Genomic DNA, 72089 nt, shown 5'->3' with positions numbered 1-72089 from the left:
TCTTGATTGCTTAGCACCCTTAATTTGCTCTTAAGATTAGTATCAATGTCAGTTGTACTACCATCATGTATTAAACAAGTATCAGACATTTTCTGAGCTGTAATCCAGATCTTACCTGAGATAAACAGGTATATCTCTGGAACTTCCACCTCTAACTTTCGTTCCCATATTTTCAAGAACCCAGAATTCTTATGTTACCCTAGAATCTTCGACCAATCAGTAAAATGATTCAATAGACTAACTTTTAGAAAGGTGTTAGTGTTATCCCTAGGGTATACCATTCCTATTTCAAAATTATTATCTTATAATTAAAGTGTGGCCCTGGCTGGTTGGCTCAGTGGTAGAGCGTCGGCCTGGTGTGCGGGAGTCCCGGGTTTGATTCCCGGCCAGGGCACACAGGAGAAGCGCCCATCTGCTTCTCCACCCCTCCTCCTCTCCTTCCTCTCTGTCTCTCTCTTCCCCTCCCGCAGCCAAGGTTCCATTGGAGCAAAGTTTGCCCGGGTGCTAGGGATGGCTCTGTGGCCTCTGCCTCAGGCGCTAGAATGGCTCTGATTGTGGTAGAGCAACGCCCCAGATGGGCAGAGCATCGCCCCCTGGTGGGCATGCCGGTTGGATCCCGGTCGGGCGCATGCGGAAGTCTGTCTGACTGCCTCCCGTTTCCAACTTCGGAAAAATTAAATAAATAAATAAATAAAAATTAAGTGCGTAGTATTTTCTCCATCTGTAAAACAAAACATCTTTCTTTTTGTGTTTACTTGGCAAAATTCTATTCCTCATTCAAATTCCAGTTATCCTGCAATCTTCCCAGTAAAGCCCTTCTAGATTTTTCTGAAAGAGTTGCCATTCTCCCTTGTGAATCCCATCACCCTTTGAACATACATCTGTTATACTTGTCACTTTAAGGATTAATATATATGTCGTGATGGAAAAATTTTATATATAAAACAGTTTCACCAGTATCTCTATAGATGAAGAGAGAAGGGAGGTAAGGAGGTAAGACTTTGAGGGACCTGGGTACAGTATATCATAGGAGATCCAGACCCAGTAAAATGATCTGGTGTTGTTGCAAGATCCCACAGAAATCACAAGATGGACCAGAGGAAGTGGACATAGTCTTTTTACTTACATACAAGGGAAGCACTGATTGATAGTGGTAGGTTGGTGTTTATTCTGCATGGTTTTTATTTTTTTAAGGATTTTATTTTATTTTTCTCATTTTAGAAAGGAGACAGAGAGAGAAGCGGGGAGAAGCAGGAAGCATCAACTCTCATATGTGCCTTGACCAGGGAAGCCAGGGTTTCGAACCAGCGACCTCAGCATTCCAGGCTGACTGACGCTTTATCCACTGTGCCACCACAGGTCAGGCTGTTCTGCATAGTTTTTATAGCTAAGCCTTGGGCAATTGCTCAGGTGAAACTGTTTGTCTACAGGCAATCATGCAGGCTAGCAGGCTAGCAGGCTAGCAGGCAAGCAGGGGGTAAAGGAGAAGTCCATGCGCCATTCTGTGCTGTTTCTCCTTGAAAATACCTGGTGACTGAGTTCCTTATCCTTTCTTCCATAGCTCATGGCCGGGATCCATGACCTCAGTGCCATGGACTGGGGAGGGGGAAAGGCCATGTCCAGCATCGACCCTACATGCAGGCAGAACCAAAAAAGGAAAGGGGTTTGTAGTAAAGTTTATTCCAAAGAAGTGAGGCAGGTAAAAGACATACTTTTAGATAAGAAAGCATATCAGGTGGGGTTTTTTGTGATAGAGACAGAGAGAGGGACAAATAGGGACAGACAGACTGTAAGGGAGAGAGATGAGAAGTATCAATTCTTCGTTGCTGCACCTTAGTTGTTAATTGATTGATTTCTCATATGTGCCTTGATGGGGGAGCTACAGCAGACCAAGTGACCCCTTGCTCAAGCCAGCGACCTTGGGCTCAAGCAGATGAGCCTTGCTCAAGCCAGATGAGCCCGCACTCAAACTGGCAACCTTGGGGTTTCAAACCTGGATCCTCCGCGTTCCAGTCCGAGGCTCTATCCACTGCGCCACCTCCTGGTCAGCCAGGTATTCTTCAAATCACATTTCTGAGGATTATACCTATATAATGCCACCCCTGCCTGGGATCTTATGGGGAAAAATTAGAACATTCAGGACCAAAAACTTTAGATAAATATCTAAACATTTCTCTCTTTTACCTGTTTGCTTCACATAGTTAACATGGGAATCACATGAAATAGAATAAAAAATATTAGAGCCATTAGTATCTGAAACACCAGCTAGTCCAACCTTATATTTTACAGATAATAAAACTGAGACCCACAGAGCTTAGGATATGTCAAAGGCATGGAAGTGGCTAAGGAGGTCTAGAACACAGTCTGGCAGTTTGGCACTTTTCCTCTATAGACTTCATTACCTCATATTTATAAGCCAAGTACTTCAAAACTATATAGCATCTTAACCAAAGTTCCTTTTATTGAAAACAGGAGAAGTCTTGCCTGGCCTGTGGTGACGCAGTGGAGAAAGCCTCGACCTGGAATACTGAGGTCGTTGGTTCAAATCCCTGGGCTTGCCCGGCTAAGGCACATATAAGAAGTAGCTACTATAAGCTAATGTTTCCCCCTTTTCTCTCTCGCTCTCTTTTTTCTAAAATCAATAAATAAAATCTTAAAAAAAAAAAAAGCCTGACCTGTGGTGGCGCAGTGGATAAAGCATCGACTTGGAAATGCTGAGGTCGCCGGTTCAAAACCCTGGGCTTGCCTGGTCAAGGCACATATGGGAGTTGATGCTTCCAGCTCCTTCCCCCTTCTCTCACTCTGTCTCTCTCTCCTCTCCTCTCTAAAATGAATAAATTAAAAAAAAAAAAAAGAAAACAGGAGAAGTCTTTTCAGAGGGTAGTTTATTATAAAGATATAAGGACAAGATGTAGTCAGGCTTCAGGAAGAACTGGAACTAAGAACTGGAAAGGTATAGCCTGACCAGGCGGTGGCGCAGTGGATAGAGCGTCGGACTGGGATGCAGAGGACCCAGGTTCGAGACCCTGAGCTTGCCAGCTTGAGCGCGGGCTCATCTGGTTTGAGCAAAAAGCCCACCAGCTTGAACCCAAGGTCACTGGTTCCAGCAAGGGGTTACTCAGTCTGCTGAAGGCCCGAGGTCACGGCACATATGAGAAAGCAATCAATGAACAACTAAGGTGTTGCAACGCGCAACGAAAAACTAATGATTGATGCTTCTCATCTCTCTCTGTTCCTGTCTTTCTGTCCCTGTCTATCCCTCTCTCTGACTCACTGTCTCTGTAAAAAATAAATAAATAAATAAATAATAAAAAATTAAAAAAAAGAACTGGAAAGGTATAAAAATATAGTTACATAGTTCATCATGCTCTCTCTGCATCTCTCTGGAGCCATATGGCCTTTTGTTTGTTTGTTTGTTTAGTTTAGTTTATTTATTGATTTTTAGATAGAGGAGAGAGAGGGAGGGGGAGAGAGAGAGAGAGAGAGAGAGAGAGAGAGCGATAAAAAAGTGAGAAGTATCAACTCATAGCATTTGCTTCCCATATGTACCCTGATCTGGCAAGCCTCAGGTTTCGAACCGGTGACCTCAGCATTTCAGGTCAACACTTTATCCACTGCGCCACCACAGGTAAGGCCATATGGTCTATTATCTGTTTAATTTCCCTTTATTTCTATAGCTTTTTCTGCCTCTCTGTGCTCTTAATAAGAAAAGGTTGCTAGATACATTTTATTAATAGCTTATCTAACAATCTGGTTCAAGTACCTAGTAGAAACTAACAAGATCTTAGTCCAAATTTCTCAAAGAAAGAATATGATTGATGCATGTTGGGTCAGGTGTTCATTTACCTCTGGTCAAATTAGCCAAAGCCAAGGGAGAAAGATCACATAGTATAAATTTAATGGTAGAGCCCTGCCCAAGGTTAGCCACACTGTGAAGTTAGAGGGAATAGTCCCCATGAGACTGCCCTTGATTCTAATACCAACCACAAGATCAGAGATTTCCAAAATCACCCCAGTTATGACAATTCTCTAGAAGGACTCACAGACTATACTGAAAACTCTTATACTCACAGGTATGGTTTACAGAGAAAATATACAAATTAAAATCAGCCAAGGAAGGAGACATGCAGGGCAGAGTCTAGCAAAGGTTCAAATGCAGTGCTCTTGTCAAATGCTCCCTATGTAGTCATAGGCAGGATAATATCCTCCTACTAGATTTTTTTTTTTTTTTAATTTTCTGATGCTGGAAACGGGGAAGCAGTCAGACAGACTCCCGCATGCTCCCGACTGGGTTCCACCCGGCACGCCCACCAGGGGGGGATGCTCTGCCCATCTGGTGCATCGCTCTGTCGCGACCAGAGCCCCTCTAGCGCCTGGGGCAGAGGCCAAGGAGCCATCCCCAGCGTCCGGGCCATCTTTTTGCTCCAATGGAGCCTCAGCTGCGGGAGGGGAAAAGAGAGACAGAGAGGAAGGGGGGGGGGGTGGAGAAGCAGATGGGTGCTTCTCCTGTGTGCTCTGGCCGGGAATTGAACCCGGGACTCCTGCACGCCAGGCCAATGCTCTACCACTGAGCCAACCGGCCAGGGCCCTCCTACTAGATTTTAATGGGGCTTGATCACATACTGCCTGTGTGGCTGACCTTTAGTCCCCACTCCTCCCAGAGGGCAAGCTAATACTTTTAGTCTCCAGTCCTTCCAGAAGTTAGAACTGATGCAGTGTGGCCCACAGACCTCATCATAAATCACATTGACAGATTGTTCAGTGGCTAAACCCCACTGGCACAGAAAACGTATCAGGCAAGATACCTGTGCCCTGACCTGGCCAGCCCCAGGTTTCGAACCTAGAGATCAGTTTTGCTGAGGGAAAAGACCACACTTCTGTTTAGGTCAAGTTAATTCTTCACTGTACAAGCTCACTCCCATTTGTGCAACAGGGGAAATGTTTTCAAAGGAGTAGGATGTCTCAGAGAAATCCCCCTAAAGGCATATTCTGATGTGTATTAAATAGGTAAATAACTCTAGCTGTTGTAATAAGTAAACACTGAAAGTCCAGTAGTTTAATATTATGAGTTTATTTCTCTTGTTTACAGTTCAATGTGATTTGGTGGAGGGACCTGGGAGAGGAATAAAAAAAGAAAGGAAGAAGGTGAGAAAGGAAGTATGGAATTAGGTGCAGGAGAAGGAGGTAGGACAGGGAGGAGAAAGGGCTCTGCTCCATATATTATCCGAAGACTCATCTTGGGGCTCTACTCTCTCTTTTTTTTTTTTTTTTGTCTTAAAAGTTCTCTCCATTTAGCAGGAGAATGGATAGAAAAAGAGTGAGAATTGTAGTTGGGAGGTTTTTATAGACCTATAAGTGACACCCTTCTACTCGTGCTCGTATTCCATTGGCCAGAACACAGTCACACAGTGACTTAAATGTACTGGAGGCTATTGTTCTTTCCCCTGCTGAAAGCAATTGTCTCCTACAATCTCTGTCTGGCTCATTTCTGTAGTAAGACAGGGACGCTTGGTCTCAAACTTTATTTAAAAAAAAAAGTGCCTGACCAGGCGGTGGCGCAGTGGATAGAGCATCCGACTGGGATGCAGAGGACCCAGGTTCGAGACCCCGAGGTCGCCAGCTTGAGTGCCGGCTCATCTGGTTTGAGCAAAAATTCCACCAGCTTGAACCCAAGGTCGCTGGCTCCAGCAAAGGGTTACTCGGTCTGCTGAAGGCCCGCGGTCAAGGCACATATGAGAAAGCCATCAATGAACAACTAAGTTGTCGCAAAGTTCAATGAAAAACTAATGATTGATGCTTCTCAACTCTCCGTTCCTGTCTGTCTGTCCCTGTCTATCCCTCTTTCTGACTCTCTCTCTCTGTCTCTGTAAAAAAAATAAAAATAAAAATAAATGTACTAGAGGCTAGAAAATGGATTCTGATTTTGGGCCAGGAAGAAGAGAACACAATTATTGGTGAACACTACCAGTCTCTGCCACATGTAAGCAATCATGTGGCACCAGCATTATCTAAGTCCGATATTTTTCTTTCTTTGGAATTCCTTCAACATTTACATACCCCCTATATCATAGTTTGTCATCATATATATTTCATTACAGACTGCCTTTGTTTTATGTCTCCTGGCTCCATTTATTGTTTGTTTGTTTGTTTGTTTTGAGAGAGAGAGAGAGAGAGAGAGAGAGGAGAAGAGGGAAGGATCCACTCGTAGCAGTTGCTTCCCATATGTTAAGGTGACCAATCGTCCTCCTTTAGGGAGGACAGTCCTTCTTTTGTAAGTTCCGTCCTCCCTCGAAAAGTGTCCTCATACATGTCCTCTTTTTTGATACTGGAAGACTGATCTATAAATGTTCGTGTTTGATCGATGCAGAGAGATGATCTATTGCGTGTGATGTGATGTATTTGTATCTAAATGAGTATGTTTTTCTTACAATTATTATTATTAAAAATTAATAGGCATGTAAGCATAATTATAATATAAAATATAAATGTTTTTATTATGCATTTATCATATTATAGTGTATTATTGTTGCAATGAATAAAATGGCTGTTTTATTTATGATATTGTTTTCTTCTATTTATTTTTGTCCTCCTTTTCATTGTAAAAAAGTTGGTCACCTTACATATGTGCCTTGGTTTCGAACCGGCAACCTCAGTGTTCTAGGTCAACACTTTATCCACTGTGCCACCACAGGTCAGGCTCCTGGCTCCATTTTAACAAAATAAGCAGGGGTCATTCATTAACTGCTTTAATATTTATCATAGTGCAGTTTATATGGGACACTATAAATACTAAATTTAAGAATCCCCATGATGAATTGTCCTGGCTAGATAGCTCCGTTGGTTATAGCATTATCCTGAAGTACAGAGGTTGCTAGTTTGATCCTCGGTGAGGGTACATACAGGAACAGATTAATGTTCCTATCCCCTCCCTTTCCAATCTCACTAAAAATCAATAAGTAAAAAAAAAATTTTTTAAGTTAGAGGTGGGAAGATAGAGAGACAAATTCCCACATGTGCTCTGAGTGGAATCCATCGGTCAACCACTATCTTGGCCAATGCTCAAATCAACCGAGCTATCCTTAGCGCCAGGGGCCAATGTTCGAACCAATTGAGCCACTGACTGCAAGAGGCAAAGAGAAAGAGAAGGGGAAGGAGGAGGGGAAGAGAAGCAGATGGGCACTTCTCATGTGTGCCCTGGCCAGGGGCTGAACCCAGAACATTGGCAAGGCAGGACAATACTCTATCTACTGAGCAAACCGGCCTGGGCCCTATAAGTAAAATTTAAAAAAAAATCATGTTGGCCTGACCAGGCGGTGGCGCAGTGGATAGAGCATCGGACTGGGATGCGGAGGACCGAGTTTGAGACCCCAAGGTTGCCAGCTTAAGTGCAGGCTCATTGGGTTTGAGCAGGGCTCACCAGCTTGGACCCAAGGTCGCTGGCTTGAGCAGGGGGTTGCTCCGTCTGCTGAAGGCCCCCCAGTCAGGGCACATTTGAGAAAGCAATCTATGAACAACTAAGGAACCGCAACGAAGAATTGATGTTTCTCATCTCTCTCCCTTCCTGTCTGTCTGTCCCTCTCTCTGATTCTCTCTGTCTCTGCCACAAAAAAAAAAAAAAAAAAAAATCTCATGCTGAATTATTTTATTAAAAAAGAGAGGAAGCTGAAATTTGCAAATTCTTCAAGTCTAGTAATAAGTATTATTTAGTTGCTATAGTACAAGTTAATGATTAAAATATGTATAATAATACATTTTCAAAGTAGAATTTTTAGAGTTTTATTTTAGCGAGCAAACGAGAGAGAGAGAGAGAGAGAGAGAGAGAGGGATATGGAGGAACAGAAAGGGACAGACAGAAAGGGAGAGAGATGAGAAGCAACAACTCGTAGTTGTGGCACCTTAGTTGTTCATTGATTGCTTTCTCATATGTGCCTTGAGGTGGGGGGTGGGGTGGGGGCTCCAGCAGAGTGAGTGACCTTGGGCTTCAAGCCAGCTACCTTTGGACTCAAGTCAGCAACCAGTGAGGTCATGTATATGATCCTGAGCTCAAGCCGGAGAACCCCTGCTCAAGCTGGTGAGCCCATACTCAAGCTGGAGACCTTGGAGTTTCAAACCTGGGTCCTCAGCATCCCAGGTTGATGCTCTATCCACTGTTTCACCATCTGGTCAGGCTCAAATTAAAATTTTAAATAATTTTTTTCTTTCCATTTCAAATAAATTTTCATGTTCATTCAAATAGAATCTTATCTCAAAATTTAGCTTGGATTCTGGAAAACTGGCCTGGTGAATAATCTGAAAAATATTTCTGTCTGAACAGTGAATAAACAAACAAATTCTAGGGTAACATTACTACAGCCTCTTTGGTAAACTCCGTAACCATTAATCAAATTTCAGTGTATCATCTATGTTAGAAAACACCATTAGAAAAAGGCTAGTTTTGGCCCTGGCCGGTTGGCTCAGCGGTAGAGCGTCGGCCTAGCGTGCGGAGGACCCGGGTTCGATTCCCGGCCAGGGCACATAGGAGAAGCGTCCATTTGCTTCTCCACCCCTCCGCCGCGCTTTCCTCTCTGTGTCTCTCTTCCCCTCCCGCAGCCAAGGCTCCATTGGAGCAAAGATGGCCCAGGCGCTGGGCATGGCTCTGTGGCCTCTGCCTCAGGCGCTAGAGTGGCTCTGGTCGCAATATGGCGACGCCCAGGATGGGCAGAGCATCGCCCCCTGGGGGGCAGAGCACCGCCCCTGGTGGGCGTGCCGGGTGGATCCCGGTCGGTCGCATGCGGGAGTCTGTCTGACTGTCTCTCCCTGTTTCCAGCTTCAGAAAAATGAAAAAAAAAAAAAAAAAAAAAAAAAAAAAAAAAAAAAAAAAAAAGGCTAGTTTTATATAAATAGTTCTGGGAGGACAAATTTAGTGCTGAGGAAAAAAGTATGAACACTGTTAAAAAATTCAAGTGGTGATTTTTCCCTTGCTACCTTAGCAAAGACAGAAATGAAAACAGAAATGATTTTTTCTTACATTCCAATTAAAAATTAACGTTTTTTTATCTTGAACAAAAATTTTAAAATACATAAAAATTATACAAGGATATTTATAATAGCAAAAAAATAGAAAGCAAATTAAGTATATTATTGACATGGGAAAGATGCTAACAATATACTGGTAAGTGATATGCACACACATACCCATATTGGGAAGGAGAAAGAGCCTGACCTGTGGTGGTGCAGTGGATAAAGCGTTGACCTGGACTGCTGAGGTTGCCAGTTTGAAACCCTGGGTTTGCCTGGTCAAGGCACATATGGGAGTTGATGCTTCCTGCTCCTCCCCCTCTTCTCTCTCCCACTCTTCTCTCTATAAAAATGAATAAATAAAATATAAAAAAAAGAAAGAAAAGTAAAACGTAAAACAAGGTATTAATGGTAATTGTCAGTAATGTGATAATGGGTAATTTCTTCTGTTTCTTATCTGAATTTTCTAATTTTTCCACAATGAACTCAGCTTACCAGTGTAAATTTTTCAACTAGTGAAAAAAAATAAAAGTAGTTAAAGATAACCATGATTCAGGCCCTGGCCGATTGGCTCAGTAGTAGAGCGTCGGCCCAGGGTGTGGAAGTCCTGGGTTCGATTCTTGGCCAGGGCACACAGAAGAAGCATCTGTCTTCTTCTCCACCCTTCCCTTTCTCCTTCCTCTCTGGCTCTCTCTTCCCTTCCTGCAGCCAAGGCTCCACTGGAGCAAAGTTGGCCCGGGCACTGAAGATGGCTGCATGGCTGCCTCAGGAGCTAGAATGGCTCTGGTTGCAATAGAGCAATGCCTCAGATGGGCAGAGAATCGGCCCCTGGTGGGCTTTCCGGGTAGATCCCAATCAAACGCATGTGGGAGTCTGTCTCTATGCCTTCTTGCTTCTCACTTCAGAAAAAAAAAAGAAAGATAACCATGATTCATTATAATAGCAGCACAATCAGATTTCATTTCATTTAAAATGAAATCTCTTCTAAACTCACTGGAGGATGGCTGAGTCCATGCAAGTATTATTAAGAATAAAGTGCCCTTCTCATCAGCTTGAGTGTGGGGTTGCCAGCTTGAGTGTGGGATCATAGACATGACCCCATGGTTGCTAATTTGAACCCAAAGGTCGCTCAGCTGAAGCCCCCCCCCCCACTCAAGGCACATATGAGAAAGCAATCAATGAACAACCAAAATGCCAGAACTATAAGTTGATGTTTCTCATCTTTCTCCCTTCCTGTCTACCTGTCCTTCCTTGTCTGTATGTCTCTCTTTCTCTCACTTAAAGAAAATTCTTATAGAAACTGGAAGAAAAGGTAATTTTTTTTGGAGGAAGCCACATGTCATAAAATATATTTTTAAATAAATTATTTTTCCCTGAAAATGGCCCTATCAAGAGATAAAGAGAGAGTAAGGATAAGATAATCTTGAAAAGGATCCTTTAATTTCATAAATTGTGTTTTAGGGTAGAACATATTAGCATTTGGTCTAAAAACTTCAGACTAAGCATTTATGAGAAAATTATTAGAATGTTTATTTAAGCAACATAAGGGCCTGCTGGTCCTTGCCTGCAGCTTTATTCGACTGTTCCTGTTTTCTGGTAGAAGCTGCCTATTTGACATCTAAAGGAACATTTTCCCACTGATTTCTCATGCTAGCCTAGTGCCTCTGAGATCCAGCAGGGTGAGCCTTTAAGCAGAGCTCTGAGTTCAGGGAGGGCCAGCAGTAGGTAAGGGTGATTATGCGAAAAGAGCTTTCTGCATTTTCTCTTACTTCACTGGGCAGCATAAGTACAAAGTTCTGAAGATAAAAGGCTTCCATTAATACCAAACCAATGGAAGTCAAAGAGATTTCTTGAGTATGATCAGATTATAACCACAATTTCTTTTCCTTTCCTTTCCTTTCCTTTCCTTTCCTTTCCTTTCCTTTCCTTTCCTTTCCTTTCCTTTCCTTTCCTTTCCTTTCCTTTCCTTCCCTTCCCTTCCCTTTCCTTTCCCTTCCTCCTTCCTTCCTTCCTCCTTCCCTCCCTCCCTTCCTTTCCTCCCCCCCACCCTTTCTTTCCTCCTTATTCCCTTCCTCCCTCCCTTCCTTTCCTCCCCCCCACCCTTTCTTTCCTCCTTATTCCCTTCCTCCCTCCCTTCCTCTCTCCTTCCATCCCTCCTTCTCTCCTCCCTTCTCCCTCCCTTTCTTCTGAATCAAAGTCAGGATTTGGGTTCCCCTGGGCTACTTTCCAGCTTCTATACCCTAGGAGTGGGGCAAAGATTCAAATGCAGTTCTGATAGTTTCCAATAATGAGTAGAAGCAAGTGCCTTAATCCCTGGCAGTTCCTTTTCAAGGAAGGGAGGAAAATAGAGGAACAATAGAAACTGTCTTTTCCTCCTATGTCACATATTGCTGCATGCGTCATAGACATCTACTTGCTCCATTCATGGTTCAAAGAGCAGCCACTATTGCACTTCAGGGACCCCCACCCACTTTACAACAGACTTTGTCATCATCACTGCTCCACTTCCTGCAATAATGTGCTCTCTGGCCACAATCACCTTCCTCATTTGTTTATTTATTCATTCAAAAATATTTATTGAGAAGGTCCTTTTATGCTGGATGAGGTGGTGCAGGATGTAAGTTGAAGTGAAAGAAAAAATAGATCCTGCCCTGGCTGGATAGATCAGTTGGTTCAGAGCATCATCCGAATGCGCAGAGATCGTGGGTTTGCTCCCCAGTCTGGGCACATATGGGAAAAATCAATGTTTCTGTCTGTCTGTCTGTCTCTCCCCCATTCCTCTCTCTCTAAAATTAACAAATAAAAATTTTAAAAAGAGCCTGACCAGGCAGTGGCGCAGTGGATAGAGCATCGGCCTGGGACACTGAGGACCCAGGCTCAAAACCCTGAGGTTGCTGGCTTGAGCGCAGGCTCATCCAGCTTGAGCACAGGGTTGCAGGCTTGAGCGTGGGATCATAGACATGACTCCATGGTTGCTGGCTTGAGCAAAGAGTCACTGGCTCAGCTGGAGTCCCCTCCCCCCAAGTCATATATGAGAAAGCAATCAATGAACAACTAAGGTGCCACAACTGCAAGTTGATGCTTCTCATCTCTCTCCCTTCCTGTCTGTCCCTGTTTGTCCCTCTCTCTCACTTGTTCTCTCTCATTAAAATACATATATATAATAAAATAAAACAGAACCTGGAACTCCATCATATGAAACAGAAAAAAAAAGGGGAGTGGTGAGAATTGAAGCTTGAGTGGAGATTACCTAGTCTGCCCATTCCTTTCCCCCTCAAAGGACTTTCCAAAGCAGTTTGAAAACCACTGGTTTAGATCAAGAGTCAACAAACTATAGCCAGCTGTCTGTTTTTGTAATAACCATAAACCAAGAATGTTTTTCTCATTTTTAAATGACTGAGGGAAAAAGAATTATTTTATGTGACATGTGAAAATTACATGACATTTAAATTTCTGTGTCCATAAATATAGTTTAATTGGAACACAGCCATACTCATTTTGTCTATGGTTGCTTTTGCACTACAGTGGCAGAGTTAAGTAGTTGCATTAGAGATCTTATGTTCTGTAAAGTCTGAAATCTAAATATTTACTGGTCCTTTCCAGAAAAAGTCTGCCAAACTCTGCTTTAGATGGAAGGCTTTATAAGACTGTACTTTCATTTTTTTTTATTTACTTACTGATTTTTAGAGAGAGTGAGGAAGGGAGGGAGAGAAACACTGATTTGTTGTTCCATTTACTTATGCCTTCATTGGTTGATTCTTTTTTTTTTTTTTTTTTGTATTTTTCTGAAGTTGGAAACAGGGAGACAGTCAGACAGACTCCCGCATGCGCCCGACCGGAATCCACCCGGCATGCCCACCAGGGGGCGATGCTCTGCCCATCTGGGGCGTTGCTCTGCCGCAACCAGAGCCATTCTAGCGCCTGAGGCAGAGGCCATAGAGCCAACCTCAGCGCCCGGGCCAACTTTGCTCCAATAGAGCCTTGGCTGTGGGAGGGGAAGAGAGAGACAGAGAGGAAGGAGAGGGGGAGGGGTGGAGAAGCAGATGGGCACTTCCCCTGTGTGCCCTGGCCGGGAATCCAACTCAGGACTCCTGCACGCCAGGCCTATGCTCTACCACTGAGCAAACCGGCCAGGGCCTCATTGGTTGATTCTTGAACATGCCCTGAGTATGCCTGACTGGAAGCTGGAATCTTGGTGTATTGGGACAACGCTCTAACCAACAGAGCTACCGAGCTACTCAGCCAGGTTTACCGTACTGTTTTGTTTTTAATTGACTTGAGGGAGAGAGAGAGAGTGAAACGTCGATTGTTATTCTATTTATTTACACATTCATTGGTTGAATGCGTATGTGCTCTGACTGGGAATCAAACATGCAATCTTGGTGCGCTAACAAACTGAGCTACCTACCCAGGGCATTACTATACTGTTTTTAACAGTGGGATATATGATAAACCGTTTATATGTTTTCTTCTTTTGAGAGGCATTAAAGTTAGGATAGGCTGTGGTTTAAAAGAGATCCTGTCTGTATAGAGGAGAAATGACTGGTCTCAAACCTCCCAGGGTCCCTGAAAGTCTGTCCCTTCCAGCCCTGGGAGGCTGTGGTTTCACCCTTGGGCTCCAGCCAGTCGCCTGCAGATGGCTAAAGGGAAAAGAAGGCAATTACCTGGCAGCACGCCAACCCTCCCACCCATCCCTTTCCCAGTTTGGAGCCTTAAATTCCTGGCAGTTAAGAAAAGGATTTCCTTCAGAAGAATACAATTGCAGTCAAGTTCTGGCCAGCCAGTTACTAGATTTCACAGGGTGGGAAAACATCTGTGATTTGAGAAGAGGAAAGAAAACGCAATCTTAAGAGCCGATGAGAGATGGAGGAAAGCGCTAAGACTATGGATGAGAAAGAGAAAAGCTTACCTCGAACGAGTAGAGAAAGATAGCACTCTTAAGATCAATTAATGCTTTCTTTGAAATTATTACCTATCATTTAAGATCAAATCAGATCATTTGCATTAAGATTTATGAAAACTCTTTGGTCTCCAATGTAACATTTCACAAACATGATGTTTCTCTGATATTTTAAACAGGTGGGAGCTGGAGTTATATTCTGTCACCATAACTCTTCTGTGATTCTAGTTCTTCTGTTATAAAATGGGGATGAGACCTTAACCCTGTCAGGGCCAGGGAAACTTTCCCCTTACCCCTTTAATTCTTCCAGCTGGTCAGATAATTTAAATGATAGCAGACTCAAGAGAAAATCAAAATTTAATTCATGTACACGGGGAATTGAAACAAACATGAAAATCCCAGTGAGGCAAAACGAGGTATGTATATTTTATTTTGGATTAGAGAGGACAGTAGGCAATTCACAGGTAGATGAGAAAGAGCGATCATTTGGTAAACACATTCTTGCAGGCCCACCCAGAGACCATGGGACGCAAAAGGGGAATCTAGGAAACAGATTTTTGCTTGACTTTTCCCTGTCTGACACACTTTATTTATATGTGTTAAGATTAAATTGTTGAGTTTCCCTTCCTGAAGCAGTTTTTGTTTTGTTTTTTCTTTTTTTAATTTCTATTTTGAGAAAGAGAGAGAGAGACAGGAAGGGAGAGAAAGGAGGGAGAGAGATGAGAAGCATGAACTTGCAGTTGTTTCACTTAAGTTGTTCATTGATTGCTTCTCATACATGCCTTAATGGGGGTGTGGTGGGGGTGGGGTCAGCTCAAGGTGAGCCAATGACCCCTTGCTCAAGCTGGCAACCTTGGAGTTTCAAACTGGGGACCTCAGTTCCAGGTTGATGATGCTCTAACCACTGTGCCATCTCCGGTCAGGTCTGAAGCAGGTTTTCCTATTTAAAATCTCTTCAGGTAGGCAAGGGGGAGGTGACAAACTCTTTCCAAGTTTGTTGGGTTTTAATTGTTTTCAGCTCAAAATAATGTGCATGCCAGGGTGGTACTTTCTGGAGAGACTCACTCCCAACACCCACCAATACCTTCAAAACCATGGGATGATTTCTCAGCCTGAAGTGTAGTTATAGTAATTGGGAACTACGGGAGGGCATATGTGGGAAACTGATACATCTCAAATAATTTCTTTTTTTTATTATTTATTTATTCATTTTAGAGAGGAGAGAGAGAGAGAGGAGAGAGAGACGGGGGGAGGAGCTAGAAGCATCAACTCCCATATGTGCCTTGACTAGGCAAGCCCAGGGTTTCGAACCGGCAACCTCAGCATTTCCAGGTTGACGCCCCATCCACTGCGCCACCACAGGTCAGGCTCAAATAATTTCTTCATTTATACTTTACACTTCCCACTCTGTTCTTTAGTGGAAAAGGCTTGGTGATTACAGTGGTAAATCACAAAGCTATCAAAAAATATACTGGCCTGTGGTGGCGCAATGAATAGAGAGTCAACCTGGAACACTGAGGTCACTGGTTTGAAACCCCAGGGTTGCCTGGTCAAGGCACATAAGAGAAGCAACTACTACAAGCTGATGCTTCCCATTCCTCCCCCATTTTCTCTCTTTCTCTCTCCTCTCTCTAAAATCAATAAAAAACATAGAGCCCTTGCCCTGGCTGGTGGCTTGGTTGGTTGGAATGTCATCCTGATACACAAAAGTTGTGGGTTTGATCCCGTCAGGGACCCCTCATGATCTCTGCAGAGAAAAAAACAACAAATAGCTACTATCATAGTTTAAAATACAACTTATATTGTGGTCGTTTTTAACAATAGCTTCATTTATTTTATATTAAAATAAGTAAATAAAAACAAGGCACTGGCTGAGTAACTCAATTGGTTAGCACCATACACAGAGGTTGCCGGTTCAATCTCTGGTCAGAGCACATACAAGAATCAACCAATGAATGTGTGAATAAGTGAAACAACAAATTGATGTTTTTCTTCCTTCCTGTCTCTCTATGATAAATAAATATAAAAACAATATATGTGAAAAGTAACATAAGCACATGGCCTTTTAAAAATGAAACAATACAGCCTGACCAGGCGGTGGCACAGTGGATAGAGCATTGGGATGGAATGCTGAGGACCCAGGTTCAAAATCCCAAGGTCCCGGCTCGAGTGTGGGCCAATCAGCATGGGCGAGGGGTCGCCAGCTTTAGCGTGGGATCATAGACATGACCCCATGGTCGTTGGCTTGAGCCCAAAGGTTGCTGGCTTGAGAAAGGAGTCACTGAATCAGCTGGAGCCCCCCCAGTCAAAGCACATATGAGAAAGCAATCTATGAACAACTATGGTGCCACAGCTCTGAGTTGATGCTTCCCATCTCTCTCCCTTCCTGTCTGTTTCTGCATCTCTTTCTTTCTCTAAATAAATAAATACACAATACATGCCCTGCATGCCCTGGATAGCTTGGTTGGTCAGGCCAATACTCAGAGGTTGCCAGTTCTATCTTCTGTCAGGGCACATACAGAAACAGATAGATGGTTCTGTCTGTCTGTCTCTCTCCCCCTTCTTCTCTCTGAAGTTAATAAATTTAAAAAATAAAAATTAAACAATATAGATAGGAAAGAAAAGCAAGTCTTCCTTCCTATTCTCTAATCCCCAAATCTCCAATTCCTCTCTCCAAAGGTAGCAATTTGTTTTCTTGTATGTCAGTCCAGTAGGAAAAATATACATATATATCCTTTCAAAAATTTTACAGATGGTTTCACTGTTCTGCACTTGGCTTTTTCCACTAAATGGCATATCTAGGAGGCCTTTCTGAATTTTAATGACTGCAGTTTTTGAACATACGATTATTGACTAGCCCCCATTTATGGGATATTGTGTATGTTTCTGATTTTACTATTATAAACAATTCTACAATTATACTTACATCTGACTTTTGTGATTATATTTGTACATGGAACTAGCAGTATCATTGCTTGATGAGCTTTTTTACTTTTAATAGCTATTAAAAAATGCCTTCCAAAAAGCTTCTACCACTTTATACTTTCATCTATAATGCATGTCTGTTTTTTTTAATTAATTAGTTAATTAATTAATTTTTTACAGAGACAGAGAGAGGGATAGACAGGGACAGACAGGAACGGAGAGAGGTGAGAAGCATCAATCATTTGTTTTTCATTGCGCGTTGCAACACCTTAGTTGTTCATTGATTGCTTTCTCACATGTACCTTGACCGCAGGCCTTCAGCAGACCGAGTAACCCCTTACTGGACCCAGCGACCTTGGGTTCAAGCTGGTGGATTTTTGCTCAAACCAGATGAGCCCGCGCTCAAGCTGGTGACCTCGGGGTCTCGAACCTGGGTCCTCTGCATCCCAGTCCAATGCTCTATCCACTGCGCCACGCCTGGTCAGGCTGCATGTCTGTTTTCCTACACGCCAGACAACACTGAATATTACTATTATAATTTGTTGATCATGATTTATTTCTTTTTTTAATTTAATTTTATTTATTCATTTTTTTAGAGAGGAGAGAGGGAGAGAGAGAAACAGAGAGAGAAGGGGGAGGAGCAGGAAGCATCAACTCCCATATGTGCCTTGACCAGGCAAGCCTAGGGTTTCGAACTGGCGACCTCAGCATTTCCAGGTCGACTATTATAATTTAACTTTGGTAATTTGACAGGGTATCCGTTTTTTTTATGATTAATCATTTGAACACTCTGGGAATACTTGGCATTTGTATTTAATTTTTTTAAATTTTATTAATTTAACCTCTGTACATGTTAAAGAAACCATCTCCTTGCTATATTTTGACAATTTTACATTTCTTTTTGACAGAGACAAGGACAGAGGGGCCAGGCAGACAGGAAGGGAGAGATAAAAGCATTGACTCTTTGTTGCAGCACCTTAGTTGTTCAATGATTGCTTTCTCATGTGTTTTAACTGGGGGGTTGCAGCCGAGCCAGTGACCCCTTGCTCAAGCCAGTGACCTTGGGCTCAAGCCAGCGACCATAGGGTCATGTCTATGATCCCACATCTCAAATCAGCAACCCTGCGCTCAAGCTGGTGACCTCGGGGTTTTGAACCTGAGTCCTCCGCATCCCAGTCCAACGCTCTATCCACCTTGCCACTGCCTGGTCAGGCATATTATCATTTTTATAGGTATAAAATATTGACAATTTGCCCTGGCCGGTTGGCTCAGCGGTAGAGCGTCGGCCTAGCGTGCAGAAGTCCTGGGTTCGACTCCCGGCCAGGGCACACAGGAGAAGCGCCCATTTGCTTCTCCACCCCTCCACTGCGCCTTCCTCTCTGTCTCTCTTCCTCTCCTGCAGCCAAGGCTCCATTGGAGCAAAGATGGCCCGGGCGCTGGGGATGGCTCTGTGGCCTCTGCCTCAGGCGCTAGAGTGGCTCTGGTCGCAACATGGCGATGCCCAGGAAGAGCAGAGCATCGCCCCCTGGTGGGCAGAGCTTCGCCCTATGGTGGGCGTGCCGGGTGGATCCCGGTTGGGCCCATGCGGGAGTTTGACTGTCTCTCCCTGTTTCCACCTTCAGAAAAATGCAAAAAAAAAAAAAAAAAAAAAGACAATTTAATGTTTCAAGGGAAGATAAAAACTCAAATGTAGTTTCTTTCTTCCCCTATAAAGTCCAAAATGGATGTTCCTGATCAGTGGGTAGCTGTTCTTCAAGCCACTGGTATTTCAAGCCCCAGGTGTCTTAGGTTATAGCTTCTGTAATGCCAGTGGTCTAGAAGCCAAGCAGGTTTACACTGGATTCCAGCAGGTGGTAGAGGAACTGTGGAACCAGAAAGCATTGAGCCATTCCCATTTATTAGATTCACACAATAGCAGGTGAGCAAACAGGAAACCCGCCTCTCATGGTGGGAGGCAAGCGATCCACACGAAGAGAAAGTACCTGTAGACTTATATAGGCTCCTAACACACACACATGGCTCTGCCATGTGCTCCTGTACTAATCATGCAAAGTGCAAGCAAGCAAGCCTAACAGCTGTTTTCCCTACAGTTTCTGCATTTCAAGGGGGCACGGGCAGAAAAGGGCACTGGGGGGCAGGGGCAGAAAAGGGCACTGACTGCAGTGGAGTTTTATGGATCAGGCTTCCAAGTGATGTACATTACCACCACTGCCATTCCATTGGCTACAACTCAGTCACATCTAACTACAAAGGCTGAGGAACACAGCCTGTGTGCCCAAAGAGAAATGGGTTTGGTAAATGGCTGCCTGGTGGCTACCAATAGCAATTCCCCTTATCCCTCCTACTGATTTCTCCCCTGGAATATCGAACTCTTGGATCTTCCTGTTTTCAGAAGAACAGATTTTGAGTACTAATACTTTATATTTGTTCAGTTTACAAGGATTTCTTGTATAAATTATGAGTTTCAAAGAGACCTGTGAGATAATTATTCCCATTTTGCGGATGAAGAAACTAAGGCTTAGCAAGAGCAAGTGTTGACTTGTCCAAAGACATGACTATGAAACCAGCTCACAAGAGCTGCAAGGATACTAATTTATATAATGCTTTTTGGCATATGCAATCCATTCCTGTATATTATTTCCCCTGACCAGTAGTGCCAGGATCTTCCCATTCTGACAGTTTGTGGCCTCTCCACCATGCCCAGCTGGTTATTAGCATGATGCTGGCCCAGCAGATTATAGGATATAAATAGATGCGCTTGTTTATCTGACCAACTCTTTTCCTGGAGTCAGGCCTATTTACCCCTGCTAGAAACTAAGTCCTTTTCTGATTCTCGGCTCTGGTTATAAAGTCAGTTTTGAGGCCCTAAGAATTTACATGATGGCTTACCCACACTTTTATGGCACATCCTGGCTCTCCAAGTGAGCACCAAACTGCCAAAGCTCAAAGGCTGTTGAAGAGCAGTTTTAGGGTGCTGATACGGGGTACAATGGGATGCAGCTGTACTTATAACTCTATTACCTACCAAAGGGTACATCTCTGCTACTTTGTGCTGCTTTCCGCTTCTTCAGCCTGCAGTCTTCTCACTAGAGCACGAGGGATGATTTCTCTCCCATAAAATCAAAGTCCACTTCACAGCCTTTGCTTTCAAAACATATTCCTCATCCTCTACTGAGATCTCTACTGCATTCCCCTTTCTTCAAGCAAGCAGACTTGAGAGAGAAACATAACCTTCATCAGAAGGGTTTGAGGTTCACTTTGCTTATTGAGGGCAGCAGCTGCTGTCTCTTGCCTGAGTTCCCCAGGCCACCTAACAAGTACCTGGCCTCTAGTGGGTGTCTCAAATGCTTGCTGGCCAAGAATGTTGTATCAATACCTTAGAAGTTTTCAGAGATAAGAACTCAGAATCAAAACAAAATAGCACGTGATTGCTTTAAAAAATAACTTTTAATTATCACTTTCAGGCATACAGAAAATACAATGAACATCCATATACCCATCACCACATATTTCAACAAGATTCCAGTATTTAGCCTATTAAGAAAATGTTCCAAAATAGAGTAGCTTGTATTTTTCAAAATCAGAGGTACAGCTAGGGACAGGGATGAGCCAGAGTCAAGTTTTAAAAGACGACCTTAGAGCCTGACCTGTGGTGGCGCAGTGGGATAAAGCGTTGACCTGGAACACTGAGGTCGCCAGTTCAAAACCCTGGGCTTGCCAGTCAAGGCACATATGGGAGTTGATGCTTCCTGCTCCTCCCCCCTTCTCTGTCTCTGTCTCCCTCTCCCAAAATTGATTAACATCTTTAAAAAAAAAAAAAAAGACGACCTTAGAGAAGCAACAAATGGATTGCAAACTCTTCATGGACAGAGAACTGCTGAAAGTGTTCTGAGGCTGGAGCTCTGGAGAAGACGGCTCAACTCAGCCAAGGCCTTGATAAGCATACTGAGGACCCAGAAGACAGTGGAGAGATACAGAAGTTAGTTTAAACTAGAAAACATAAATTTACACTTTTGAAGAGAAGGGGTGGAGTGCAAGTAAGAATCAGTAAGATTTTCAGCAGAGATTATTTTATGTGGCTGTCACAAGAAAATTCATTTGCTAATCAAAATTAGGTATACAGAAATCACCCGAGCTTCCCATTTCAGACTAAGTTCCCAAGGCTCTTCACTAGGACAAGGGCTTTAAGTACAAAGAACCATAGCTTACCTTTCGGTTAGTGCTTTAAGCAGTTCACACTTTAGCCCTTAAGAAAGCTGACAGCTCTGTGCCTCAGTTTAGTTTCCCCAGGCCTGTAGAACACTCAGATTGACTAGTTTAGTATTCGCAAAGCCTATCTTGTTTCAGATGTAAAGCTTTGATTGTACCGCCCATGGCAGTTTATAGGCCACTTTCATCTAAAAATTGTTAAAAATAAAATTCTGTTAAAGTACCAAATCAGTAAAGCATCTGGGATACTTACTAGGTGAGGCAAAATGACGTTCTCCAAGAAAAAGAACCAGCTTTCCATTGTTGTCTACAGATGGCTACATGTACTTCATGCAGCATTTACTTCAAAGTATCTAAATTTGAAATGTATTTGCATCTCTGAAAATTTGTATCACCTTATTTTCTACAAACCAGTTATTACAGGTAAAGTTGACCATTATTTCTGATTTGCAAATAGGAAACTGAAAAGGGGCTACTCACTGGCCCAGAGTTACATTAAAAGCAGAGGTGAAACTCAGTCATAATTTTAACTACCCCAACCCCTTGAATGCTTTTACTCAATTGGGTTTTAGATGATGCCCATGGCATACAGAAAGGCAAGATGTAGTTCTGTGAGTTATGACTATCATGACTATATGGCTGTCAACCAGGTTATTGTTCACACATTATCTTTTAATTTATTTATTTATTCATTTTTTAGAGAGGAGAGAGACAGAAAGGAGAGACAGAGAGAGAAGGGGGAGGAGCTGGAAGCATCAACTCCCATATGTGCCTTGACCAGGCAAGCCCAGGGTTTCGAACTGGCGACCTCAGCATTTCCAGGTCGACGCTTTATCCACTGCGCCACCACAGGTCAGGCACACATTATCTTTCAGAAATAAAAGATTTCTTTGGCGTTATTTTTGCTCAACTTGTTTTCTCCTTTATCCCCCATTCTTTAATATGAAATGAGTTTTAATTACCCTTTTCAAAAAATGCCTTTAGATTACTTTAGACACAAATCAAAGTCTAGATTAATAGTTATTCTGTGGCACCTTTCAGAACTACAAACAAGTAAATAAAGTTAGGGACAGAACTTTTTTCCTTCTGAAGAGGTGCTCAAAATTTCTGCTCATTTAATTATAAAATTCTGAATACAAAATACAGCTTTAAATAAATAGAGGCAGAAAGATAAATGAAAAAAATATGGAAGCTCCAAAAGGCAAGGGAAACATTAAAGTGAGATTCTTAAACTGGTTCATCTATTCACTGCTTCACAAAAGGTTTGAAAGTAACGATTCACTCTCACTTTTCAAATAGGCTTATCAAAATAGTAACTATCACATGCTAAATAAAATGTAGAAAGGGCCAAAGACTCTCTACCTAAAACAGAAATCACAGAACTGCTTTAAAATACAAAGAAAATATTTTTATTTGTATAACAAAGACTAAGAAAAAATAACAATAAAGTTAACAGAGTTGATGTCAAAACACAAATAGGTTTGAAAAGCTATAATCACTTTGTTCCATTAGACCTCTGTCCATCCTCGATTATTTTAGGGAGCATCTCTGGTATATTCCAGACTGAACCTTAAGCACAATGTATCCAGGTGATTCACCATGATTTTTTCCCATTAGTCCTCATTACTTTTCTTTTTTTTCTTTTTCTTCTTTTTCTCTGGACTCTGAAAATAACCAACAAGAATGTTTTTAAAAGAGTTGTAAATATGAGCAATAACTTGTCCTCATAAAAGGCAAATTAGATCTATTTCTGCTGAAAATAAATTTAAGAAAAGAATTAGAATGTAAAAGCCATCTCCAGGAAAGCGATCTGTAATAAATCATATTCTGTTCCTTACTCAAAGCAAACCCATTCTGTATAAGACTCTTGGTTTGAGGAACAGCCTTTTATAATATACATACAAGGCCCTGGCCGGTAGGCTCAGCGGTAGAGCGTCGGCCTAGCGTGCGGAGGACCCGGGTTCGATTCCCAGCCAGGGCACACAGGAGAAGCGCCCATTTGCTTCTCCACCCCTCCGCCGCGCTTTCCTCTCTGTCTCTCTCTTCCCCTCCCGCAGCCAAGGCTCCATTGGAGCAAAGATGGCCTGGGTGCTGGGGATGGCTCTGTGGCCTCTGCCTCAGGTGCTAGAGTGGCTCTGGTCGCAACATGGCGACGCCCAGAATGGGCAGAGCATCGCCCCATGGTGGGCGTGCCGGGTGGATCCCGGTCGGGCGCATGCGGGAGTCTGTCTGACTGTCTCTCCCTGTTTCCAGCTTCAGATAAATGAAAAATAAATAAATAAATAAATAAAATAAAATAAATACAACGTTTTATTTTTACCTTCGTATGAAAAAAATCACATTCTTAAAACTGCTTGCTCATTTCTGATATATAGAGTGGAATAAAATATGGAGACCCTCTGTGTATCATGAGTACTGGTACTAATTAAAAACAAACATACAGGAATAGCTGTGCTGGTGCATGGTTCTTCCTCAGAAAGTGGTTCTTCTTCCTTAACGTGTTTCTTCTTGTCCTTCTTTTTCTTCTTCTTCACAGATGTCTCCTGTTCTTCCACCACTAGTATTCCCTCCTCTTCCTCTTCCTCTTCTTTTTCTTCTTCAACTGAATAGGGTAAGTATAAAGATACAATTAACACTGTATCAGCCCTCAGTCCCCAAAACCTTTTGAATCTTAGTTTTTTTCTGTCCATCTGATCAATCATCAAGTGTTTATTACATAGTTTATAATTAGAAAGGTCCTTTGAACACTTACTGGTACAATACCACTAACTTTACAAATGATATAAAGCTCAGGGAAGTAAATTTCTCATGATCATGTAGCTAAACATAGAAATCAGATTTAAGACATCTCACCTGTAAATCCAGTTTTTTATGGGGAGGAAAAGATAGTCAATATATATTAGAAATGAGTAAGTTTGTGTTACGCAGTTAAGATATACATTAATTCAACCTGAGCAGTGGCCCCAAATAAGTCATTTAATCTCTGTAAACTCAATTTCCTCAGTTATGAGATTTAATAATGTGCACCTCATTGGATTACTAGGATTTAATGAAGTAACACATGCAAAAAACTTAGCACAATGCTTGACACATTAGAACAAAGATCAATAGGTAGCTATCATTAGAAGTTTATTCACCAAATATGCATTTAGTATGTACTATATGCTAGGCCCTTTCCTAATTAACCAAAGATATAGCATGGCACAAAAACAGACCAAAAAGTCTGTCCTTATGAATCTTTCATTTTAGTAAAAGTGGAAAGACAAAAAGGTAAAAGACACTCACTAAACAGTCTTTTTATATAAAAGTGAGAAGGATAAAAATAAAGCAGGAAGAACACTGAGGAGGGTGGTGCACGCTAACATTTTACACAGAAGTCAGGCAAACGCCTAAGAGATAAGGGAATAAATATGCAGGTAGAATCTATGTAGAGAGAGAAATGCGAAGGTTATCTCGGAAGAAAGGGCTGGATGGCAGGTTCAATGAACAGCAAGAAGAGCCAGTATGACTGCTACGTTAGTAAGTGATGGGTATGATAGATGGTTAGATTCTGGATATATTTTCAAAGTAAAATTAAGAGGATCTGCTGCCAGAATAGATTTAGGTTATAAGAGAAGACAATTCAAGATTAAAGGCCAAAGTAACCAGAACTGCCACTTATAACATGGAGAAAATTGTGGAGCAACAGACCAGAGTGGCAAGGATTCATTACTGCTAAGTTGAAGATAGAAACCTGGAGCTTGTTTCAAATGCTACCAATGGGTTTAGAGATCTCCTTACTGTTCAATAATAGAGGCATAGGAGTTAAAGAAATGTTTTCTTCATCTAGGGTAGGAACTCACATTTGTTGATAGCACACTTTTGACCACAGAGCTATTTAGACACCAAAAATTAAATGTCACTGCTTTCCTGCCTGTCTTGTTAGACTATTTGGTAGGCACTCAGCATAGGTCTAGCTGATAAACAGGGGTACTCACCAACTTCGCAAGACAGCCTAGTTTACTGGAGAGCACCTCTGAACCCTTTGAGGAGTACGAATGTTCATGTACATCTGTGCCTCCTGACCATCCACAGTACGATCACAACAAAAATTTATTTTAAAAACGTGTAAGGCAACATTAAAAAAAGGCAAATGTATGTTCTTCTTGTTTCCATAAATTGGTTATCAAACATAATTTTAAGTTAATAAAACTGTAACTAGAATTAATTTCATTAAAAAAAAACCCTCACTCCTCAAAGGGTTAAATATCATTCCTATGATGACGGCAAGCTACCCAGTATGTTATCACTCCAGTCCATTCCATTAACAGAAACAATGAAGACCACTGCTGCATCAATTCTACAATGAACTAAATAACAAAAATATCTCAAACTCATTTAGAAATCACATAACTTTTTTTCTTCTATTTTAAGCTGACTCTCAAAATAGTTCATATGGTAGAAACCAAAGTTTTGGTATACTTAGTATAATATGCAATTCCACACAGTCATAGGAACTCTACTCGCATTTCCTCTCTGAAATCTGATCAATTTAACAATATCCTAACTATTCTCAGAGAACATGACAGATAATTAAAACACCATTAGCTTTCAATATACAGTATAGGTGATTTCACAATAAAGTTCAATGGTACATACTTTTTCAACTTATGAACTCTGTACTCAAGGAATAAGTATAAATGACATTTTAAAAATTCCGACTAGCCCTGGCCAGATAGCTCAGGTGGTCAGAGCATCATCCTGAAGCGGAAAGGTTGCCAGTTCGATCCCCAGTCAGGGCACAAACAAACAGCTCGAAGTTCCTGCCTCTCTTTCCTTTCCTCTCTTACTGAAATCAATATATAAAAATTTAAAAGAAAAAAAAAATTTTTTTTCAGACTAACCTTTAATTTTAACCTTAGCTTTTTTTGCCTTCTTTTCAATTACTTCATCCTCTTGATCTACCTGTTCTATCTTGCGTTTTTTAGAACAGGTTGGCAGTGTAGAGTCACCAGAAGGATCATAAGTCTTCACTTCACTGAAAGAACCAAAGAGTTTTAGAAAATCTCTACAAATATCTGCAACTGAAATAATTCTAGAGATTTAAAGGAAATGCCGTTAGATAATATTCACATAGGATAAAGCACTGTTTCATTTATTGGCTCTTGGGCAGCTTATGAAAATAGTTTCCAAAAGGTAAAGAGGTATTATATTTTCCAGGTAGGAAATTTATCACACTTCATGAGAAGTGGTGAGTTAAACAAATTCTGAATGAGTAACCAATGAGAGGGACTATGGCATAGAAAAATATTCAATCAACATAGGGGGAAAACAGGAGAAAATTTCTTATGCCAAATGATTATACCAGGATAGTAAAAAACGAACCAATTTGTTTTAGAATATAAAGTAATTCAATAAAACCCAAACCAAAACAAAACACCTCAGTCAGGTTTAATGCACAATGCTTCATTACAAGATTGGAAGAGGCAGAGTAAGAGAGGGATACTAATGTAGAAAGCCCTGAAACCTGATAGCTTTTGTTCTCACATAGCAGAAAGAAAAAAATTGAAGTACTGAGTGCCTAAAATGTGAAGTAAATCTCATAATTTGTGTTTTAAGTGCATGTGTTTAAAGTTATAACATGATATGGGAATATGAAAAAATTATACAAAACAAGCTAAGAAATGTTCTATTTCTTAAGCTAACCTGCGGGCTCACGACTTTAACTTTTATAGGTTAAAAACATTTGTAACTTAAAAAGATCCACATTTGTCAACTAAGGACAGCAAATAAGACCTTGAAAATTCACAAACTATAAAAGCAAACATTAATGCTGTAACTGAATACAAAAGATTTCTTTTCAGAAGAAAAAATATTTTTTCCTGAATGTGTATATTTAAATATATGTAAGTGTACAATTATAATTGAGATGTTACTGTATACTGCTCTCCCCACTATAGCATAAGATTGTATTATTAAAATTCTTAAGGAATTATAAAACTCCTAAAAGCAGAATTTATGACAATGACTAGAAACATTTTTTTTTTTTGTATTTTTCTGAAGCTGGAAACGCGGAGAGACAGTCAGACAGACTCCCGCATGCGCCCGACCGGGATCCACCTGGCACGCCCACCGGGAGCCATGCTCTGCCCACCAGGGGGCGATGCTCTGCCTCTCCGGGACATCGCTCTGTCGCGCGCGACCAGAGCCACTCCAGCGCCTGGGGCAGAGGCCAAGGAGCCATTCCCAGCACCCGGGCCATCTTTGCTCCAATGGAGCCTCAGCTGTGGGAGGGGAAGAGAGAGACAGAGAGGAAAGAGAGGGGGAGGGGTGGAGAAGCAGATGAGTGCTTCTCCTGTGTGCCCTGGCCGGGAACCGAACCCGGGACTTCAGCACGCCAGGCCGACGCTCTACCACTGAGCCAACCGGCCAGGGCCTAGAAACATTTTTTAAGGCTCCTGATGCATACTAACTGCTTCTCAGAAAAGCTGTCCTGTTTGTTCTACTTCCATCACACAACCTTATCAATATTAAGCATCACTTCAAATAATAATCGAAACACCTCTCCACACACATCCTTTTTTCATTGTTTGTTTTCAGAGAGCAAGAAGGAGGAAAAAGTAGGAGGGGGGAGGAGAGAAAAGGGAAGCGGAGAAGCATTCATTTGTTGTTCCACTTAGTTGTGCACTCATGGGTCACCTCCCATATGTGCCCTGACTGGGTATTGAACCCAAAACCTTGGTGTTTTGGGACGAGCTCTAACCAGCTAAGCTACCAGCCAGGGCCTTCCCCATACATATCTTCTGTTCACTTCATGGTGAGGTCTGAATACTTTATCATACCTCTTAGCCATTTTTAGACTTTTCTTTTGTCTCCTGTCTCTTGAAAAAAAAAAAGGTTCAACAAATGCTGAATTAATTTTCTTTTCTTTTTAATAGTATACTATTCTGGAACTACGTTCCAATTTTAGTATATGTGCTGCCAAAGCAAGCACCTATACTGGAACTACGAACGACATATTTACTGTCAATATTTGGAAATGAGGAAGGTAAATATGAAAAAAAAAAAAAAGCCAAAAATATTACTATTATGTACTCATTAAAACAATGTAAATATATGTGTATTTGATTAAAACCCAGAACCGAACATGAAAAACTAAGTGGCAAAAAAACGGGGGGAATGGGTAGGCAGGACGGGGATACTGAGGTATTTCAATTTATAAAAACTGCTGCCAACAATTAACATTTAAATAAACAGGAATCGTCTATCAGCCTCCCCAACATGTAACTTACCTTTTATGTTCATATTTTTCTGCTTTTGCTAATGCCTTTCCTGTTCCACTTATTTTTCTTATCTAAGAAAAAAAAATTATTAACTTTCTAAGGAAATCTCTTTATAGTATATACTCTACTGTATCAATTCTTGGCAAATAAGAGAAACTGTTAACAGAGGCACAAAAAGAATATAATAGAATACTAAAATATACCACAAAACAAAACTATTTAGCAAGTGAAATAAATACATAAACTATTCACAGTATATTAACTTTTAAGAGGTAACACTTCTGCAACAGACAGGGTGTGTTTCTTACCCCTCTATCTTCCAAAGTCCTCAACCTGGCCTCTAATTTGGCTCTGTTCTCAACTCCCATCGCAGAACTGGAATCTTCGCCAAAGGCATCATACCGAATAGCCAAAACAGTTTTGGCTGCCAACATTCGAGAGATCTAACAGAAAACTGGAAGTTAGAAACATTCACAGTAGGATTTTCTTTAAACTAGGAACTAAAAAGTATTATTAATTATACAACTCAAACCACCTGTCTTATATTTGAATCTGTTACAATGGCTAAATATAATCACCATTGTTTTGGTGGATGAATAGATCATCTTTTGGTAGCTCATGTCTAAAACTAGCTCAAACTATGTTTCCAATGCCCTCCTTTAATTTCTACTCAGCGACATTAGTTCTTTCTACACCATGAGGTCAACCAGAAAAAGTACAGTCCCTTTCTGAAGCTAAGTAACATTTTATTAAACCTTTATTTCTCCTATACTCTGCTCTGAATTTTAAAAAATTTAAGTTTTTTTATAATTTATAAATGTTGATGTTAACTTGGTTTACTGCCAGTAAAGAGCACTTGGTTGATGTGCCGTCCATCCACCCCTTCCTAACCGGAATTCCAGGAAAATACTAACAGTGAAAGAAAATGGCTTTAATAGGAACAACAGTACTTTCTTTAAACCCTTTTCTTTTCAGTGTACAAAGTGCTTTTTATTTAGAGAATTCAACCTTCTCTACTTAATGAGAAAATATAAAGATTTATTGCATACTAGAGTAGGAGAAAAATGGCTTGTTGGGGGGGAGGTGTACCTCAGGAAAACAGTAACTCACCTTTCCTTTGTGTTTGGGACTTGTCTGGCCTACAAGTGAAGCATGATAAATGAGACCATACTTAGGGGTATCTCGTCTGGACTTTAGAGCTCTGAAGAGTGCCTTTTCTGCTCCAAGAATCTGAACTGTAGAAGCTGCATGTTTGGCCAAATTCAACAGAGAACCTTCAAAAGAAAAGTAAAAAGAATGCACTTTTAAGAATTTCTAAATTCCATGCATCAAAGACAAGACCTACGATCTAAGTATTAGAGCCACCAGAATGAATAAAAATGTGATGTAATACATTCCCTAAAAATCTTGATGCCTCAGCATTTGTGATTTTTCCATTAGCACCATAAGCAAAGGTATGTAATGTCTGTGACAAACTAAAGATTAAGCTTATTAAATTTTACCTGAGAGATGGTTTTACATTTCACTAACATATCACAAGATACATATATGTCAATAATAAATAGATACATTTATAGATACCAATATTTTGGTCATCAAATATTTTTGCTTTAGATAGAAAAAAAAATACAAACAAATGAAAACTTATTAGGACACCTTGATAGAAGTACATGCTAAATTCCACACACTTATTTACCGCTGTTAAGATATGGTCAAGGAGTTATGCTTGTTAAGTACAGTAATTAGGTATCAAGTTTCTGCTCTGTTGGACTTTTTGCAAAGATTTTCTGTCAGAAAACACCCTCAATATTAATGCAGTTACTAATCACTAGAAACATGTTTAAATTTCAACACATTGCTCTAGCCATTTTGCTCAGTGGATAGTGTCAGCCTGCGAATAAACATCCTGGGTGAGAATACTGGTCAGGGCATGCAGGAGAAGTGACCATTTGCTTCTCTCTCCCTCCCTCTCCACCTCCTGCAGCCAGTGGCTCAAGTGGTGTTTGAGTGTCGGCCCCAGGTGCTGAGGAAGCTCGGTTGCTCCCAGTGCGTCTGTCAGCTTCAGGTGCTAAAAATAGCTCAACCGATTTCATCACCAGCCCCAGACATGGGTTGCCAGGCAGATCCCACGTGGAGAGCATGTGTAAATCTATCTATCTCCTCTTCTCTCACTTAGAAAAACAGAAAAGAAAAAAAAAACACATGCACAACACTTCTGTTAATCCCTATATTTCTTACTGGTACAAATTTAGATAAGCCTGTGAAATTGTGGATGTAGAAAACAAAACCAGCCCAAATGATTCCATCCTTGCAGCTGAGAGTATCTGAATGACATATTTGATCAATGAAGGGTCTATTATAGTTTAAACATTTTGCTGTAGGTGATGCATGAAGACCTACTGTGATAGGTCATTATAATGTCTCCAGTAATAAAATAATGAACTAATACCTCACTATATTTGCAAGTAATCAATTTTACAGTTTTTGTAGCATCCATCGTTACAATATCCCTATACACATACAGTAAGTTTTAATATAAATTTCTCATTTAAAACATTTTTGTATGTCAAATATGACTTATATAGTCACACGCCACATGACGTTTCAGTCAACAAACTGCATATGACAGCCATATGCTATATAGTCTCCTTGTGTGGCAGGCTATACCATCTAGGCTTGTGTTAAATAAATACACTCTATGATATTTGCACAATGATGAAATGGCCTAACAATGACCCATTTCTCAGAATGTATCCCTATGACATAGTAGTACATGACTGTATCATTACCTTTTGTGATTACTTAAAACTATTCAAATTTTAATATGATGAGTTTTTTCAATTAAAGTTGACCTTTAATATTATTCTGTATTAAATTCTTATTTTTATTTATTTTTTTGAGAGACAGACAGGGACAGACAGGAAGGGAGAGAAATGAGAAGCACCAATTCTTTATTACACCACTTTAGTTGTTCATTGATTGCTTTCTCATATGTGCCTTGAACAGGGACTATAGCAGAGCGAGAGACCCAGGGCTCTCAAGCCAGTGACGATGGGGTCAAGTCTATGATCCCATGCTCAAGCTGGTGACCTTGCACTCAAGCCCACAACTTCGAGGTTTTGAACCTGGGTCTTCAGAATCTCAGGCCGACGCTCAATCCACTGTGTTACTACCTGGTCAGGCAATTTTGTATTAATTTCAAGTGTACAGCATTGTGTTTGGACATAAACACTTTATAAAGTTAAAGTCTCGATTATTTCAAGTGCCCACCTGGCACCACACATAGTTATTACAATATTACTGACTATATTCTGTATGTCAGTGGTCCCCAAACTTTTTTGGGCCACGGACCGGTTTAATGTCAGAAAATATTTTCACAGACCGGCCTTTAGGGTAGGATAGATAAATGTATCACGTGACTGAGACAAGCGTCAAGAGTGAGTCTTAGATGGATATAACAGAGGAAATCTGGTCATTTAAAAAAATAAAACATCGTTCAGACTTAAATATAAATAAAACGGAAATAATGTAAGTTATTTCTTTCTCTGTGGACCGGCACCAAATGGCCCACGGACCGGTACCAGTCCGCAGCCCGAGGGCTGGGGACCACTGCTGTATGTTATACAGTACTTTTACATCCTTGTGACTATTTTTAAACTAACAATTTGTACTTCTTAATCCCTTCACCTTTATCATGCAGTTCCCCAACACCCCTGCAACCATTAGTTAATGATTTTTATTTCCATAGCAAGAGGGGGAGAAAGAGAGAGAAACAGAAAGGGAGAGAGATGAGAAGCATCAACTCATAGTTGTGGCACCTTAGTTGTTCATTGATTGCTTTCTCATATCTGCCTTGACTAGGGTGGGGATGGGGCCCTCCATCTAAGCCAGCGACCTCGGGTTTCAAACCTGGGTCCTCAGTGTCCCATGCCAACGCTCAATCTACTGCATCACTGCCTGGTGAGGCAATTGATGACTTTTTAATATTATAAAATATTAATTCATTTCATCTTCCTGCATTCATCTGATTATTCTTTTTTTTAAAAAAAGCGAGAGGAGGGGAGATAGTGAGACAGACGCCCACATGTGCCCTAGCCGGGTCCACAAGCAACCTCCATCTAGGGCCAATGCTCAAATCAACTGAGCCATTTTTAGCACCTGAGGCTGATGCAGTCAGACCAATCAAGCTATCTTCAGTGCCTAGGGCCGACCCTCCAACCAATCAAGCCTTTGGCTGCAGGAGGGGAAGACAGAGAGAAGCAGATGGTTGCTTTCTAGTGTGCCCTGACCAGGAATCAAACCCAGGATGTTAGTATGCCAGGCTGACACTCTATCCACTGAGCCAACCGGCCAGGGCCTCATCTGTTTATTCTAATCAACCACCACAAACTCCCAACAATGAGTAAGTGTCTCAGAAGAGGTAGTGACTAAAGATGCCTTCGTTATTCAAAAGAAAATCAGGAATACAAATAAAAATCATCATCAAACACTGGTCCTTAGTCCTCACGCATATACCACCTACTTCTACATATTTATTATCTAACATTTCTTTAATAACTATAGTTTAGAGATTAAAAATATCCTTGCTAGAAACCTCACCTCTAAATACCCGTGTTTATAAATTACATTAAAATCATCACCTGCATGAGCAATAAGCCGTGCTCCAACTAATTCCCCAACCATGACTGTAACATTGGGTGCAATGGCCATCATTCGATTTTGTAGGTATTCATAGAGCTGCGTTCTATATTCTGAGATTTCAATTACCTAGTATAAGTAACAAAATGAATAATTCATATATGATTAAGAGGAAAACCAGTATAAAATTCACATGTCTAAAACATCAAAGGCCTACATCTATCAGAGCAACTGCAGAACCCTGGGAAAATTAATCACACCTTACCTCAGTTTCCTATAAAAGGGCTCCTGTGAAGACTTTTATTAGATAATGTATGTAAACAACCTAATACACTGCTTATAAATGTTAGCAATATTACTGTGTTATTTTTAAAAACCTTCAAGAATTAGACATCTGTGTCACCAACCTCTCTGATTCTTGTACAGCTATCTTCAGAGGGGGAAAAAAGTATCAAAGTTAGAATTAAATAACTCAAGCATTCCTTGTCTTCTTAATGAAATTAAAATTCAATATTCTGACAATGTGACAATACAAATAAACTAGTACTCTAACTTCATTTTAGTACATATTTCCCCCTTTAAGTATATAAATCAAGATGGCATCAGATGAGGTAGTGACTGAACACCCTCATATTTACTTATCAGGTGAACAATAAGTTTAAAAATCATCATTGCCATCAGAAAATTACTGCAGTACTGGTATCACCACCACAAGCTTCTCTATGTGTACAGTGTACCTGAGTGCAGAGATGCAGAATGTTGCAAATATCTTCTTCTGAAACCTCTGTTCCCATAGATATCTCTGCTGCTGCTTTCACTTCTGCTTCAACTTCTTCTGGCAGTAATTCAGAAAGTTGGGCCGAGGCATAATTCTTCCTGTCGCCTATGGAATGTTTTCAGAATATGAGGGAGAATTACTTTTCAACAAATTATACAAAATCCACCAAACAGTCAAAAGAAAACGTAGAGACAAGCCAATGAAAAGGGTGCCTATACAAAACAAAAAGCGAACAGTGTGACCCAGTAATTTTCCCTACGTAAAGGCTTGATTTTAGAGATTAATAAAATCTCTTCCCACCACCTCTCTCAAAGAAAAAAAAAAAAAAATCCTCCAAATACCCCATTCAATAGGACAACATTGTGACAATTTGTAGTTAAGGTTATACCAAAGCAAGGGCCACAAATTCTTGTAGTGGTAAATCAGTAATATAATGAGCCAAGTACCTCATTTATTAATACTCAGTATCCCCTATAAATAATATCAATGTATTATTAGTATAGACTATAACACTAATATAAATAGCAATATTACTTTTAATATTAATTATTAGTATACTTCAGAATAGCCCCCCATTACCCCTATTAATGGCAAATTCATTATGAGACATTCACCAAAAGCCATTTTAAGAAAAACCAGCCTGGTCTGTGGTAGCACAAGGATTAAGTGTTGACCTGAAATGCTGAGGTCACCAGTTCAAAACCCTGCGCTTGCCTCATCAAGGGACATATGGCAAGCAATCAATGAATAATTTAAATGAAGCAATTATGAGTTGATACTTCTCGCTACCCCCCACCCGTAATAGCAATAAATAAAATCCAAAATAGAGATCTATGTTCTGTTGTACAGGCCATCAAATCAAAGTTAATTCCTTTTGAAATCTATCAGGTATTAATATGGCTACAGTCCTAAAATGTAAGTTATAAAACACCCTGAGAAGTTCGTTAAGAAAAAAATAATTATAACGTGTTCAGGATATAAATAAACTGTTACTTTTAATGCCTTAAAGCATAAAGTTAACTCACCAACTTTTTGCAAACACTTGCAATATGTCAAGTTATCTGAAATAATTTTTCCTAATTCAGGGAAATGCCAGCCATACCATTCTCGACACCGCATAATGTAGTTGTTCAGTTCTTTATCTAAGTCATCCAACAAGGCTGCAACAGATTAAAATGGAACAAACAAACAAAAATCAAACACCCCACAGGAATTTAAAAGGTTATTTATTTGTTTTTGAATTTTTCTGAAGCTGGGGAGAGACAGTCAGACTCCCGCATGCGCCCGACCGGGATCCACCGGGCACGCCCACCAGGGGGCGATGCTCTGCCCCTCCGGGACATCGCTCTGTTGCGACCAGAGCCACTCTAGCGCCTGGGGCAGAGGCCAAGGAGCCATCCCCAGTGCCCGGGCCATCTTTGCTCCAATGGAGCCTTGCTGCGGGAGGGGAAGAGAGAGACCGAGAGGAAGGAGAGGGGGAGGGGTGGAGAAGCAGATGGGCGCTTCTCCTGTGTGCCCTGGCCGGGAATCAAACCCGGGACTTCTGCACGCCAGGCCGACGCTCTACCACTGAGCCAACCGGCCAGGGCCTAAAAGGTTATTTTTTATTATGGTAAAATATACATAAAATCTACTACTTTAACTATTTTCAAGTGTGCATTTCAGAGGCCTCAATGCATTCACAAGTACAACCATTACCACTACCCATTTCCAGAACCCTTTCATCATCCCAAACTGAAATTCTGGATCCACTCAAGAACTCCTCATCCCCACCTTCTACTGTATCAATTTGCCTATTCTAGGCATCACACAGTGTTAGTCTTTTTGTGTGTAACTTACTTTATTTAACGTTTTCAAAATTCACCCATGTTGTATATAGTATGCATCAGAACTTCATTCTTTTTTAAGGATAAGTATTTCATTGTATATACATCTTGTTTATCCATTCATCTGTTAATGTATAATGTGGGTTATTTCTACCTTTTGGCTATTATAAATAATGCTGTTATAAACAGGGGTGTATGATTATGTTTTTGTATTTTTCTGAAGCTGGAAACGGGGAGAGACAGTCAGACAGACTCCCACATGCGCCTGACCGGGATCCACCCGGCATGCCCACCAGGGGCGAAACTCTGCCCACCAAGGGGCGATGCTCTGCCCTTCCAGGGTGTCGCTCTGCCACGACCAGAGCCACTCTAGCGCCTGGGGCAGAGGTCAAGGAGCCATCCCCAGCACCCGGGCCATCTCTGCTCCAATGGAGCCTTGGCTGCGGGAGGGGAAGAGAGAGACAGAGAGGAAGGAGGGGGGGTGGAGAAGCAAATGGGAGCTTCTCCTGTGTGCCCTGGCCGGGAATCGAACCCAGGACTCCTGCACGCCAGGCCGACGCTCTACCGCTGAGCCAACTGGCCAGGGCTGATTATGTTTGAGTTATCTGCTTTCAGGGTTTTTTTGGTATATACCCAGAAATGCAATTTCTGTTTAAAAGGGATTTTTAAAATTGAAAATTAAGACTCCATTATTTCCAAAACTCACTTAATGACATTATAAAGCCAAGTGAAAAAAGCAAAACACAACACAATACCTATCCCACTATGGTTTTAGCAGTTTTCATGAAAAAGGACAGATGAATTGGTCTACGTTAACAGTGCAATTCACATTATCTCCAACTAGTCAAATTATGGGTAGGTTTTCTTTTTCTATTGTTTTCCAATTTCTTATTAAGAGTTGTAGTTAATCTCTTTCTCAACAGAATTATAAAAATACAGTTCTAATAGTAGGAAAAAACCATGTGAGACAGAACAGACCTCACATATACTATACTCACAAATTGCCTGGACAATCATTGTGTCCACTTTATCAGCACTAAATTTCAGTCTATACCGGGACAAGCTGGGGAGGAGAAAGAAAATTACAAGTTACTATGATAGCCCTGACAAAGGCATTTAATTAACATCTTAAAAACTTTTTTTTATTTATTTTTTTTTTATTTTTATTTTTCTGAAGCTGGAAATGGGGAGAGACAGTCAGACAGACTCCCGCATGCGCCCGACCGGGTTCCACCCAGCACGCCCACCAGGGACGACGCTCTGCCCACCAGGGGGCGATGCTCTGCCCCTCCGGGGCGTCGCTCTGCCAAGACCAGAGCCACTCCAGCGCCTGGGGCAGAGGCCAAGGAGCCATCCCCAGCGCCCGGGCCATCCTTGCTCCAATGGAGCCCCGGCTGCGGGAGGGGAAGAGAGAGACAGAGAGGAAGGGGGGGGGGGTGGAGAAGCAAATGGGCGCTTCTCCTATGTGCCCTGGCCGGGAATCGAACCCGGGTCCCCCGCACGCCAGGCCGACGCTCTACCGCTGAGCCAACCGGCCAGGGCCCATCTTAAAAACTTTTTAACCAAAATCCCTCCCTAGATCTACATTATTTTTTCTCTACATGAGAAAATCAGTTGCAAGATTAAAAAAATAAAAGTTAAAAAGAAAATACAGCCTGACCAGGTCGTGGCGTACTGGATAGAGCGTCAGACTGGGACACAGAGGACCCAGGTTCGAGATCCCAAGGTTGCTGGCTTGAGTGTGGGATCATGGACATAACCCCATGGTTGCTGGCTTGAGCAAGTGCTCATTCGCTCTGCTGTAGTCCCCAGTTAAGGCACATATGAGAAAGCAGTTAATAAACAACTAAGTTGCCCCAAAAAAGCACTGATACTTCTCATCTCCTTTCCTGTCTAACCCTATCTGTCCATCTCTCTCTGTCACACACACACACACAAAGAAAATACATCTGTCCAGCTATAACCTGTATTTCTGTAAAATTAATTTATGATCAACAACCAGGGAAATGCTGTGTGGTGCAGGTGATATTGATTTATAGATAATGTTTGCAGCATACTAATGCTTTATACCAGCAGGTAAGAAAAAAATGCAAAGCTGTGACACTTGAAAACAGAAAGCCATGAAGGAATAATACTGTATAACAAAGGTTTCTTAATCCTTGCCCTGAAACCTGTATAATTTTAATAACCAACGTCACCCCAATAAATTCAATAAATAATGTATCTATATTAGAAAAAGAAGATTTTGGCACTCTTAACATCATAGGTCTTTGTTGCAGAGGGGTCAGTCTGTGCACTGTAGGGTATTGAGCAATATCCCTGGCCTTTACCCATTATTAGTATTAACAGACCCCACCTTACGTTCTAACCACCAAAAATATCTCTACATTGCCAAATGTTCTCTGAGAGATATGACTGAGAATTACTGCTATATACAATGCCAATTTTTTTTGAGACAGACGAAAAGAGAGAGAGAAGCAGCAACTCATAGTTGCAGCACTTTAGTTGTTCACTGCTTTCTCCTATGTGCCTGATGGGGAAGGGATCTCCACCTGAGCCAGTGATCGTTTGCTCAAACCAGTGACCATGGAATCATGTCAATGACCCAACTCTCAGGTTTCGAACCTGGGACTTCAGCATCCCTGGCTAACAACTCTATCCACCGCACCACCATCTGGTCAGGTACACAATGCCAATTTAAATACAAGCTTGAATCAACCCAGTTAAGCTATCTGTCCTGCCTTAAAATGCTTATTACCAAATTCTTCCTGATTTTTGTGCATTTTGCTTGTCTGTGGAAGTCAGCAGAGCTTTAACCCTCTACCGATGTATGCTTAATGTTTTTTTGTTCAAAGGTATAGATTTTTGTTTACTGTAGTATTCTTGTAGTATAAGTTTAACATGTCTTTTTTACTACGTTACTATTTTAAGGGCTACTGTTTTTGATAGTGCTCTTTTCATAAATTTACCTAAGTTTCTTCTTGCTTCTTCATAAATCCTGTTATTTTAGTGAAAGTTCATAGGCCAAGATTTTCAGGAACACATATATTACAGTATAGCAGAAATGTCTGTTCTAATGGGTCTCTGGTTAAATATGGCAGGTTAATGTGCTTTTCTTTGCCTTACTATAAAAACACAATAAAAATCAGACTGAAACAAGCAACACAGATAGGACACCTACACACAAAAAGACCACAGTAGATGAGAAAATTTTAGGAGATGGTTAAATAGATGGAGTAGCCCCCCAAAACAAAACAAAACATGCCCAAGCATTGTGCGATCCAACACTGGAGGCGTAGGGAATGCCTATGGTGAGGTTTAGAGTACAGGCAATGAAGCCAGAATGCCTGGGTTCAATCCTGGCCTCCTCATATACCAGTTGTACTGACTCTTGGGGATCCATCTCCTCATTTATAAAATGTGGGTACTCCTACTGATTGTATGCATAACATTCTTAGAACACTACCAGACAAAAGTCAACTTTATTTTCCAGTAAATCTCACCTGTGGGCCAATCCAAGACACATAGCTGCCATTTCACGTGGCTCTACCCCAGGGATTAATCCATCCATTTGGGAACGAATTCCTCTCATAAGTTCACTAACAACAGGACTATGGATGCAACTGAGATTCAGTTTTTCCTTAAAAAAAAAAAAATTAAAAAATTCATATTAAATAAATAGCCTGACCAGGTGGTGGCGCAGTGCATAGAACATCTGCCTGGAATGCTGAAAACCCATTGAAAGCCCAAGGTTGACATGGCCCCATGGTTGCTGGCTTAAGGCCAAGGTCACTGGCTTGGCTGGAGCCCCTGGATCAAGGCACATATGAGAAAGCAATCAATGAACTAAGGTGCCACAAGTATGAGTTGATGCTTCTCATCTCTCTCCCTTCCAGTCACTTAAAAACAAAACAAAACAAAAAAAAACCCCACTGTGGTTCCATCCCCCAGACACTGGGCTCAAGGCCTTCTCTGGGTACATATACAAAGCACTCAGTGGGTGCACTACAAAGTGGAACAGGTTGATGCTTCTCTCTCCTCGCAATCAACAGAAAAATAAATAAATAAAGCTGTAAAAAGATAGTTTCAACTAGTTTTGCTGTTTATGTTGGTATGAGAAATCTTTTACTACTTTACATTAATATACACATAAGATTTTATTTTAATTTTTTTAATTATTTTTTTTTCTACAGAGACAGAGAGAGAGTCAGAGAGAGGGATAAATAGGGACAGACAGGAACGGAGAGAAATGAAAGGCATCAATCACCAGTTTTTCGTTGCGACACCTTAGTTGTTCACTGATTGCTTTCTCATATGTGCCTTGACCGCGGGCCTTCAGCAGACTGAGTAACCCCTTGCGTCCAAGCTAGTGAGCTTTTGCTCAAACCAGATGAGCCCGCGCTCAAGCTGGTGACCTCGCGGTCTCGAACCTGGGTCCTTCTGCATCCCAGTCAGACGCTCTATCCACTGCACCACCACCTGGTCAGGCTACACAGAAGATTTTAATTAACGGTACTACAGAAAAGGAAATGGAATAAAAAGCAAAATGCTGAACCCTGGGCCCTTTTCTTACAGATAAATAACTGTTAGCATCCCTTAAGTACTTCCAAATACATATATATATATACATGTTAACCGACAATAGCGTTATAGGTCATTACCACCTTGAACTTGCCTGATCTCCAGATATAAAAGTGTAAATATGTATGTATACATATACATACAACTCTTTATAATAGTTTAAGTTTTTGCACACCCCCACATGAACAAAAATAAATTTTATTCTCTGTACCTTCATTTTGTCACATTTCAGTTTATATGCTAAATCCATCATATAAATATACACTCCTAGTCCATCAAATAAAATTCACAAAATTGAGCCCTGGCTGGTTGGCTCAGTGGTAGAGCGTTGGCCTAGCGTGCGGAGGACGAGGGTTCGATTCCCGGTCAGGGCACACAGGAGAAGCGCCCATTTGCTTCTCCACCCCTCCGCCGCGCTTTCCTCTCTGTCTCTCTCTTCCCCTCCCGCAGCCAAGGCTCCATTGGAGCAAAGATGGCCCGGGCGCTGGGGATGGCTCTGTGGCCTCTGCCCCAGGCGCTAGAGTGGCTCTGGTCGCAATATGGCGACGCCCAGGATGGGCAGAGCATTGCCCCTGGTGGGCGTGCCGGGGTGGATCCCGGTTGGGCGCATGCGGGAGTCTGTCTGACTGTCTCTCCCTGTTTCCAGCTTCAGAAAAATGAAAAAAAAAAAAAAATTTCACAAAATTGTATATAATGAATGTTTAAGAAAGATTTAGAATGGATAATATTCAGCATAAATATTGTGCTAAAATTTAATTGTTTTTTTTTTTTCTTTTCTTTTTTGTGACAGAGACAGGGACAGACAGACAGGAAGGGAGAAATGAGAGGCATCAATTCTTTGTTGTAGCACCTTAGCTGTTCACTGATTGCTTTCTCACATATGCCCTGATTGGGGGTGGGGGGCCTACAGCAGACCAAATTACCCTTCGCTTGAACCAGATGAGCCCACGCTCAAGCTGGCGACCTCAGGGTTTCGAACCTGGGTCCTCTGTGTTTTAGTCCGATGTTCCATCCCACTGCACCACCCTGCCTGGTCAGGCTAAAATTTAGTATTTTTAACAGAAAAAAATAAACTAAGACTTGTGAACATTTCAAAGGATGAAGATGAGAGTTTGACACCATCACAAAAATAGTTCATGACCTGACAGTACTAGAAATAATCTATTTACACAAACCTCTTAAATTCAGAATCCTGGTTTAAAAAACCCTCAACTCTCTAGTATTTTCCTACCTATAAGACCTAAAACAAACTATCGCACAACTGGTTTTCAAATTGTTCTGCTTTCCATGTTTGGGAGCATCCTTGTCCAATCTTTCCTTCCACTCTCAATGTTTAATGCAGTGGTTCTCAAAGTGTGCGCCCTAGAAGATTTCCAAGTGCGCCCTATGGTATTCCAGAGAAACATGTGCCTGTTGGGGACCAAAAAACCAACAGGGCTTTTGGAGTTTAGATTTTGGGGAGACAGAGGTGTGGGGAATTGGCTGTAAGCTGACAGTCTGCCCAACCCCCCACCTCACTTGCCTGGATTAGGCTGCAAAAGGCTGTTTAGCTGTGGTGCAGGATTGTTTACACTACCTCCATGTTCCCCGGAAAAGACTAGAGGCAAGTTTCTTCTATCAAGTTTGTTTGGTGTAAAGTTAAGATGATATGTATGGTGGGGGTTTCCTACACTCAACACAATTAAGAGTAAAAGAGAGGAATTCTTCAATGTATTGATGAGGAAATGAGAGTTTGCCTTTCAAATATATGTCCAAACATTGAAGAAATCACTAGGACACATTAGGCTCATGTTTCTCATAAACACAAGAATGAAAAACCTTAACACATTCGTGCCAGGACCTGCCAAATTTACTAAATCTTACTAAGAATGTATCTATATATATAAAAAGATAACTTTTATGCCGTTTTTTTAATTTTTAACCCCTCTTTTTTATAAATTTTAAAAAGCATTAATTCAAAAATGTAACATAAAAATGTTTTAAATGTCAGAATAAATTTAATTTTGTCATATTTATTTCACTTAATTACCATAAAAGCACGCTTGGACTTTATATTTTTTCTTTAATATCTGACTTAATTATTATAACATATTTCTCAGAAATTTGTATATAGTGTGCCTACAATTATCTGTAGGATTTTAAATGCGCCCCAACTTCAAAAAGTTTGAGAACCACTGGTTTAACGTCTAGCAACTGTACCCTTACTAAAGTTTTCTAACAAATACACACATTAAAAAAAAGAATCATCATGACTCCATTAATGTTGGGGGGGGTGACTAAACCAAAATATGGCAGAATATATACAAAGTGTTATACAAAAGCTTGGCTTTGTAGTCACTATGCTGTATGGGGAGTTCTGATTAGCAAGCATGAAAGAAAATCATAACTTTACCTTTATGACCCCTCCCAGTTTAGCATCAGCTACAGCCAGGGGTTCATGGGCTTCTTTTACTATTTTCTTCAGAACTTTCTTCAGTTGCTTGTTGATCTTACCCTCCATCAGGGCGGTGAATGCTTTTCAGAAAAAATAAAAATAAAAGAGTTAACTCTCAAATTTTTAAAAGTAAGAACAGAAGATCTTATTTAGATAAAAAAAATTAAAGCAAAATAAACACTCTTTCAAATAGGCTAAACTGAACATTACTTCTAAAATAAAACAACGAAGAAAAATGTTTTACAAGTTATATATTTCACAATCTTGTCTGCTCTTGCCACCCTCGTTTCTACTCCAGAACCAGGAGTTAAACCAGAGACAGCCTTCCTTTCCCTATATACCACATGAAGCTTCTTTTGAATTCGGAACTAGAATCATAAAACGTTAGAAACATTTTATTTTGGAACGAGAGACTGGCGCTCCAGATTGCAAAATACCCCCAAAACCTGTCAAAACTCTTGTAAAAAAGGAGTGTATTTATTTTGAAGGTTTTGCTGCTGTATGAGAATATCTGATTGGGGCCTGATCTTTGCTAATTTCCAATCCACAGGTGTCAGCAAGCCTATGCTTTAAAACCTGCAATGGTGGAGAACTTACTGCGAAGGCAGCCTGTTTGGGTCAGCTTTCATTTTGGATAAGTTCTAAATATGCTACTTTTATACTATCACACTTTCTTAGACCTATGCTTAGATGGTTTGGACCCACAATGGACTAACACTGCTTCTGCTATCTGTCTGGGTTTAGTTGAATTTATAGTACGCCTTGCAGGAAGCAAATCTGTCATAATTTCTAAGACCAAGCATTTAGTCAGCCAGATACTTGTTCTTCCCTCCTGACTACATCTCCATCCACTTGAATTACAAGTCAATTTCATCTTGTTATCTAGGGAAATGAGGAGTGAAAACAAAAAATTCTGGCTACTACACAGCTCTTACCAACGCCTCTACACTCTTAAGAAGCTAAGATGAACCTATTTTTATTGGGGTTTAACCTTTTACATTTTGTACAACATTGACTCCTTAATAATCTAATTTTTTTTTTCTTTCATTTTTTCTGAAGCTGGAAATGGGGAGAGACAGTCAGACAGACTCCCGCATGCGCCCGACCGGGATCCACCCGGCACGCCCACCAGGGGCGACGCTCTGCCCACCAGGGGGCGATAATCTGCCCATCCTGGGCGTCGCCATGTTGCGACCAGAGCCACCCTAGCGCCTGGGGCAGAGGCCACAGAGCCATCCCCAGCGCCCGGGCCATCTTTGCTCCAATGGAGCCTTGGCTGCGGGAGGGGAAGAGAGAGACAGAGAGGAAAGCGCGGCGGAGGGGTGGAGAAGCAAATGGGCGCTTCTCCTGTGTGCCCTGGCCGGGAATCGAACCCGGGTCCTCCGCACGCTAGGCCGACGCTCTACCGCTGAGCCAACCGGCCAGGGCCAATAATCTAATTTTTAATAAGAGTTGTAGTCTTTCAAGTTTTTTATCTTCTATAATTAAGAACTTTTACTCGGCCCTGGCCGGTTGGCTCAGCGGTAGAGCGTCGGCCTGGCATGCGGGGAACCCGGGTTCGATTCCCGACCAGGGCACATAGAAGCGCCCATTTGCTTCTCCACTCCCCACCCCCTCTTTCCTCTCTGTCTCTTTCTTCCCCTCCTGCAGCCAAGGCTCCATTGGAGCAAAGATGGCCCGGGCGCTGGGGATGGCTCCTTGGCCTCTGCCCCAGGCGCTGGAGTGGCTCTGGTCGAGGCAGAGCGACGCCAGGGAGGGGCAGAGCGTGGCCCCTGATGGGCGTGCCGGGTGGATCCCGGTAGGGCGCATGCGGGAGTCTGTCTGACTGTCTCTCCCCGTTTCCAGCTTCAGAAAAAAAAGAAATAAAAAAAAAACTTTTACTCAACTTCCTACTCCTAGTCCTTAATTTTCCTTAGCTGCGTTTATATTCTACAATTTCATAAAAGTAAAACTATTCTAGATCTATTTTAACATATACACTTGTCATTCCTTCATCAAAAAGGGTTACTTACTGTTCATATTATGTACTTTTTAAAAGATGATATATAGAGCCTGAAAGGCAGTGGCGCAGTGGATAGAGCGTTGGACTGGGATGCCGAGGACCCAGGTTTGAGACCCCAAGGTCACCAACTTGAGTGTAGGCTCACCTGGTTTGAGCAAAAGCTCACCAGCTTGGACCCAAGGTCTCTGGCTCGAGCAAGGGGTTACTCGTTCTGCTGTAGCCCCGCGGTCAAGGCACATATGAGAAAGCAATCAATGACAACTAAAGTATCGCAATGTACAACGAGAAACTAATGATTGATGCTTCTCATCTCTCCGTTCCTGTCTGTTCCTGTCTATCCCTCTCACTGACTGTCTCTGTAAAAAAAAAAAAAAACTTAAAAAAAAAAAAAGATGATATATAGAGATGGTGAGAGGGAAAGGGGAAGCTAGTCTTTCCTTCACTTATCTTTTCTAATGGCCACGGTTCAGCACCACCTAGTACGGTAATTTTCTCACTTCATCCAAAGGGAAGCTGGTCCAAACTTTTACTGTGACTCTCTGGAAGACTTGTAACTTGAAACTTTGACCAAGAATAAAAACAAACCTCTTTTTTGTTTGTTTTTTTGTATGAAGGTCATGCAAATGGCATATCTGAACTTCTGGGACCAATATAAACTGACATCACACCCCATCAGGTTCTTTCTTAGGCTATGGCTTTTAAATGCATACTCTGATGTCTACAAACTCTGAATTTTGCTTCTGTCATATCAAAACTACCTTGTAACAGACAGTGGGAAGTTTAATTCTCAGGATGCACTCTGTCATCTTACTATTAAGACAAGGTTCAAATTTCTGGTAAAAATAGATGGGAAAAGACATTGTAGAGGTTTCTATTACCAGATTCCTGACAGAGCTCATTATTTTCATTCATTTATCCAAAAATATTTGTCTGCTAGCCTCTATGAACAACACAGTCTCTGCCCTCATGGAACTTACATTAGGGGAGGGTCAGAGGTTCTCACCAGATATGGCATTTTCCCTATTTATCTTACATTACTTTAAAAAATACCAAAAGCTTGGCGATACCTCTCAATTCTCAGTTTTTTCATCTGTAAAATAGTAATATTATCTACCTCACAAGATTATTTTAAGATTTTGGAGCAATGAATGCAAAATCTGACAACTGCTATGTGATCAACCTATTAGCTATAGTAAAAACTTGCTTCATATTTGGGTGGAGGTTGGACTGGCCCATTTAATAGTTTAATAAGGACTGGTCAGAAATATCCTAAAAAGATTAAAGAGCTTATATACAAAAAAGGAATTCAAAAGAGGCCACCTGGGATCAGGGCTACAGCGCTTTACAACTTCAGGAACTGTATAAGTCAGTCCACGTGAATAATGCGCCACAGAGTAGGAGAACAGCTAACATAATCTTGCTTGGGAATTTTACCAAAATTCTATCCATATTTAGTTTTATTTATTCATTTAACCTACATTTAATTTTAAAGCTGTGATAAACAGATCTTTTAAAAAACTCCTCAGGAAAAATTACCAGGTTATGCTTTATGGCTCTATAAGGCTTTCATTACTAATGAAACAGCCTTTGGAACAATTTTTTAAGATTAAAATATTGGCCCCATTGTTGGGTCTCCCTTCAGCTCACACCTCTGCCAAGATTGGGATGGCCCATTAATATTCCAGCATATTTAACTGGATTCCTGATTTTCCCAAGAAAACTATACCCTTCTGTAGCTGATGAACAAAATAATCTGGGTCTTTCATATTCATTCTTATGGCTCTTCACTTTCAAATTATACCACCAAGTAGTGGCTGATTTAACATAAAATTTAAGCAACTAAATTTATGATTAGGGTTTTATATCTGGTCTTGTTTTCCCCAATATCAAAAAACAACAACAACAACCACCTTATAAAACCAATTGCCTATGGAACCCAAGCCAAGTTAAAAAACTATTACTACTGCATGTCTGTTGTTCTAGCATGAGGACTAACTAAAGGATGAGTCACCCATTCTTCTATTATATATTGTACCCTCTTTAGATAATAACTCATGTCTCTCGGTAGTTTTTGTATTAAAATACATACAAATCTACAAGTATGTTGTCCTTAAACTTTTAGTAACATTGTGCTTTATCAAACTAAAAATGAACACCTCTGGAGAGCTGTTTTATTATTTCCACTGTGAATTCTGGCTATTCTCAACTTTACCCTTGTATTAAATGATCAAAGCTGTGTGCTTGACCACATTACCTTGGTCCCTTGTAGAACAGCTTTTAGTGAACTGTGCTTTAGCATTATGCTGTTGGTTTCCACAGGGAGATCAATTTAACCACTTCTCAGCTCCCATCACATGGGGGGGTAAAACCAGCCCTATGGTAAAAAAAGCTAACTCAATGTTGTCTCAGTGGTAGTGACGAATTGTTAGATCACTTAAATTCAGTTCAAAAAGAATGCATCATTGACAACATTGAATAAGGTTAACTCAGGCAACTGAAGCGAAGAGTATTTTAGTAAGAATAACAAATTGCCAAGATTAAAAACAAAAACAAAAGCTAGTCTGTGACTTTACCTGCTAATGCTTCTGCTGTATCTTGAAATTTCTCAAAATGTTTTAGCTTAACTCTAGAATTAAGAAAGAAAAAAAATGTTATGGAACCACGATGAGTTGTACAAAAGCTACACATTTAGGAAAGGGTGTTGGATTGCTTCCAAAGCATACACTGATAAAAGAAACTTTCTTGTTATTAGTTATCATGGTGCAGAGTTAGATATTATTCATGAAATAATCAGTTTCTCTAAATCAGGGGTTGGGAACCTTTCTGGCTGAGAGCCATGAACGCCACATATTTTAAAATGTAATTCCGTGAGAGCCATACAATGACCCATGTACATTACACATTATCCAATAAAAATTTGGTGTTGTCCCGGAGGACAGCTGTGATTGGCTCCAGCCACCTGCAACCATGAACATGAGCAGTAGGAAATGAATGGATTGTAATACATGAGAATGTTTTATATTTTTAATGTTATTAATTTTAATTAAAGATTTGTCTGCGAGCCATATGCAAACATCAAAAGAGCTACATCTGGCTCGCAAGCCATAGGTTCCCGACCCCTGCTCTAAATGCTAGACCAGCAATGTTTGGATGATTAGAGAAAACTATAGGCTGTGAAGGAAACAGAACAGCAAAGAGGTCTGCTACCATATCTAAACCACAGGAAAGATGCTGAAGCTTTAACATCACAGATGCCTTTTACTAATACAGCATAAAAGAGGCCTAAGAAAAGGCATCTGAGTCTACCTTAGGTCAGGAATCTCACAACATTGATTTGTCCATCCAGTAAAAATGCCATTAAACAACAGCTTGTCAGATTTGGTTCCTGTTACCCTTATTTTACCCCCTTCTTCCCCATACACTTATGTGCAGAGTAAAATTATTTTATATGAAAACAAATATATATATTCAATTCATTATTGTCTCAGTGGTAGCAACAAATATTTGAGTGAGATCACTTCTATTCAGTCTCAACAAAAATACATCCACAACAATAAATCAAGTAAACCCAGCCAATTAAAGCATAAAGCTTTAACATGAGAAAACTAGTCTTCTATTATGCTTAAAATATTCTTTCTAAAAATTTTAGATAAGAGACTGACCAGGCAGTGGCACAGAGGATAGAGCGTCAGACTGGGATGCTGAGGACCCAGGTTCAAAACCCCGAGGTCGCGGGCTTGAGCGTGGGATCACAGACATGACCCCATGGTCGCTGGCTTGAGCCCAAGGTCACTGGCTTGAGCAAAGGGTCACTCACTCTGCTGTAACCACCCCACCCCCAGCAAGACACAAATGAGAAAGCAATGAAGAACTAAGGTGCTGCAACAAAGAATGGATGTTTCCCATCTCTTTCCCTTCCTGTCTCTCCATCCCTCTCTGTCACAAAATAAGTAAATAAATAAAATAAAATACAAAAATTATATAGAGAGGAAGGGGAAGAGGGAGAGAAGCATCAATTCACTGTCCTTCGTAGTTGTGCATCCACTGGTTGCTTCTCATGTGTGCCTTGACCAGGAATCAAGCTGGTAACCTTGGGATTGAGGTGAGGGCCCCCGGATGGAACTGGCAACCTTTGCACTCCAGGTCACTGCTTTATACATTGCACTACTGCTGATGAGGCTAAAAGCAAAGTTTTCTTACCAGGTCAGAGAACACCCTAGTGGTCCATTAAATACACATTCAACAATACAAACATTTAAGGAAAAATGTTTCTGCCTCACCCCACTCCCATTTGCATCTTTCTGAAGTGGTATTTGCTCATATCTCTCTGAATAAATGCATCTATAGATGCACAAGAACATGGCAAAAATGTGATCACATTATACAAAATCCTAAGCATGATTTTCTCAGTATATCATGGACTTCTCTCCAGATCTACAAGAGATCTATAGATATAAAATTTATTCATCCATTACACTGATGGATATTTATTTCAAATTTTGACTTTTTGCCATTACAAAAGCTGGAAATAATTTCTCTACTTAGTATGACATTTCTTTGGGTTCAATGCTCGTTAGCAAGCTTTAATAGTTTCCTTTTATTCTTGTGAGTTTTTTTTTTTTTTACAGAGGCAGAGATAGGGACAGACAGACAGGAACGGAGAGAGATGAGAAGCATCAATCATCAGTTTCTCCTTGCGCGTTGAGACTTCTTAGTTGTTCATTGATTGCTTTCTCACATGTGCCTTGACTGCGGGCCTTCAGCAGACTTATGAGTAACCCCCTGCTGGAGCCAGCGACCTTGGGTCCAGGCTGGTGAGCTCTTTGCTCAAGCCAGATGAGCCCGCGCTCAAGCTGGCGACCTCAGGGTCTCGAACCTGGGTCCTTCTGCATCCCAGTCCGATGCTCTATCCACTGCGCCACCACCTGGTCAGGCTCTTGTGAGTTTTTGATACTAAATGAAGTATGAAATGCCCCTTAGCACCCAAGGATATAACCCAAATCCACATGTACCACGAGATCAGTCAGGTCCTTCCTAGGGTCAGATTCATCAAATGGACTATTTCAAAAGGCAATTCACAGATGGTGAAATAGCTAGCCATCCTGACCACCTTAAGGAAAAGCCATTTCTCTTTCCTACTACTCATTCCTGAAGCTGGACATCAACCTTCTACTCCAGAGACCTTGGGGAACTCAGGTATACCTTTGTAGGCATTACTAGCTAGTTATTACTCCAAAGGGAGCCAGGAAATAGAAGTCATAAAGAATGACTAAACTGCAAATTAAGTTCAAAAACATCTGAATACCACTAACTTGGAGAAACTAAAAGTTAAAACAATCAGAGTCCATGCTTTTGACAAGTACTACTTTTATAAAAAATTTATACTTAATTTACAGTCAATTTGTTTTCAAATATCTTAAAAATTAGTAATTTGGCATCGCTGCCCAATCTAGTCTGCAACTAATACAAATTAATATAGGTACCCTATGCTGCAAATAAGAAAATATAATAATTAGGCTCATTCACACCAATGTTATTCCTGAAATACATTTCAAAACAAAAGTTATGAACATAATATCATATGAACCAGAGAGAAAAAATGTAAAAGGAACGCCTACATATGAACTGCTAAATTCTTAGTTCAAAGTGACTTACATTTCATTTGCTTTCTCAGGAGTTTCAAATTCTTTCCATAAACTATCAACCTCTTGAAGTTTCTTCTCATTCAAAACCTGTAATAAACATTTAAATAATTTTCTTTAAATAGCAAAGCTTAAGCAAGCATATTTAAGCTACATTCTCCAAGTACAACTGTACATGTAAAATGAGGGTGGCAGAAGCTATTTTCCCCTCTAAAATAACAAACCAGTTTTCTTACCCACCAATTGTTGGTCAAATTAACAGCTCAACTGGATACATTTAACAACTGGATGAAATTCAGATCTAGTTTGGGGCAAGGTGGGGTGGAGAGATCTTTGCTGATAACTTTCTATTTTTAACCCCTGCAAAAAGCATGTCATATTCATAGATTTTTCTGACAGAGACAGAGGGAGAGAGGAACAGATAGGGACAGACAGGAGTGGAGAGAGATGAGAAGCATCAACTCTTTGTTGTGGCACCTTAGTTGTTAATTGATTGCTTTCTCATATGTGCCTTGACTGGGGAGCTATAGCAGACTGAGTGACCCCTTGCTTGAGCCAGCGACCTTGGACTCAAGTGGACGAGCCTTGCTCAAACCAGATGAGCCCGCGCTCAAGCTGGCAACCTCGGGGTTTTGAACCCGTGTCCTCCGCATCCCAGTTCAATGCTCTATCCACTGCATCACTGCCTGGTCAGGCAATATTCATAGTTTTTCTTAGAATACTTTCTAATATGCCATTATTTCATACTGCCAATTAAACTGACCTGGCATCAACTGTAAGACATTCCAATTTCAGGTATGTTATATATGAGGATCATCAATGCACCTTAGGATTGATTCTACCTCTACCTTATCTGGTACTTAAGCAGCTGACTTACCATACAGGGTACTGGTAAGTTTGTACAGGAATAAATTACTTTTGATATAAATGAAACTAAGGCAATTTGGTGGCATCTACCAACATAAAATATGCATATCCTATATGATCAATTAAACATGTACTTTCTATAAAACAAATTTTGTTATTTACTGCTATTATCATTCAAACATGAAAGTATTATGGATTTCTCTAAAAGTAAGATACTACCAATTGTAAGACATATCCTGATGCAATTAAATTTAAAATGCAAAGGAAATATGGGGCACTTTAAATCTATGAAACAGTCATTAACCTTTAGGGATATATTCTTTTTTGCTATGTGACATTTTATTTATGCATATTCTTTGTAATCATACTATATATGTAGCAGATCATGAATGTAATTTTAGGTTTTAACAATCTAGAAATACAGTGTATGAACATATCATTATTTGCTTTTATCAATAAATATTTAATTACTTCTAAATTTTCTTGTCCTTCAAAAAAAATTTTTTATATGAATACATGTTGTTTTTCTATAGAATAAACTCCTGGCGTTAACAGATCATACAGACTATGCATATTTTATGTTGACAGATACTACTAACTTGACTTAAAGAGATTCCGTTAGTTTCACTTAAATCAAGAGTGAATAATAGTGCAATTACACATAACTCCAATGAAGAAAAAGAAGCAAAGTCAGCTTTTGGTTTTTCCTGTATGTGCCCTGACCAAGGAACGAACTCAATCTTGGTGTATTGGGATGATGCTCTAACCAACTGAACTGCTCAGCCAGCAATCTTTGGTTTTTAATTATTTCATTGGTTTTCTTAAAAATAGCAAGTAATTAACATACTAAATGCAAATAGAAGTATATTTGAAAATAAATGTCAGAAGAGAAACTTGGGAGAGTGAAAAGCTCTCCCAAATCAATACTTTGGTATGTGCCCTTTCAGACTTTCTATACCCGTATCACAAAGAGGTTTTTGATTGACAACTACAATCATACAATCATACCTTACCTAGCTGTTGGGGGGGCCTTCTATCATCACATATATGAAAACTTTGTTTTTCATCGCGATATCCCTAAAGCTCAAAGAGTGCCTGGCAGTGGACTGCACTCAATTTACCTCATTCTTCCTAACATTCCAATAGCATCCCACTACACGAATGTCCCACTGTTCAATCATTTCTGTGTTGAAGTCTTAACTTCAAACTTCCCCTATTAAAACAATCTAATAAGTTAATTATCAGCAGCCCAGATTTCTTCCTATGCTTCAAATTTGAAATGACACTTGCATTTCCCTGTGTAATAAACACTGCAAGTTTCACACAGCCAATCTGTAACTCTATAGCTCCCCCCCACCAAAAACTCAACCACCTATTTCTCTTCTCTTCCCTATCATCACGCACCAACTTCAACTCATTAACCAAGCCGGTCAGTCCTACCTTCATAATTCTGTTTACCTTCATATCAACTTTAATCAAAGAATCTTTACCTTGTTTAGATTAAAGCAGAAACATCCTTGCCGCCCACCTGTAAAAGTAGATCACTCCTCTCCTAAAACCCTTCAGTCACTCAGAACAAAACTCGAACTCCTTTACAACCTGTAAAATCCTAATACAGCTTCTGTCCTCCTCTCGAACCAGGCCAAATCCTCTCACCCAGAACCTAGCACCCCAAACGGCGGGGCCACGTGTTCGCCAAAACACGCGCCTCCCAGGCCCAAGGCCTTCCCCTTCCTTTAAGGGAGGGGGGACATAAAAGGCACCCATTCTATCCTGAGCAATGTCATCCTCTACTTAGGTCTTTCCTTCTCTTCGCCTGCCCAACACCCGTCTTCCCCCTCCAACTGCTCGATCTTCCACCTACCTTAAAGATGGCGTAGCCGACGGACGTTTCAAACAGCACCAACATGGTAAGGCCGGATCAGGGCGCTGCGCGGCCCGCCGCGAGCTCTTATAAAAATGAAAAAAGACCAGATTTGCGGCGCTGCCAAGGACCGCGAGGCCGCGGCTGGCCAAGCACAAGCGCACGCTTCCCTGCAAAGAACCAGACCACGTTGCCGAAAGGTTCCACAGTAGACTGCGTGCACAGCGCGTGAACGCGCTTCTCCTTCTCTAAGAATTCTGGGACGCGACATACTTCCGACGGAGGACGTGACGCATAGCGTGCCGTCACTTCCGTAATATTCCCGCCAGGGTGGGGTGGGGGCGTTTGTGTGTGTATGGGGGGGGCGGGAAACGACGGAAACATCGCGAGATTTCTTAAGGGGCCGAGTTTTTGCGTGACTCGAGTTTCATCTAAAGAAAACTTTTGCTTGTTATTATTATTTTTGAATTCCGATATATGATATATTTTACCTTACGACAAATGCGGAGCTGTCTGTCTCGTCTGCCTCAGGCATATGGAATTGGGAAAATCCTAAAATGCTAGCCGTTAGACTTGACTCCTGCCTTGAAACGAAGTCCTTAAACTGACACTATGGTTATCACTGTATATCTGAGCTTTCCTGACTCTGCTTTCTGGCCAAACTGATTTTTTGCATAAATGTCTTTCACATATGTGGACCTCTCCCTTTTGTGTGTGTATGTGTGTGTGTGCAATGACTCTAGGATATGAATTTAGACCTCATATTAATGTAATTTGCTTTTCTGATAACTGTTAGTCTCTGTGACTGGTTTAAATACCCCAGTTCTTGAACAGGTCTGACTTCCAACAGCAGTGAAATTTGTTTCCTCACTTCTCAGGCCCTATATCCTAGATTGCCTACAAATATTTCATTGCAGCCTCCTGGACGTTATGGAACACTAAACTGATTTTCACTAGCACCTCTGCAACCTGGCATCAGGAGAAATGAAAATCCTAAACTAAGTAACAGAAAAGGTGAAAAGGGGGGGGGGAGAAACCAAGGGATAAGGAGTTCTAGAGTACAGACAAGAGCATGATTGATTATGCTATAGGATCCAGTATGGCCAGGGAAACAAGAGAAACCAAAATGACTTGACTAGGAGAGAAAGGAAGGTTGGGGTGGGGTGTATGGATGAAGTGGAAACACTTTTTTTTTTCTTCTGAAGTGAAAAGCTGGGAGGCATACAGGTTCTCACAAGCCCACTAGGGGGCATTGCAACTAGAGCCATTCCAGCACCAGAGGTGGAGGCCATGGAGCCATCCTCAGTTCCTGGGCCAACCTTTGCTCCAATGGAGCCTTGTCTGTGGGTGGGGAAGAGAGAGACAGAAAGGAGAGGTAGAAGAGTGGAGAAGCAGATGGGCGTGTGCCCTGGCTGGGAATCAAACCCCGGACATCCACACACAAGGCGACGCTTTAGGGGGGCAAGGGGCAGCGCCGCAGCTGGGAAAGAACAGGGGGGCTGAGGGAGGGGCGAGGGGCGGCGTCGGCTCAGGAAGCCCGTGGGGGTGAGGGGCGAGGGGCAGGGGCAGTGGAGGCGGCAGCACAGGTGTGTATGTGTGTGTGTGTGTGAGTGAGGGGCAGCAGTTTCCTTCAGTCAACAGCTAATCTGACCTGAATTCCTTGCCTAGGCTTTTGGTTTAAACCTTCATTCCTTAGAAATCATACCCTGTAACTTCCTGCCTCTATAATATTGCTTTGTATTCCATTTAATGGACATGGATGGACTAGAACCTATTCTGGGTTCTAGCTATACTTTTTTCTATCCCCACTGTGTAGCAAATTTCTGTCTTTTGGAGAGTTAGGTTAAATCACCCAAACCACTTGAATGTTTTGCCTCTCATATTGTGAAAATAAGAGCGTAAAACTGCCAAGCAATGATCTCAACTTCCAACTCAATGGAACTGTTATGCCGTCTCCAGGGAAAAGATTCCTCCCTAGGTATATTCAAACCCAAGAAAAATGCAGAGTTTTATACATTAGAAACAAATACTGTGACCAAGAGAGAAAATGCACCATTCAGTGAACTCAGGCCATATCAGCCATCCTACAGGAAAGCATACAACCTCACAAGAATCTGTCTACCAGCTGGCTCTGTAACTGAGTCTTCTACTCTTTTACAAGACAAACTGCTCCTCAACATCAGGGTATGTGGTAAACTCAGGAAATCCTATGCAAGTTTGTGGGAGACAAAGCTCTTGTAGTTCGAGGCTTAGTAAAAGGCTAAGTTCTCACCCCACACCTCCATATTGGCTATAAAGCTGAGTATTTGCACTCATCCTAAACCTCCACCTCACTTGCTTGGTTAAGGTGCTAAAAGCTAATTTTTTCTCCACACCTCCATGTTGTGATGCTGGATTGTTTCTACTTGTCCTATTCTCCATGTCCCTCGGAGAGACTGGAGGCAGTTTTCTTTTTACCACTTGTTTTATGAAGTTAAGATGTTATACAGGGTGGAGGGTTTTCTGCACTTGGGAGAATTCTTGGGTTGCCTTGGAAATGTGACTTTGTTTTAATTATTTCTTTGATTTGCTAATAACTTCACTTTGCCTTATGAATAAAGCAGGTTTGGGGGTGGAGCTCTCTCTCTCTGTCTTGCTATCAGCTTGCAGAGGCCTCCGCATCCCAGCCTATTTCTCTTTTTAAGAAAAAAAAAAAGAAGTAATGCTTTACCACTGAGCAAACTGGCCAAGGCCACTATGTTTCCTTACAGAGTTATATAACTATATATTTTGGGGGTATGGTGCTATTCTCACTGGAAGTGCCATCTGCTAGCAGGCGTCCCCAAACTATGGTCTGCGGGCCACATGCAGCCCCCTGAGGCCATTTATCCACCCCTCCTCTGCACTTCCGGAAGGGGCATCTCTTTCATTGGTGGTCGATGAGAGAAGCACTGTATGTGGCGGCCCTCCAACGGTCTGAGGGACAGTGAACTGGCCCCCTGTGTAAAAAGTTTGGGGACCTCTGTGCTAGAGAATGGAATCTGTATTTTTCACTTGTGTCCATAAAGGGCATCATGTACTAGTCATGAACAGGATCTCATTAAGTGATTTGTAAAGATTTAATGAATATCTGCAAGAAATTATTTTCCTTAAGTCCCAGGTTTGATTCCCGGCCAGGGCACACAGTAGAAGCACTCATCTGCTTCTCCACCCTTCCCCCTCTCCTTTCTCTCTATCTCTTTCTTCCCCTCCAGCAGCCAAGGCTCCATTGGAGCAAAGTTGGCCCAGGTGCTGAGGATGGCACCATGGCCTCTGCCTTAGGTACTAGAATGGCTCTGATTGCAGCAGAGCAACACTGGGCATGCCAGGTGGATCCCGGTCAGGCACATGCGGGAGTCTGTCTGTCTGCTGCCCCCCTCCTGCCCACTTCTCACTTCAGAAAAATACCAAAAAAAAAAAAAGCTTGCACCTTTTGTGTGTGTGTGTATGACAAAATCAGAGAGCCAGAGAGAGGGACAGATAGAGACAGACAGGCAGGAAAGGAGAGAAATGAGAAACATCAATTCTTCATTGAAGCTCCTTAGTTGTTCATATGTGCCGTTTCTGGGGAACTACAGCAGAGAGAGTGACCCCTTGCTCAAGCCAGTGACCTTTGGGCTCAAGCCAGCGACCTTTGCCTCAAGCCAGCGATCATGGGGTCATGTCTATGATCCAGTGCTCAAGCCAGCAACCTCATGCTCAAGCAGATGAACCTGTACTCAAGCCAGATGAGCCTGCGCTCAAGCCTGCGACTTAAGATTTTGAATCTGGATCCTCTGCATCCCAGTCTCATGCTCTATACACTGTGCCACCACCTGATCAGGCAAGAAAAGCTTGCACCCTTTTACACAAAGAGAAGTGAAACTATTTAATGAGAAACTTTTTTACTGTTGCATTTCCTAGAAGTTATCATTGCACAATGCCCACATATATTATATAATCAGCTCGGTGTCAGAGCTGTGACTTTGTGTTCGGATATTGGCCAAAAACAGTAATTGTCTGATAATTCCCTGTTGCAAGAAAAAAGTAAGAGATTCAATACTTTATTGAAGTTCTAGATTCAGGGGAGACAGCACAAGTAAGTGTGAGGAGAAGAATATAAAAGAGTATACATAACTCAGAAAGACTTGTAAATTTAGTAGTGGCTTAACATGGTGCAGTAACAAGGATAAGAAACACAGTTCTTCTGTTCTCTCCCACCCCACCCCCCAACCCAATCCCTGTCCCAGCTAGAATATAAGCTTTATGAAAGTTCATTGCTGGATCCCTAGTAATAGGATAGTATCTGCACATAATAAGGACTCCATAACTATGAAGAATAAATGAATAAATGAACAACTGGAATCAATGAAAGATGGGATTAAATTATTTCAAGGTGCTAGCAGAAGCTCCACATACTTTTTTTTTTTTTTTTTTTTTTTGTATTTTTCTGAAGCTGGAAACAGGGAGAGACAGTCAGACAGACTCCCGCATGCGCCCGACCGGGATCCACCCAGCACGCCCACCAAGGGCGATGCTCTGCCCCTCCGAGGCGTCGCCCTGCCGCGACCAGAGCCACTCTAGCGCCTGGGGCAGAGGCCAAGGAGCCATCCCCAGCGCCCGGGCCATCTTTGCTCCAATGGAGCCTTGGCTGCAGGAGGGGAAGAGAGAGACAGAGAGGAAGGGGGGGTGGAGAAGCAAATGGGCGCTTCTCCTATGTGCCCTGGCCGGGAATCGAACCTGGGTCCTCCGCACGCCAGGCCAACGCTCTACCGCTGAGCCAACCATCAGCGGCCTCCACATACTTTTTGAGACCTACTGATACTAGCAAAAGATATCTTCTTGCTCAGAGATTTCCCATGTGCCTTATAACTGAAAGGAGATGTTCTGGATGAACATCTTCCATGTATTCAACAAATATTTGGGTGTCTACTCTGTGCCCAGGCATTCTTATTTTTAAAAAACTTTAATTGATTTTAGAGAGAAAGGAAGAGAGAGAGAGAAACATCTTGTATGTGCCCTGACAGAAGATCAAACTGGCAACCCTGCACTGGCACATCGGGGTGGTACTCTGACCAGCTGAGCCACCTGGCCAGGGCTGTGCCAGGCATTCTTCCCCCCACCCCATTGGTTGATTGAGTGGGAAGGGGGGTGGGGAGAGGGGGGCTGGGAAGCATCAATTCGCTGTTCCACTTAGTTGCCCCATTTAGTTGTGTACTCATTGATTGCTTCTCTTACATGTCCTGACTGGAACCTGCAACCTTGGTGTGCCAGGAGAACACTATCCACTGAGCCATCTGGCCGGGGCTGTGCCAAGCATTCTTATAGGCACTAAGGAGATAGCAGTGAATGAAACAGAAAAATCTTTATAGTTTATAGAACTTATATTCTAATGAAGGGAAGCAGAAAATATATATGTATCTAGCGTATTAGATACTACTATATGCCACAAAGTAAAATTAAACAGGACAGAAGAATAAGATATTCCAGGATGTTCAGGAGACCCCTTATTGAGGAAGTGACATTTGAGCAAATGACTTTATGTAGTGATTTTCAACCAGTGTGCCACAAGAATTTTTAAAACATGCAATACCTGCCCTGGCTGGGTAGCTCAGTTGGTTGGAGCATTGCCCCAATGCGCCAGAGTTGCAGGTTCGATCCCTGGTCAGGACACATGTGGAATCAAACAATGAATGCACCCTGGGCAGTTGGCTCAGCAGTAGAGTGTTGGCCTGGCGTGTGGAAGTCCCAGATTTGATTCCCAGCCAGGGCACACAGAGAAGTGCTCATCTGCTTCACCACCCTTTCCCCTCTCCTTTCTCTCAATCTCTCTCTTCCCCTCCCACAGCCAAGGCTCCATTGGTGCAAAGTTGGCCCTGGGCGCTGAGGATGGCTCCATGACCTCTGCCTCAGGTGCTAGAATGGCTCCGATTGCAGTGTAGCAATGCCCCAAATGGGGAGCGTTGCCCCCTGGTGGGTATGCCGGGTGGATCCTGGTTGGGCGCATGTGGGAGTCTGTCTGTCTGCCTCTGCCGCCCCTTGCTCCTCACTTCGGAAAAATACAAAGAAAAACCCTCCAAAAAAACCCCAAAACAAAACAAAAACAATGAATGTATAAATAGGTGGAACAACAAATCAATGTTTCTTTTTCTCTCCCTCTTTCTTCCTCTCTCTCTCTCTCTTAAACCAATCAATAAAAAAATTTTAATGTAAAATCTGACTAGTCAGAGGAACTGACCTTTTTTCCCTTATATTGTCAAAATAAAAATAAAGGCAACAGTCAATACAATTGCTGTCTGGTGTGAGTGAATTAAAATTATACCTTTTCTTTTTATCAGATCGGCAAAAAATATATTTTTGGTGTGCTGCAGAATTTTAGTAATTAGTTTACATGTGCCATGAGATGTAAGATTGAAAATTGCTGCTTTATGGAGCTATCTGGAGAAAGAGCAAAGAGGCAAAGAGGACAAGAGCACGTCACATTCAGAGACATCACGAATGTGCCTGGCAAAGAAAACCAGATAGAAGGTGACGGAAGACAATTTGACTTTGGGTGATGGGTATGCAACATAATCAAATGTCAAAATAACCTGGAGGTGTTGTCACTGAACATATGTACCCTGATTTATCAATGTCACCCCATTAAAATTAATAATAATAGAAAAAAGAGAAAAAGAAAAGAACGTGCCTGGTACATTCTTAGAACAGTAGGACCAATAGTAGAGTAACTTGTGAATGATTTCCTTTAAAATTAATAAATTAACAATTTTATCAGTGTAGCAGCAAGTGTATTGGTTTATTGTTAGTGCTCATTATATGATGCAATCCTCATAACAAACAGTGTTGTTGTTTTTTTTTCCCCTTCCAAAATACTTTTATTTAAAAAAAAAATTACAATCAAACCTCACCCCTTACCCCACCCAAACCACCACAAACCCACCTTTCTTTTAAATAATGTGGCATGGAGCAGTTTGGTTTCAACTCTATTGCACGTGGTCCGACCTGGTTATGAATCAGGAGGCTTCTTGGACTGGAGTCCTGCTAAGAAGGTGGGTTCACCCTGTGGGGAGGGGGCCAGCCCCTCCTATTCCTTCCAGGTATAAAAGGCAGAGGCTGGGTTTCCATAGCAACCAGGCAACACATCCCTGTTACCCTCTGACAGGCCCAATTTATCTTCCCTGAGGCCACAGTGTTCATAAGAGGAGTAGAAACTGGAGGGGAAGGCAGAAGAAATGTGGAAGTGGGAAATCAGACTCCCAGAAACGGAGTCTCATTAAGGCATTTGGAACAGATAAATTAATTCAGGAAGACCCACCTTCACAGAAGGCTGAGGTAACCAGACACACACACACATGCAAGACAGTTTGTGGAACCTTGAAATGGGACAAAAGGAGGTCAGCCACTGCTTAAAGCCCCCACCAAAACCCACTCATATACAAAAACTACACACATACAAATCCACATACAAAAAAAAAAAAAAAAAAAGAATGAAAGAACAGGCCCCTAGTCAGAGACAGGTATGACACCAAAATCACTTGTCAAATTATAAACATTCAATAGCTGCGGGCTTTCGTACTTGAGTTATGCTTCCATTAAGCTATTTTAAAAAGTAAATGTGCCCATGCCATGTATGAAAACCAGGTGTGCAGTCAAGAAAATGGGTGAGAACTCACACCTCCTGGATCAGAGCAACCTTGAACCTAGCAAAGACCTGACTCAGACAGGAAGCCGTTTATAATATTCCTGCTGCAGCAGACACAGGTGGTGACGGAAGGAAGGAACGGTGCAGAACCGGGGGCCTCAGAGTCTGCTGAAATACAGCCCCTCCCTCCTCTGGGCAGCTTCTGATGCAGCATGTTGAAAGCCATTGTGGAACCACAGTCATTGTAGCCTACCATCCTTCTTGCAAATCAATACATATTTTTCAAACTACCTATAAATCCCCAGAATATTGGTAATTCCCCACCCTTCACCAGAAATGAAAATGATGGATGCAGCACTTCCCAGGGCCTCTCCTCTTTCCTCTCATTCATGTCTTTCTATGTCCAATGAACTTGGAAATAAATGGAATGCATTTAAAAAAAAAAAAAAGAAGTCCTGGCCGGTTGGCTCAGCGGTAGAGCGTCGGCCTAGCGTGCGGAGGACCCGGGTTCGATTCCCGGCCAGGGCACACAGGAGAAGCGCCCATTTGCTTCTCCACCCCTCCGCCGCGCCTTCCTCTCTGTCTCTCTCTTCCCCTCCCGCAGCCAAGGCTCCATTGGAGCAAAGATGGCCCAGGCGCTGGGGATGGCTCTGTGGCCTCTGCCTCAGGCGCTAGAGTGGCTCTGGTCGCAACATGGCGACACCCAGGATGGGCAGAACATCGCCCCCTGGTGGGCAGAGCATCGCCCATGGTGGGCGTGCCGGGTGGATCCTGGTCGGGCGCATGCGGGAGTCTGTCTGACTGTCTCTCCCTGTTTCCAGCTTCAGAAAAATGAAAAAAAAAAAAAAAAAGAGCTGGTACTCTTATTATTATTGCCTTCATTTTCCTTGTCAGAGAAGTTCGGTAACCCAAGATAACCCAACATCCCTCACTGTTGCCTTTAGGAATGGCCAGAGGATGGAGATGGGGATTGTTTCTGTCATATGATTATTGAGGTGCTGCCTACTACTCTGCATTCCCTTCTCTGGTGTCTGCTAGTATTGTCGTCCTTCTGCTCTGTTGACTGTTGCCACTTTATTGAACACCAGTGCTGTCCACACCATTTCCCACCATCTGTGGAACACCACCTTCGAGGGTTCATGTTCCTTTCCAGGTAACAGGGAAGTAGCTTTTATATCTCCTAATTTGTTCTTTCAGAGGTGTTGGCTCTTTGTAATTTTTTTTTTTTTGCCAAAACCATTTTTTTCCAGAGACCAGGGGGTACTTGGAGGAAACAGGTATATTTGAACATATGTTGGAAGATGGACAGAAACAGGCTCAAACCTCAGACCATCAATTCTTTTTTTTAAAGGTTTTATTTATTCATTTTAGAGAGAAGAGAAAGGGAGAGAGAGAGGTGTGAGAGGGAGAAGGGGGAGGAGCAGGAAGCATCAACTTCCATATGAGCCTTGACCAGGCAAGCCCAGGGTCTCGAACCAGAGACCACAGCATTCCAGATCAACGTTTTATCCTATGTGCCACCACGTGTCAGGCCTCAGACCATTTATTCTAATAGTCATGCTTTCTTGTTTGGTCTGGCTTGTGCAAATATATGTATAATGACTTTCTCTCATGATCCTATTGTCTCTCTCTCTCCACTTCAGCATTTCCCGAGAACTTACCACCAGTAGATCAATACCTGTATGAAATTTAATATTTTCCCTGCCTGACTAGGCGGTGGCGCAGTAGACAGAGCATTGGACTGGGATGCAGAGGACCCAGGTTCGAGACCCCAAGGTCACCAGCTTGAGTGCGGTCTCATCTGGTTTGAGCAAAGCTCACCAGCTTGGATCCAAGGTCGCTGGCTCGAGCAAGGGGTTACTGGGTTTGCTGTAGCCCCATGGTCAAGGCACATATGAGAAAGCAATCAATGAACAACTAAGGTGTTGCAATGCGCAACGAAAAACTAATGATTGATGCTTCTCATCTTTCTCCATTCCTGTCTGTCTGTCCCTGTCTATCCCTCTCTTTGTCTCAATAAAAATATATATATATATAATATATATGTATATATATTTTTATATATATTATATATATTATATATATATATATTCCCCTCACTTTACTCTGTCTCAATAAATCAAGAGCATCAGGAATTTAATTCCTCACTATTTCAGTTAAGAAGTTTGAGTCTGAGCAGTGGTAGCACAGTGGATAAAGTGTTAATGTTAACCTGGAAATGCTGAGGTTGCCAGTTCAAAACCCTGGGCTTGCCTGGTCAAGGCACATATGGGAGTTGATACTTCTGGCTCCTCTCCCTTCTCTCTCTTTCTCTCTCTCCTCTCTAAAATGAATAAATAAAATCTTAAAAAGAAAATGTTTGCTGAGCCCTGGCCAGCTTGCTCAGTGGTAGAGGTGGTAGAGTGTTGGCCCAGTGTGTGGAAATCCTGGGTTTGATTCCTGGCCAGGACACACAGAAGCGCCCTCTGCTTCTTCCCCCTTCCCCCTGTCCATTCTCTCCTCTTTCTCTTCACCTCCCGCAGCCAAGGCTCCATTGGAGCAAAAGTTGGCTCAGGCACTGAAAATGGCTCCAAGGCCTCCGCCTCTGCCTCAGGCACTAGAAGTGCTCTGGCTGCAACCAAGCAACGCCCCAGATGGGCAGAGCATTGCCCCCTGGTGGGCATGCCGGGTGGATCCTGGTTGGGCGCATGCGAGAGTCTGTCTGTCTGCCTCCCTGCTTCTCACTTGGGGGGGGGGGGAGTTTGCTGAACATTGAGACAGGAAAGTTTGAAGGCTAGTCTACCCAGAGAACGTAGAACTAATTGTGAGTCTGATGAGCTGTGTCACCTAACCCTACAGAGCAGCCCAAAGAAGTCTCATCTCTGACCAGCTAAAATACAGTTATGATTGTTCATCTATTTCTTATGTGCTTGGACAAAATGAGCCATTGCCTCTAAATGAATCAACTCTGGAAGCATGGTCAAAATTGAGCTTCTTGCTTGTAAGGCTAAGGTCCAAACCTGAACTATTATATGTTATAGTATGGCACTGAACAGATTATTGACTGGCTTCTCTCTCTTTGATATTACTATCTTTGCTCTAACTTCAACATTCCTTGCTCATGGGGACCTTATAATATCTTTTTCAAAAATTAGATCTGGGCCCTGGCCGGTTGGCTCAGCGGTAGAGCGTCAGCCTGGCGTGCAGGGGACCCAGGTTCGATTTCCGGCCAGGGCACATAGGAGAAGCACCCATTTGCTTCTCCACCCCCCCCCCTTCCTCTCTGTCTCTCTTCCCCTCCCGCAGCCAAGGCTCCATTGGAGCAAAGATGGCCCAGGCGCTGGGGATGGCTCCTTGGCCTCTGCCCCAGGCGCTAGAGTGGCTCTGGTGGCAACAGAGCGATGCCCCGGAGGGGCAGAGCATTGCTCCCTGGTGGGCAGAGCGTCACCCCTGGTGGGCGTGCCGGGTGGATCCCGGTCGGGCGCATGCGGGAGTGTCTGACTGTCTCTCTCCATTTCCAGCTTCAGAAAAAAAAAAAAAAAAAATTAGATCTGGCCTGACTTGTGGTTGTGCAATGGCTAAAGCATTGACCTGGAATGCTGAGGTCGATGGTTTGAAACCCTGGGATTGCCGGGTCAAGGCACATACAGGAAGCAACTACTACGAGTTGATGCTTCCCACTTCTCCCTCCTCTTTCTCTCTCTCTCTCTCTCAAAATAAAAAAATTAAAATTAGATCTATGTGTGTTTAACAGTTGTAAAATACCAAAGATAGTTTATTTCTTGATCTGTTTATTACATACTAGATCCTATACTTGTTCTAGTCATTTAAGGACATACAAGGTGTGATTCCTGCCATCAAGGAGCTGAAGATTGATGGAGAAAGCAGATGAATATAATAGAGTTACAATACAAAAGAAGTAAGGAGTGAAAAGGAGTTCAAATCTCAACTTTACCTCTTACTATTTATGACCCTTGGGTCCCTGGGTAAATGATTTAATTTCTCTGGCACTTTCCTTGCATGTAAATTAAAAAAAAAATTATTTATTGGTTTTTAGATAGAAGGGGGGGAGGAAGAAGCAAGAAGCATCAACACATAGTAGTTGCTTCCTGTATGTGCCTTTACCAGCAAGCTCAGGGTTTCGAACCTGTGACCTCAGCATTCCAGGTTGATGCTTTATCCACTGTGCCACCACAGTCAACCAAATTTTTATTTGTTGATTTTAGCGAAAGAGGAAGGGAAGGAAGGAGGGAGAGAGGAGAGTGGGACATTGATCTGTTCCTGTATGTGCCCTGACTGGGGATTAAACAAGCAACCTCTGTGCTTTGGAACAACATTCTAATCAACTGAGCTATCCAGCCAGGGCCTCCTTGTGTGTAAATTTTTTATTCTTTTTTTTTTTTTTTGTATTTTTCTGAAGCTGGAAACGGGGAGAGACAGCCAGGCAGACTCCCGCATGCGCCCGACCAGGATCCACCCGGCACGCCCACCAGGGGCGAAGCTCTGCCCACCAGGGGGCGATGCTCTGCCCCTCGGCGGCGGGGGGGGGGGGGGGTCGCTCTGCCGAGACCAGAGCCACTCTAGCGCCTGGGGCAGAGGCCAAGGAGCCATCCCCAGCGCCCGGGCCATCTTTGCTCTAATGGAGCCTTGGCTGCGGGAGGGGAAGAGAGAGACAGAGAGGAAGGGGGGGGGGGTGGAGAAGCAAATGTGCGCTTCTCCTGTGTGCCCTGGCCGGGAACCGAACCCCGGTTCCTCCGCATGCCAGGCCGACGCTCTACCGCTGAGCCAACCAGCCAGGGCCTCCTTGTGTGTAAATTAAGAGTAATATCTACCTCACAGAGTTATTGTGACTATTAAACAATATCATATTTTTATTTGACGTTGTGGGGCAGCTGTGTTAGGCTTGCTCTCAGGGTTACCAGGTGTAAGCACTTTGCTTAATTAGTGCGTGAGCACGTGGCAGCACCACGTGTGTATGGCCTATATAAGGCTATGGGTGTTTACAATCAGGGAGATTGTGGAAGTGTGGATTGCCTGATCGCCACTGTGAGAGGCCATTTTGCTGTTTGTTTGCCTGAGAGGCAGTTTCCCCCTGCCTGTGTGCTTGTCTAATGTTGTGAGACTATTAAACGAAATGGCCCAACCCTTTCAGCTCCACAGTTTTTCTACTGTCTGCCTGAATCCAGTGAGAACTTGCCTGGCCACCAGCATTACAGACATAAATTAAGTGTTCAGCAAATGGCAAACTTTTCTATGTAATTAAGACAAAATTCATATAGACAAGAGGAGGGAAATACCAAGAAGGACACTAAAGAAATGCGAAACAATATTGACAGTCTCCTTCCACTAAGGGTAAACATGCATATCACGTCCTACAAATGGGAAACATACACCACTTTGTACCCTGAGAAACAGAAACAAGATACTACAAAACCAGAGTCTAGTTCTAGAGCCCAAATTAAATGAAACCTTTAGCCTTTCTATGCATTACCGACTCCAAAGAAAAGCAACACTACCCCTGATTTTTGCAATGCTGATATCTGAAGACAGAGGAAAGCTTGATAGATAAGATAATCATTTGAGAAAATTGCTGTTTTTCTTTTATTAACAAACTAAATATTAACTTGGTAACTTTGATAACCTTTTTTCTCTTTTAATGCATGCTTTATTTGTTCTGTTTTGCTCTGTTGTCCTGGTTTTGATTTATGTACAACTGCTGGTGGCAGCAACATGAAATCTAGCATTTACTTTTATTTTTGTTTATGATATGACCATTTGGTGTACGTTAGATGGCAGTCAGACAGACACAGGGAATCTTGTCATGGTTGGGTAGCAGAAGGCAGAGTATCTGACTGTCTCTTCATGTTTGTTTGTTTTTTAATATTTGCCCATTTGTCTTTCTATTTGTCCTGGCACTCTATGTTATTTGTCTTGCCTATGGGTCATTTTAAGTTAAATAACTAAAAATGTTTTATGTGTCCATGAACCAAAAACAGCTCTTTGAAATCTGGAACTACTGGAATCAACTGATAAGTTTTGTGCTGTTTCCTTTCAATCTTTGGCTGCAGTTGGAAAGCTATTACTACTGGTTTTCTGTTTGTGTATAAATTAAAAAAAAAACTTCCCTCTCTGCAAATGAAAAGTATGTAGAATTTATAATGGTTGAGATATTTCTGTATCTGTGGTTACCCACCTCCTCTCTGAAAATGACTGAAGACTAATTGTTCATAAAAATCCGTCATTTGTATTTAATCAGAAAGGTCACCATCAAAGGGAAGAAAATCTATACAATGAAAGAAGAAAACTTGAATTGAAAAAGTTGAAAAATAATGTGACCTTGACCAAAGAGTGGTCTGGTCTTTGCCCTTGGCTTCTGGGAGGTAATCTATATCATACCTGATAAGAATGTCTTTGTTTAGGGTGGTGATTGGCCATTCCAGAAAGACCAGTCATGTGATCAGTCAGGAGATGAGTCCAACCATATGGACAATCAATCAATCAATTAGTCATGCCTATGTGATGAATCCCCAATAAAATCTCTGGACCTGGTTGGCAATAATCTATGAAAATCGTCACTTCACTGTAAGAAGGGTAACAACATCCTCACTGATGGGAGAGGACAATGGAAGCTTTGATTTTGGAACTCTGCCAGATTTTGTTTCTTCCATTGTCTGATTCTGATCTATATCCTTCCCCTGTAATAAATTGAATAAATTATAATTGAATTTAACAATTTTCAGTGAAATCTGTGAGTCCTTCTAGCAAAATTTTGAAACTGAGGGTGGTTTTGGGAACCCCAAATTTGCAGTTAGTGTCAAAAGTGAGAGCAGTGTCGAGGAGGACTATGTACCCTCTAAACATGATAGTTTATTCTAAATTGCAGTTTGGCTAACTCCAGGCATATGCATTTTTTTTTTTTTTTTTTTTTTTTTTTTTTTTTTTTAGAGAGAGAGGGAGAAGGGGAGAGAGAGAAACATCAATCCGTTTCTGTATGTGCCCTAACCAGGTATCAAACCAGCGACCTTTCTGTACAGGATGACTCTCTTACCAACCCAGCTATCTGGTCAGGGCCAGGCATATGCATTTAGAACAACAAATAGAGGACTTTAATATGGTTCATTTGGCTTCTGCAACAACTATATGAATGAACCTGAATGTGTGATAAAATGGAAATCCAAATAGAGTGACTTATTGTTCCCAACTTGAATGGAGTTTAGTAATCTCCTAAAAAATCTAAAGACTTCTGGAGGCATGACTTTTTCTTTCTTCTTTGTCAGAGGAAAATAGAAAAGTCCACAGAAATATACAAATAAGCTAAGTCAAGATGTGAGAGAAGGCTGTATGTGCTCTCTGTATAGATAAATTATTAGTAGATCCTAAAATTGTGCCCCTAGATTGATAGATAGTCTGACTGAACAAGCATTAAAAAACACAGTGAATAATGACATAGGGAGAGGTCCAGTTAGAAAATTCTTCAGAAATCCTTAGCTTGCTGAAGATTTGGATAAGATTTTTCTATTGTGTGAGTAAGATAGTTTCTGAGTAAATACAATAATATACTTTTGCCTATCTTCAAAAAAAGTAATAAATTAGATTATAAATTATCTTGTTTAACGGAGCTCCTATTTTAATTGGTATATAGAGATTAATAATTACATACATGATTTAAGTTAATATCTTGTCCCTTCTGAAAAATCCTTTAAATATTGCCCTTCTCAAATTCAAACCTCAAATTTGACTGTGTTACTCAGTGGATAGAGCATCTTCCCAGCATCCTGGGATCATGGTTTCAATCTCCTACAGGGCGCATAGGAAAAGCAACCAGTGAGTGCACAGCTGAGTGAAACAATGAGTTTCTCTTCTCCCCCCCACAAATCAATGCAAAAAAAAATTCTAAAATGTACAAACATGCCTGACCTGTGGTGGCGCAGTGGATAAAGCGTCGACCTGGAATGCTGAGGTCGCCAGTTCAAAACCCTGGGATTGCCCGGTCAAGACACATATGGGAGTTGATGCTTCCTGCTCCTCCCCCTCTTCTCTCTCTCTCTCTCCCTCTCTCTCTCTCTCTCTTCTAAAATGAATAAATAAATAAAAATAATTAAAATGTACAAACGTGTAAGTCATGGAGATGTAAAGTACAGCATAGAGAATTCAGTCAATAATATCACAATAATTTTGTATAGTGACAGATGGATAGTGTGATCACTTTGTAAGGTATATAAATGTGAAATCTCATTATGTTGTACACCTGAAACTAATATAATGTATGTCAACTATGCTTTAATTAAAACAGAGCTTTATATTTCAGAATAAAACTTAGACAAGAGGCTAAAAAAAGTATATTAGTTTCCTACTGTTGCTATAACATAAACCCACAAATTTAGTGGCTTAAAATAACACAAACTTATTATTTTATAGTTTTATATATCAGAAGTCCAAAATAGCCCTCCTGTTTTCAGGGATCTGTGATATCAAAATTTTTTCCTTGGACCTGGAAACTATTATTCTAAGTGAAATAAGCCAGGCAGAGAAAGAAAAATATCATATGATCTCACTCATTTGAGGAATCTAATGAACAGTGTGAACTGAGGAACAGAATAGAGGCAGAGGCGAGATCAAAAGGACCAGAGGGAAAGTGGTCAGAGGTAAAGGGGATGAGAGGATGGGATCAGAGAAGGGAAAGAGATTAGTTAAATTATATATACATAACACAGTGTTATAGAGAGCAGGACAGCAAATCCTGGAGGGAAGGGGGGAGGGCATTGGGGGGGAGGGGGCAAGGGGATGCCAAGGGGAACAAGGGGGTGGGGGGGATATATATTCGATGGGACACTTAAATCTATGTAAACACAATAAATTAAAATCAATAATAATAAAAAAAAGAAATAGTAAATCACATGAGAACAGTAAATGTTAAATGTACCTAAGGTTAAAGAAGGTACTGGCCCTGGCCAGTTGGCTCAGTGGTAGAGCGTCAGCCTGGTGTGTGGAAGTCCCGGGTTCGATTCCCAGCCAGGGCACACAGGAGAGGCGCCCATCTGCTTCTCCACCCCTCCCCCTCTCCTTCCTTTCCGTCTCTCTCTTCTCCTCCCGCAGCCAAGGCTCCATTGGAGCAAAAGATGGCCTGGGCGCTGGGGATGGCTCCTTGGCCTCTGTCCCAGGCGCTAGAGTGGCTCTGGTCTCAACAGAGCAACGCCTCAGATGGGCAGAGCATTGCCCCCTGGTGGGCGTGCCGGGTGGATCCCGGTTGGGCGCATGCGGGACTCTGACTGCCTCCTCATTTCCAGCTTCAGAAAAATACAAAAAAAAAAAAAGAAGAAGGTGCTAAGTTTGCAAAGTCACTGAGTATAGCATAAACTTAGAATATAAGTATTGCTACAATTGCAGGTAGAAAACAATACAACTAGTTAAGAACAAGTATATTTCGGCTGTTGTCACTAGCTTTGGGTGGGGGGAATTGTTGTATTTATAAATGTTCAGTATATTTACTTTTCAACCACAGTTTATTTTCTGTATGGACTAAGGTAAAAAGATAGAGTGTAGTACCAGCTTTATTTATACGTTTAATTTTGATTTATTAGTTACCTACCATTTTTTAAGAGCTGAATTATTAGTAAATTGATAGGTGTAATGAGAAAAATTCTAAAGTTCTTTGAAATAAAAATGTCTATCAACAACAAAAAATTTTCCTTTATGACAGTCATATTCATGTCTGCATGTCTTACTGTACCTCATTAGAACAAATCCTGCATGCATTCTAAAATAAGCATGTCCTTATTATTATTTTTTAAAGATTTTATTTATTGATTTTAGAGAGAGGGAATGAGAGAGAGAGCGAGATTGTGGTTGCTTCACTTTAGCTGTTCATCAACTACTTCTCACATTTACCTTGATGGGCAAGACCCAGGTTTCGAAACAGGTACCTCAGTGCTCCAAACTGATGCTCCATCCACTGCACCACCATAGGTCAGGCAAACATGGCCTTATAAAAATAGAACTGAAAAAAGAGAGAAGAATCCTATAGAATGTAAGTTCGCTGAGAGTAGAGGCTTTACCTGTTTTGTTCACTGATGGAAGTGGAAACCTACAGTTAAAAAAGAACAACACCTATGTGACATTAACATAGTAGATGTGTGGTGGGCTGAATAAATCTAATAGCAGTCAGTGGCTGAAAAGATGGTAAGTCATGAGATGCACTGGCAAAATATTTCGCAAAACTATTGTCTGAGATTATTTGAGCAGCAGACCATGTGTCTGCTGAGCCCTGAGGGAAGGGAGTAGAAATAGAAACTTAATAGAGGTTATTTTTAGTGGAGTGTGGCAAGAAATTATAAAAAAGAGATGAAGATCAGGAAAGAATTCCCTTATGGGTTTGTAAGAAGCAACAGAAAGGAATAAAGTCTAAAATTTGGGGCCTTGCAGATAAAAATTCTGACTGCTTTTAGACCTCAACAGTAAGAAACTAGTTAAAAAAGGTTTTAAGCTCTTTATTTTCCTCTTTCTTCTCCCCCCCAACTTCTCTTCTTTTCTCTTTCTCTCCCTCCCTGAATTATTCCATCTCAAAGTCATTAGGCAGAGATAAGAAACTAAGTGTCGCCTGACTAGGCGATGGCGCAGTGGATAGAGAGTGAGACTGGGATGTGGGGGACCCAGGTTTGAGACCCAGAGGTCGCCAGCTTGAGTGCAGGCTCATCTGGTTTGAGCAAAGCTCACCAGCTTGGACACAAGGTAGTTGACTTGAGCAAGGAGTTACTCCGTCTGCTGTAGCCCCATGGTCAAGGCACGTATGAGAAAGCAATCAATGAACAACTAAAGTGCCACAACAAAAAACTGAAGATTGAGGCTTCTCATCTCTCTCCGTTCCTGTCTGTCTGTCCCTATCTATCCCTCTCTCTGACTCTTTCTCTGTCTTTGTAAAAAACAAAAACAAAAAACTAAGTGTCAACATGGTGATACCTAGACAAGGGTGTTAGATTTCAGAATTATTGTGTCCTGGTGAGAACTGTGTGCCTTCAGTTCTTCTTGTTCTGAATGAGAATGCGTTTCATGGGTTTCCTGTTTTGTTGCATGGTGTGGCTATGTTTGGGCAGATTAATTGTCTTTTTAGTTCATAGGTCACTAGACCATAAAGAATCATATCTGAGCCTGATGAAGAAAACTGAATATTACCTGGAGAGCTTGGATTTTGAGCTAGATATAAACTGCTCACAAAAATTAAGGGATATTTTATCACTTCATAGTCACTTTGAAGTATCCCCTAATTTTTGTGAGCAGTATATTTACTGGGTAGAACTTAGGTTGTCTTCTTTAAGGATGGGAAGAGTATTATCTATACAAAGGAAAAATAGCAAACAGGATATTTGGTAACTAAAAGAGCCTACTGTCATAGGCTTGCTAATTAGTCACCAATCTATTTTTCTTTCATTGAGTTACAAGAAAATGACATATTCCAGTTTCATTTGGTTGGACCATATGTCTGTATTCTGGCTAATTGTGAATGAGTTGAAGTCCTGTCCTATTTCTAGGACTGCCTCATTCTTTCTCTT

At 41.6% G+C, this 72089-nt stretch overlaps 1 protein-coding gene and 4 non-coding genes across 6 annotated transcripts; all 5 read right to left on the bottom strand.

Annotated features, from left to right (window-relative positions):
- Positions 1-22417: 22417 nt before the first annotated feature.
- On the bottom strand, positions 22418-53183 carry NOP58 (NOP58 ribonucleoprotein). Of its 2 annotated transcripts, none has more exons than XM_066280232.1 (15): positions 52926-53183; positions 50208-50284; positions 47126-47178; positions 42509-42630; positions 39039-39175; positions 36534-36598; positions 34735-34869; positions 33669-33814; positions 32934-33060; positions 29404-29567; positions 28602-28736; positions 28303-28364; positions 25915-26048; positions 23473-23633; positions 22418-22695 (listed from the first exon to the last, which is right to left on the bottom strand). In XM_066280232.1, the coding sequence occupies exons 1-15, from the start codon at positions 52968-52970 to the stop codon at positions 22645-22647; spliced, it is 1614 nt and encodes a 537-aa protein (XP_066136329.1). In that variant the 5' UTR covers positions 52971-53183; the 3' UTR covers positions 22418-22644. The 2 variants fall into 2 exon arrangements, with proteins under 2 accessions (XP_066136329.1, XP_066136330.1); XM_066280233.1 differs by lacking the exon at positions 52926-53183 and adding an exon at positions 46807-46926 and having other exon boundaries at positions 50208-50286.
- On the bottom strand, positions 32700-32783 carry LOC136307300 (small nucleolar RNA SNORD11). The gene has a single exon (XR_010725954.1). It is a non-coding gene; the product is annotated as a small nucleolar RNA SNORD11 (small nucleolar RNA).
- On the bottom strand, positions 33526-33611 carry LOC136307301 (small nucleolar RNA SNORD11B). Its single transcript, XR_010725955.1, has one exon. It is a non-coding gene; the product is annotated as a small nucleolar RNA SNORD11B (small nucleolar RNA).
- Positions 46946-47028, bottom strand: LOC136307290 (small nucleolar RNA SNORD70). Its single transcript, XR_010725945.1, has one exon. It is a non-coding gene; the product is annotated as a small nucleolar RNA SNORD70 (small nucleolar RNA).
- Positions 48025-48110, bottom strand: LOC136307291 (small nucleolar RNA SNORD70). Its single transcript, XR_010725946.1, has one exon. It is a non-coding gene; the product is annotated as a small nucleolar RNA SNORD70 (small nucleolar RNA).
- Positions 53184-72089: the final 18906 nt, after the last annotated feature.

This window comes from Saccopteryx bilineata, chromosome 5 (assembly GCF_036850765.1).
Source record: "Saccopteryx bilineata isolate mSacBil1 chromosome 5, mSacBil1_pri_phased_curated, whole genome shotgun sequence".
Classification (NCBI taxonomy): Eukaryota; Metazoa; Chordata; class Mammalia; order Chiroptera; family Emballonuridae; genus Saccopteryx; species Saccopteryx bilineata.
This window is presented reverse-complemented; position numbering and strand designations above follow the sequence as displayed.

Excerpts from the sequence above, each read along its gene's own strand:
- NOP58 (XM_066280232.1), bottom strand. The coding sequence starts at position 52,970 with ATGTTGGTGCTGTTTGAAACGTCCGTCGGCTACGCCATCTTTAAG. Across the intron at positions 42,631-47,125 it reads TACAGCAGAAGCATTAGCAG|CATTCACCGCCCTGATGGAG; the intron begins GTAAAGTCACAG and ends TTTTCTGAAAAG. Across the intron at positions 26,049-28,302 it reads GAAAAATATGAACATAAAAG|TGAAGTGAAGACTTATGATC; the intron begins GTAAGTTACATG and ends TGGTTCTTTCAG.